The following is a 72,089-nucleotide window of genomic DNA, read 5'->3' as shown; positions in this document are numbered from 1 at the left end:
ATTTTTCATAACAACGAATTTGCAATGCTGAACCAACTAGAGGAATAATTTATACTGAATTTTAATCTAGTACCAAAAAATAAAAGAAAAAAACCTACCAAACACATTAAAGAAACTAGACACATGACAACTAAACCTCCTTTTGTGATTAGGTTGAGAAGAACGACTCTACCAAACATTTAATGTTCACTAGACTTGCTGGGGTGAAATCTCTCCCCTAGGCCAAAGGGCCAAGGGCAAACTAGGATATTTCGGGGAGAATTTGATAGGATAGGGTTTTTGAAGACTCTAGATGTGTTTGCATGGTCCAATTCATTCAAACGTGCTTGGATAAGGAACAATAAAGTGCAAACATTCTAACCAAGGAGAAAGTTTGAAATATAATCTTTGTTTGATAAATAAGAAAATGAGGGTATTATGAGATAGAATTTGATTGGGTAAAGTTTATGAGGACTCTGGATGAGTTAGTGTTGTCTGATTGCTTAAAGCATAAGCATGTTCATATCAGGGGAATTTTAGGTATAAGTCTTTCGACCTATGAGAAAGCCCGAAATAAAGTTCTTACCTGATAGATGGGTAGATTGAGGAATTTTGAGTAAAAAGGTTTCTAAAGACTCTGGATGAGTTGACATGATACTTGCATAAAGGGAATCTAAGGTACAAATGTTCCTACCCATAAGAAAACCCATAATGGAATCTTTGTCAAATGGATGCGCAACTAAAGTTATTTTGATCTAAAAATAATTGGCTATAGTTTTTGAAGGTAATCGATGAATTGACAATGTGTAGCTTGTTCAAAGATGTAAGGATCAAAGGAATTTGGAGGTACAAGTGCTTAAATCAATGAAAAGGCCTAGAATATAATTTTTGTTTAATGAAGGCATAAACATGGGAATTTGAGGGTAGAATTTGGTAGGTAGGTGTTTTGAGATGTTTGAAATTTATTGGTGGTGTCTAATAAATCTAGGGTTGAATCGAAAGGGTAAATTTGGGGATTGAAGGTTTTGGCCAAGAAGATGAACTAAAATTGAATAGTGGTTTAAGGAAGGCTAGACGGTGGAGATCAGTAGTGAAATTCTTTGAATATGTGTTTGAAGGTGTCTATGATTTGATAGAAGAGACATGTTTTCATTTCGACGGGTGGAATAGGAAATTTAACCGCTAAAAGCATTTTAGGTTATATCGGATTAGCCAGCCTAAAATCTTAAAATGGAATCTGTTATTGTTTATGGGTTAAATGAATGAGTTTTTATTGTAAAATCTTGCAAGTTGTTTGATCATGGGCTATTGAGCTGGAAAGCAATGTTTGAAGTGATTGGTGAGATGTGGTTCAACAATTTTAAGCTTTAAAGGTCTTGTCCAATTAGAATTGTCAGAATGAAATGTTTAGTGGGAGAGTCATGTTAGAATCCAACCGTGAAATCTAGTATGAATGTGTATATTTGGGTTTTAAATAGAATGATTGTATCTGATTTGATGTTTATGGTGTGAGGTTTGATCAAGGCTATTAGATTGGGGTTACATAAGTTCAACAGCAAATTTTGGGGATTTTTGGGAAAGATATGAAGTCTTTATATTGTTTGTTTGGTGTTTTAGGGAGATCAGAATAGTTTGATCGGGTGTTGAAAGTATGTATTGGGGTGTTCATGATAGGGGTGCAATTTGGGCGGGCTCAGCCCGAGCTCAAACCTGCCTTGCTCAAAATTTTACATGTTGGGCTCGGGCCTAGTTCTTGGGTAGCTCAAATCCAGCCCAAAACTAACATATATATATATATATATATATATACCTATATACATACATATTTTGCATACATCATATTTTGCATACATATATACATAAATATATGTATGTATATGTATATTTTTAGAGTGGGTTTATTGACCAACCTGAGTGCATTAAATTACACTATAGGCTAGGCTTGGGTTGGGAAGATCGAGCTCAGTTCGGGCTCGGGCCTTAAGCCCAAACTTTAGGGCCGGGCCCAGGTTAACCATAAACCCTGCCCAACCCGCCTAACATGCACCCCTAGTTCGAGAGAGGGCCGAGCAAAAAACGGGTGTTGAAACTCATATACTTTCTATTATTGTAACTTAGTTGTTTTTAATTGAAAAAACTCAAGAGCTTAATTTGTGAAAATTTCTAGATGAAAAAAAAAGCGCATTTTAGATTAAATTTCTAAGCTCAATAAATTCATACAAGTGAGAACCACTTGTGTAGCCTTTGGGCATATTAGTTTCTCACTAGGATTTCCCAAATATCTTCAAGTAACTAAGCTTACAGCATTTATGAATACCCTTACATTTGAATAGTTTGCTTGTATCAATTTTATTAGCCTCTTACAAGGCATTATATTATTTGTGATTTTCATTATTTATCATCTTGCTATAATAAGGTGTTCAACCAAACCAGCAAAGGTTTGGTTGGTGCCCACAAGTCCAACTAATTAGGATTGGTTGACACCCAAAAGCTCAATTGTTTAGGTCTTAATTGTTGGTACATGTAAGTTTAACTACTACATAAAGTCTTATTGGTACCTAAAAGTCCAATTATATATTGGAATGTTTTGTTTGGACCTAAAAGTCCAACCAAGTTAATGAAAATTCACAAAAACTTGCCTAAGGAGAGGACATAGGCTTGGGTTTGGCCAAACCTCTGCAAATATTTGTGTGCTTTACTTTATCGTAGTTGATTTACTTAATTACTTATTTACTTTATTAATTGGATCACATTGCATTGCACACACTACCTTTGATTTCACTAGCTTTGCATTCAAGGCTTTAGAAGGCATTAGTTGGGCGGAAATCTTTTCGAACCCAATTCACCCCCTCTTGGGTTAGGCTAATTGGACAACAATTTCAACATGTATTAATTTTAGAATGATAGGTTAGTGTATATTTGTCCCTTTTTTATCATGTATCAAGTGATGTTTAATTATTTAAGGCTTGTCATTGTTAGTTTTATTCACTATATGATGCTTGTGATAGAATCGTAAATGAAGTTGATAGCCATATCAACACTTTAATGGTCTTAGATTCTAAATGGTCCAAAGTAGCTAGTGTCAGCACTCGATTTTTGCTCAGTATACTGCCTGAACCTCCAATTCACCCCAAACATCCGATCAAACCCTTTCGACCTCTCTAAAACACCAAAAAACCCAGAAAACCCAAATTTCATCCTGAGAGCCATTAGATCAACTATTAAACCTGCCCGATACCTATCTGATAACCCCAATCGACCCTCACTTACACCTTAACCATTAGATCAAACACAACCGTCAGACCCAGGATATCCCAACACACTACCAATGAAATTTGAACTCAAGATTCTTTCGTTCACTCGTCCATCAAACAAAGATTCAACTTTGACCATTCTCTCACCTATGACCCATATCCACTTGATTCGAACACATCTAATCCAATCAAACTTTTCCAATCACCCCAGAATACCAAAAAAACCCTACATATGAAATTCCAACCCAAAACACCATCATATACTCTCAATCGCATAAAGATTCCATTTCAAGGCCCTAGATTGACCAGATTCCAAGTCTACCCAATTCGGGCCTAGTTGGCTCAATCTGAGTTTACCAATCATCTTTGACTACCCAAAAACCCTGCCCTGAGAAATTCCAACCCCAAACAACTTTATTTACCCTTGATCACATAAAGATTCCATTTCGATGCTCTAGATTGACCGAATTCCAAGTTTGCCCAAATCGGGCCTAGTTGGCTCAATCTGAGTTTACCAATCATCTCAGACTACCCAAAAACCCTTTCTGAGAAATTCTAGCCCAAAACACCTCCATTTATCCTCAATTATACCAAGATTCCATTTCAAGGTTCCAGATTAACTGAATTATAAATCTGCCTGATCCTGGCCCAATTGGCTCAATCTGATTGTAACAGTCATCTCATACTACCCAAAAACCCTACCTAGAGAATTTTCACCTAAAACTACCTTTATTTTCCCCTTTATCACACAAATATTCCATTTCGAGCACCTTGATTAACTGAATCGAATCCTTTCCAGATCTGCCCAATCCGGGCCCAGTCGGGCCAATCTGACCTCGCCACTCAACCCAAAATGTCCGAAGACCCCACCCTACAAAATTTCTGCCAAAAATTCCCTTGTTAACCCTTCCATAAAAAAAAAACCATTTCGACCAATCTTACTAGGCCATGCATCAAAATCCTTCACAACCGTTAGACCCATCTCAGCCCTCCATTCTTGATCCAGAACCACCCATCATTGACCCAAGAATCCAGTTCAATCTCTAGATCCGATTCAACCCAACCTGCTGAAAATTACCAAAACACCTTCGTTTTCTCCAAAATTACGAAATGTTCCATGTCCTACTATAAAAGCAAAATGACGCCTTATTTAACCTACAAATCGAAGAGCAAGATAACGCCTCATTTAACCTAGGAATCGAAGAGCAAGATGACGCCTCCTTTAACCCTCTCTGTCGTATGTTTTTTTCTCGGTAACTTCCCTTCTTCCCTCTCTTTCCTCTTTTCCCCTTCTTCTACATCGACCATCAGACCCAACCAGTGTACACTTGCTTTCGAACAGAGCACCTGTAGCATCGATCTCAACTTGGCCAGATAACCCAGGTTTCACTGAAATCTGGAAGTAGATCATTCTTCGCCCCATCGAGGTATCTAACTCCACCGACTACGTTTTGGGAGCAAGTGTGAGTAGGTAATCTTCCCTCAACTTGTTATCCCTGCTCTCATGCTTTCATTTTCATATTTTGGATTCTTATCAATGGTCGAAGAATGAGGGAAAGGAGAAGCTGATTCTCTATTGGTTCTACTTTAGTTCTATTCCTCTGTTAATTCCTTGCTCCTAGTAGTCTTTTTCTATTTCCGATAGTTTCTGATAGTCTTTTCTTTATTTATGATAATTTCTTCTCTCATCCGTTTTGATAAAATTTGTTAGCTATTCACTCCTCTGTTAGTCTTCATGTTATTTTGAATTACTTTGATGTTATATTAAGTTTAAATCTCATTGTTAGATGGTTACTCCACTTTTGTGTTCGTCTTTCCTTTTCCTTACTTTCTTTTATTTTTCTGGCGCATTTACCGAATCTCTGTTATCTTCTTATCTTTACATTTTCGCCATTATTTTGCTGCATGCTTAGCCATTGCCTTTCCAATGCATTTTCCAGGCTGCTTAGTAGCAAGTTGAATTGATCGGTTATTTATTTATTTTTTAGATAGATTCTAGTTGTGCATTCTCTTCGGTAGCTTTCCTATCATGCAAAGAAGATTATCAAGTAGCAAGTTCTTCGCATGACTATTTTTAGTTTTCCCATCTTCATACCGATCATCTTTCCGTGTTCATTTCTTTCGCGTTCTTCTTCTTATATTTCTGATTTTTATTTTGATGCTGCACCGATTAGTTATCTTTTATATTATTTCAGTCCTGGTTGAAGGTTTTGCTTCCGATTAATTCCATTAGCTGGAATAATAGTTAATATGTAACTTATCTAGAATTGATTAGTTGTGTTTTCTTGGTTTTTTGGTTTATTCTCTTTAATATGGTTTGTTCCTGACTGATTCAGATTAGTTAGATATTCTATCCCTATTTTTTGCTTTCTTGTCATGGGACACCATGTCGGCCCCACCTATTGGACCCAGGAGAGGGGTGCCTAACCCCTTCCCTCTCCCATCTGAGCCTTACCTAGGCTGGTTGGACTGGTCCCATTGCCTCCATCTCCTAACTTGATGGGTGGCGACTCCATTTCTAGCCCAAGTGGCAAGTGAGGCCGGTCTCCCAACACTCACAACTAGTAATAGTTCTTTTTCTCATGACACCGTCTTATTTGATTAAAGACATTAAAAAACTTTTCCAATTCATCAAAACTATTTTTGAGTCCAAGAGAAAAGTTATATTTGATTATGCATGATTTGGCCAAAAAATGTCATTCTAATATAGTTATTTCTTATTAACAGAATGCTACGATGCTATTTACAATATTCTTTGTTAAACTTGCATAGTGTGCTATCTTAGTGTGGGATTGTATTCTTTATTTATTTATTTGTTGTTTTTGTTTTTTGTTTGGCAATGAATTTTCTCTTATAGGTTAACTTTGGTTTACTTTACCAAGAATCCTTTTATTTATTTATTATTTACTTTTATCAATACATCTAAAAAAATGGTGCATATGTAAATCCTTTTTTTCCATCTCATTTGGTTTTCATTCCAATCTAAACACTAGATTAAATGGAATCACCAATTTTGAATGCTTTCATGCTAATTTGGGCAAAATCCTATTTTGTATACTTATTATTTAAATAACTGCAAAAATAAGGGATACTCAAACTGTTATTTGGTCCTAGATAAGATATAACTCTTGATCAAAACATCCATTGAATGATATATATATATATATTTAATAAGGTTAAAGTTTGGTATAAGGCCTCTCTTAGGAAGGTCCTAGTTAATGATGACTCCCAATCTTATGAACATTTTATATACAACGTGGCATGTTATAGGGGCTCTAAATCATTTGGGGGTTAATGCAAAAATGGTGAATGGTTAGTGGTCATATTTTGTGAATACCAAGAAAAGTTACTGTCCTTCAAATCAACGATTTACAAGGTCATCAAGTGGGAATGTGACACTTTTGTATTTAACCAACTCATTTTTAATAAAATATTTTGGCACTGGCTAACATTTTGTGGAAAAAACATGTCTATGTAATTGTATTCTTGTTTGTAAGGCACTCATTGTTGTCTACCTAAAAAGAACAACATTATTATGAATTCCTTAAATAATAATTTATTTATTTTGTGTTTATATGAATATGATAATATATAATATATGGGTGGTAGTCAAGATGTTTTAATATAGACATTAATTTCACCACATATAAACATTTCACTAATGAAATTCATTGAGAATATGGATAAATATGTTGAACCAAACGTGGAATTTTTCATTTATAGTATAATAAAGTTAGATAACATGATACAACAAAGTTATAAACCTTGTTTATGCACAATGTGCAAGTAGTATCAATATTCATTTAACATGTAGAAATAGCAAAATTAATTAGTAGTGGGCATATACATGTGTATCAATCTTAATCTCCTAAGTCTCCAAGCTTCTCTAGAAATTTAAACCACTTTGATTGAATTTATAGGTAATTTTGAGTGAAAAGGAATTGTGCTAATATATATATATATATATATATAATCGAAAGATGGGGAATGTAATTATCTAATGTCATTCATCTATTGTTAATCAAACCATTAATCTTGGTTTTTACATCACTCTATTGCACAACATTTTCCTTGTTAAAAACTTTATTGTGAATCAAGGTTCTAAATATCAACACATGCCAATACACGGGTATCGACCTGTGTTAGTACTTTTTTAATGTTTTATTTATTTATTTATTCAAAACTGGTTCAGAGAGATCGGTTGATGTCCCAACTACCCTCTAAACCATGGTCTGACCCGATACAACCCCTGTAGGGTGTATCGGGAAGCCACCGACACGAGACGTATTGATCGATACAGGCCGATACGTGTCAATACTTTGAACCTTATCATAAATGTTGGTGCATACTTATGACAATTATTAGTAAACATGTTTTTCCTTATAGGTGTTCTTAATATCATTGATACATCTGAAACTGTAAATTTCATATGCATACCCAAAATGTGTGAGCTCGTCTAGATGTTCCATTTACAAACAAGCTCATTTAAAAAAGCTTTTTCCTTTTTTTTTTTGGTATTTCAAGCATGTTGACAACATGTTGGAATGAGGTGTCCACTATTTCTATAATGATGTCATCATGAGAATGAAGTTCTATTGTTCTAATAAATTTTTAAAAAGTGTATTACATTGTTACAACCATAAATATGCATATTTAAATTAAGCAGCCTATATATGAATAACGGATTAAATTAATTAATTGACAAAAATAAAGCAAAATGGATAATGGTATATGTGTAAACATAAAATAATATAAGCATGTTCATGAGTATAAAATAAGAACCAAAATGAAGTATACTAAAATTACATTCTTTATAAAAAAACATTTAATGTGACAATTTCACCCATTTTCATTGTTTTAATCTTTTTCACCAATAAGTTGAATAACAAATAGTGTATTAAATATTAGCAACAAAAAATGTCTTGTTAACTAAGATTTCATTTAATTTTTTGTGCTTGGAGTTTTTATAGTGAAATTTAAAAAACAAAATATTATACAAATCGTCAAACATCCCTAAGTCTAAACAATTGGTTGTAAGTCTTCAATGTGTAAGATACAAATGCCTTATCAGCCTAAAAATGCATCTATAAAACAAACCAAAAAGGAGAGCCTAACCCATGTCAAATATTGCCATTGACATAGGTTAGTTCGACTTGGTTTAATTTATTTCTACCAACCAAATTAATGTTGTTGGGATGACTATTGAGTTAAGTGAAACCAATCAAGAAAAAAAAAACAACTTTTTTTAAGTAGAGTGTAGTTGTTTTATAGATTAGTTAATTTAAACGTTTGACTGAACAAAACAAGATGTGTGAATAGTTTCTCCTAAGAAATTATTTTGAATGATAATCATGAAATGGCACAACAATAAGAGTCCTACTTTTTAGTTTTTTAAGATGTTTAGCTTTTGAGATTTGAGATTGGTTTTTACTTTTTATGCATGGGAGAGGTGAGAGATTTGACCCTGTGTGTTTTGGTGATAATAAAACAATTAAGAATATTATTGGTGTACTAGAAATATAACCAATCCAAGTAAGCTTCTTTTGGCCATATCTTGTTAAATTCATCATGATAAAGAAATTGGAAGTTTAATTGTAAAGCAATTGAATACCATCATTACCTATCTAGAAGAAGAAATAAGCTCTAAGGAAGACAAGGGTCTACAAAAAACAAGAAGTATGAAGCAACCTTTGAAGTTTTGCTACATTAAATCTGCAATGAGGAATAAAGCATAAAGTCCTTAAGTGTCTTATGGGTTTTTATGCAATTGTTCATTTGAAATGCACAACACATTAAGTTCAACAAGACTAGATTCGATTGATCCAATCTTAGAAACCAATGGTTTCATGGACTTAAAAAGCTAATTAAAATGATAATGACCACTTTTGAAAGCAAAGGGAAAGATTCCCAAACTTTTGGACTGAAATTTCCAAGGTTTCTAAGTATTGGAGTTGTCGTCAGTTGACTATCCATTTATAGTCAACTACCTTTGATAATAGAGATCAGTGTAAGCCAATAGTTGATTACCCAATTTGGCATAATCAACTACCTTTCCAACTAAGGCATGAAAATTCCCTGGCACTGTTATAGTTGACTTCTTTCACAATCATAGCCAACATAATGAATTTGAACCGATTGATTGATAGGAGGAAGCGATTGACCTAAGGAGAAAAAAGATTCCTTCCTTTGTATAGTAGTCAGTTATCAACTTATCCTAGTCCACTACTATGATAAAAATTTGACCATTATAGGATATAACAACTAGTTCCGCATTTAGTATGACTTAAATCTTGTTGGGAACAAGTTTAAAACATTTTTCTATTGAGGATTAAACTATTTTTAACGGCTACAAAATGGCCACATGCTCTCAACCTCTATAAATAAGAGGTGTTGGTTTGAAATCCATAAGAGCTTACATTGTATATATTGTAGAACTCTTAGAGAGCAAGTTTTGCAAGAGTTATTTCTTTGTTTGAATATATTTCTTTGTTTCACTAGTTTAAATAGTGAGGAAAACTATGTAGTCATAAGGTTTATTTCTTTGTCTCACATGCTCTCAATCTCTTCATTATTTCTAATACAAACTAGTAGGGACTTGTGAGATGCTCAGGCTTTATTAAGAAAAATTGAAGAAAAGCAGCCCTATAACATTTCAATTGAGTAAAGCCAAACTAAGTCAAATTGAATATTATTTTTTGTGTTATGTCTAGTCGATTTAACCACTATCCAAGTTGCATCCCTAGTGAATTTAGTTAATTTCCCATTTTATTTTTCTTATATTCGTTATAATTTTAATGTATAAGTTTATATTAATCGTTGTAAATTTTACTTGTAAGATTAATTTTTATTAATTTTATTCATTTAAATTAAATATAATGGATTGATATGTTTTATAACAATTTAAATCATTAATTTAGTAAGTAGGCATTAAGTTAAATTATTTAAGTTACTAATTAAGTGATTATCTTAATTAAGTTTTTATAAATTTATTAAAATATGTTCACAAGTGATTTGCTTATTTATATAAATAATTGAATAAATACGCCATGGATTTATTAATGGGTTTTGTAATCTTATTAGTATATAGATAGAGTTGCAAGATGTATTGGATCAAAGTTGTTTAGGGGTATATCCAAGCTTGATCCAACAAGTATTCGGGAGATATGTGCTTGATCTGATTCCCAACGAATACTCAAATTTGATTTTTTGGTCATTTAAAACGCCCCCAATAGTTTTATGGATTTTCTAAAACCTACCCTATAATTTTCATTTACTAAAACACACCTATAGTTTGCAATCAATTTACTTAAACAACTTTCAATTAGATGACAATGGAAAATGATAGTTTTGACCCCAATGTTCATTTGAATAAATTTAATCAAAAGAAAATAAAACAATATGCCATTTTTTGCCCCTAGCAAGACACTAAGCACTAAAAACCACTATGTTTGACTCTATTTGGTCAATTTTGTTTTAGGTACAAAGAAGTGTAAGAGGTACTTTTGGAGTAAACAACCATGAGCCCATGCCCTTAAACAACTTCCACTCAATTTAGGTGATCATGTTACTATTTGTAGATGTCAAAACAAACACTTCTTAGTAAAAGGTTGATTAAGTAAATAAGTTGCAAATTATAAGGGGTATTTTAGTAAAATGAAAGGGTAGGTTTAAATAAAACCATAAACTATGGGGGTGTTCTAATAAATGACATTTTTTTCAACAAAAAGAAAAAGATCCAAAATTGATTTTTTTCCTATAAAAAAATGATTAAGATATCTATGAATTTGTATAAAAGTAAAGATTACATAGAAGAGGCTATTACTTAATGTTGGTTCCATCTAATTGGACTAAATCCCATGTAGATTTGCCTAAAAAAATAAATTATAAATAAAAATAGATTAATCTAAATCCCAAATGCAACTTATATCCAAATAGTTTCGACACTATAAAATATATACATTATAATTGGACGAGCACCATCTAAGTTAATCTCTCACCAATCTAGAGAAATATATGAGCCGTTTGACAAGTCTTTTTGGGAAGATCTTCTGGTAGCTCTGACAATCAGAAGAGACATTGGCTATCGTGCATATTTTTCGTGTATTTCCACGCGAGAATAAAGCGAGAAAATCATGAAAATCACCATTTAGAGCTTCCCTAATTCAGTGCAAAATGAGTTTCTCACATATTTTCAGCACACTGACTTTTGATGGATAAATCTATTACAAACCAAATGGAAAAATACCGCAGCATAGTATGCCCGATTTATACATAACCGAAAGACTGCACAGAAAGACATGCCAAACAGGGCCCTAATTAATGGTTTCCCGCTATAAGCACAGGGCTGATGTCTTATGGGCCAACAAATACATACCAAACGCAACCCATTTACAGCCTTTAATTGGTAATTTAATGAAGGCAGAAATCCCAACTTTTCAAATCAAAGCCCACCAAAGTGGTCGTATGCATCACAAGGAGTAGATGCTAACGGCCCATTTCCCTTTGCTATTACTTAATTTATTTTGTTAAATGTTGTCATAGATCACATACAAGAGAAAAGTAAAACAAAAGCTAATCAAGGGAAGATAGGCACATGAACGTCCCAATTTTGGCATCACTTAACCAACTCAGAGCATAACTAAAATGTAAGTCATCTCATATCATAGAAGCCAAAAACCATACTCAATTAATCCCTCTCCAATTTCAACCTATCCCTGAAAACTATATAAATAAATATAAGCTGTAACTTTCTAATCTAACTAAATAAATAAATCTTCTCATTTATACACCTTCTTATAAGCCCAAGGCTTTCATTCTCTGAACAGTCCCTCTCCACCGTCCCGCGATTGCAGGGCTTTGTTCGTTCCTTCCCTCCTCTCTTTCTTTTTCTTTCTTTTTCTTTCATTTCGGAGCCCTCGATCGAATTGAACTAATCCTCCATTGACACAAATCTTCTGCAAATCCCCAAAATATCCTCTCAATAAAGGGCATGTTCGACCTTTGATCTCTCATTTGGTTTCTCAGATTCGCCACGGAGAATCTTTCCAAGGGAGTTGAGATTTCTAGGGTTTCTTCCTGTTGTATTTTGGGCTTCCTTTCTGGTTGGTTGGGAGGCTTACTTTCGAGGGCTCTGGTCGTCTTGGGTCCTTCGTAATAGCAGATCTGAGTTTCGGAGACTCGTGGAGGCGATTTCGCAGTTCAATTGCGCCTGTCAAGATGTTTTGGCGTATGGCGGGATTGTCCACCGCGTCTCCTGTGAGTTGGCGTTGTTAAACCTTCATTTCTTTAGATTATTCTTCTGGTTGTTTGATTGAATTTTTTAATTTTCGTTTTTTTTTTCTAACGGCGAAATTGTTTTTGGGAGGAATTTCTCTTGTTCTCAAGCTATACAAATTGATTGCTTATGTTTTTTTTTTTGGTTTTTTAGCCCGTCAGTTTATGCTCATGAAATGGATAATTTTGTAATAGAAAAATTCCGTTTATTACTTGTAAATGCTACGTTTGGCCAGATTGCCACTTTCCGGCCCGAAGGATTGAGCTATTCTTTTAATCAGTGATTGAAAATTGAAATGCAATTTTATTAGTTATTCTTTTTGGTTCATTACCTCCTTTTTCAATGGAAGTGAAGCTTGAATGGAAGTCATATTTGGTTAGGTTTGAAGAGCACGTTTTTGAAGAAAAAAGATTGAACTTCTGTTATCGTTGTGGTATAAAGGCCTAATTTTCAATTTTCAGTATTCTTGTCTTGGAATGGGGTTTAATAGATGACAGGAAAATTGTTGGGGCACCTGTAAGAATGAGTGCTATTTGGGGCATTTATGGAAAATTAATCCTACTTCTGGTGGAATTTTTTTTAGTTAGTATAATACCGTCCAGTGTTCTATAGGAAATTCAATATCATTGGATTCATAGAACTGTCTTGGAATCTCTTAGGTGTATATGGTTTATAAATCTACATTTCCAGCCTGTTATTGTTTTCTTTCTCTTGATAAATACTTGTTATTGTATTTCTTGGTAACCTTAAAATTTTTTGAAACTAAGTTCATATTTAAGTAAGACATTTTTCCATGAACATGTATTCTTCCATTTGGATGTATAAATTTGTCATTATTTTTGGTCAGTAAAATGTATACATTTGCCAATTGAATGTATTAAGTTTATTGTTTGTTAAAAATTGGCTGAAACTCTTGCTACATGGCTGACTCATTTCCTTTGATAAGTCTACTTGTTTGATTTGACTCTTCTTAAATATTGAATTCTGAATCAGGGATTTCTAATATAGTTCCTTTATGCAAGTGAATCAGTAAGCATTTAGCTGTCAACTTTGAGAGTCCTTCCTGAATTGGCACATATGATGTTCAGTTTTGGTTGAGTTGCTGTTTCAACCCAATATTTGATCTCATTACATTGTGGTTAGAGACCTGATTCATCTATAATGAAACTTTTTATCTTAACTAGTAACTTGACTTCTACTGTGCAATTGCAATTAGACCTGTTCATGGGCCGGGCCGGGCTGGGCTCGGGCCGGGCTTTTACTGTGTATTAACAAATTTTTTTTAAGGCCCGAGCCCGAGCCCAGCCCGACCATCGGGCCTACAATTTGGGCCCGAGCCTGGCTCTCATAAAAAGCCCGAAGCCCGAGCCTGGGCCCGGGCCCGAAATTTAGCCTATATTATTATTATTATTAATGTTGAAGCAGCTGAATAAAGAGAGAGATAGATTGAAATTATAAAGAAAAGAATAATATATATATATATATATATTAAATTATAAATATATATTTTAATAAATATTATATTATTTATATATTTTATATAATATATAATACTGAGTCGGGCCGGGCCGGGCTTTGTTGACAAATCCCGAGCCCGGCCCGAAACACAGTCGGGCTTACTGTGTTAAGCCCGAGGTCAGGCCCGCGGGCCTAATTATATGACCAAGCCCGGCCAGGGTGCGGGCCGGGCCGGGCCGGGCCGTTGGGCTACCCGGCCCATGAACAGGTCTAATTGCAATCACCTGACCCTCACTCTCCAATTTTCAAGAGATTTGGGCTACAAACTCTATTTCTCTGTGTCTTTACACCTAACCTGCGTGGAGACTCTTTAATTTCATTCACGACTGGCCTTTCTTTCCTTTTCACGTGTAACCCAGCCTTTGCTGATGTCATCATATTCTTCCTTCGAACACTTCATCCACAGAGACATTTCAGCTTCCAGAAGAACCCAAGCCTTAATCCAGAGATCCTCTATGAGCAGGTTTATGCATCTACGAACTCTTTAGGAATTAGACCCTCAATTCTTACTCTCGCGGCATGCGGGTCTTGAAGATTGAATGCTACCAGAACTCCCCTCATCGTTTGAACCAGCTTTTCAAGTATTTCCTTGTTCTAGAAATTGAATGGGAGCCCTACTAGCCGAATCTCAAGGATTCTCTCAGACATATGATTCTGGTTACAGGACATATACCAGCTCTCCACCCTTACCCTACCAGCTGGAGATTCTACCATCTCAGCACCGGGTATCACAACTTTTTTACCATCTCCAAGTAACACAGCCTTCAAATCATTGAAAGGTTTGATATTCATGATTCCTTTTATTGTTGAATCTCTCCACAACCGCTTCCACAATTCTTCCCCAATCTGACACTTTTTTGTCTGATGTTTTTCTCCCAAGTTTCTTTCTCTACATCTAGGAGCCTCCTTCGACTTCTAATATTACTACATACTATTGCTTGTGGATCTCCTTCTTTTTGTTTTCCTTCCTTCGATTTTTCTCTGAAACTCTGATTGTCACAGACCTCTGGGTCCCTTCTTTGTTTTGAACTTGTTTGTCTTTCATGTTCAGCAGAAACTCTTGTAATAAATCTGCGAACAATCTCCACCCTGCTCTCTTTCATGTTTCTCCTCAGCTCAGCTTCAAAACTTTTTCCATCTGCACTCACTTCACTCTTCTGTCCCATTCTTTTAATGGAGAAAGTCATCCCATCCATGAAGCCCTTCAACCATCCGACCACTTCACCTATGAAAATGGTGGCCCTCTTCTCTTCTCTGATCTTTAGCATCCACCTATCCTTGTATCTGCTTTCTTCGAAGCAAAAACTCTTAGCTTCGATGTCCCTTTTTCTTCTTCATTTCACTGTAGAGGAATATTCATCCATCTCTACAGTTTACTCCATGGATGCCCATATTTTTTTGCCCCTCTAGTCCTGACATCTTCGAATCAAAAACTATTTTGTTTTCCCCTTCTAGTGCATCACTTGCAGGAGAAGGTAGCTGAAAATACTGAAGAAAGGCCTTTTCTTGTGTCTTCTCAAGTCCTGACATCTCTTGATGTTCCTACAAACATTCCTTCTGGTTATAGTCCTACAAACATTCCTTCTGGCTATTTATCTTCTCAAGAAAGAGTATCTAGAAGCGGTTCTTTTAACTCTCGGGAAAAAAGTAATGGTTAACTCCACTCTCAAAAAAAGTACTCACTTCATGTTCATAAAAAGTACTTCAGATACGTGGCTAACTATCTCCAAAAAACTACCCACCTTCAAATGATGCTGGACCCAAACTAACATTTCTAATTCAGTTTCCTAATTCACATAAAAGATTCACTGTAAAGGTTTTCAAGGGTGTTGGTCCCATCCTTTCAGATGAAATAGGTCATCGATTAGAAATTAAACCTGATTTAATTTTCTAAATTAAATAAGAAACCCAAATGAGGTCAATCTCGAACAGAATAATAGGCATAGATGCCCCATACTTAGTATGGGCTGGTCATTACCTAGTAAGCATATTAAATGGGATATCTGTAATTGTGTCCAGGATCTTTGGAAATGGATAGCTGCATCACCATTTCCTTTATCTGTGCGCCATAAGTGAAGTGATGTGATGCCAAAGTCAAGTCGAACCAGTGTATTTTGAACCCTAGAACCTAGGCTGCAAGAAAACTGATGTGATTGCAGTTACATCTTTCTAATAATAATATCCCATTTTTTTATCATTAATATTGCATGGATTTTTTACTAAATCTTGAAAGAAAGCATTGTACCCATAAATAGGGTTGTGAGGATCAGATATGATATTCACAGCTTAAAGCTGGGCAGAGAAAAGAGAAAAGAAAGAGATCTCTTGGTAACAAATCAAGACTAACTGCTGATCTTGGTAATGATTTGAGCACAAATCAGATGCTAAAATATTTGCCTTTCTTATTAAAAATCTTAAAGACTAGAGGCCTTCCATTTGGGAGCAAAGCCAATTTAAGACCAACTGGAAGTCTCTTTTTACTATCAAGTTTGAGTAGTTGGAACATGCCTGTTTGAGTGCTTAAAAAAGAGCAAGCAATTCAGCCATCAAAGAGTTCCTGAAATCAGCTGGGCCTGTATAGCTTTTTTTAATGGTAAATAGAAAAAAAGTTTATTAAAATTTAAAGAAAAAGATAACAACATAATACAATCAACTTTTTTGATTGGTAACATGAACTTTTGTTTTGAAGATCAATAAAGAAAAAATTCATTCAATCAGGCAGAAAATACAATGATTTGGTGACAAGAGGTCACCCGAACTCTTACAACATGAACTTTATTAGATGTGGCAAAAGAATGTTATTTACAAAGTGTATAGAGTTAATTAGTTAGTCTAAGAAATGCTACCCACCCTTTTGTTTTGGTCATGGAGAAATAATTACGTTGTTGTCCCCCAATACAATTTATCCCCATTCACCTCTTGTCCTGCAAGTTGCAAGTGAATCAGTGACACTGTTTGCTACTATATGTGTCCATGATCATGTCACTCTCAACTCTCTATCTATCTGTTTAGCTTGTCTTGAAGTATGGTTATGCTGCCATGTTCCTATCAAAATTTTGGTGCTTCCTTCCACCTTTATATTATTCAGAAGAAGAAGCTGTAGATATGAGAGCTTGTGAGGTGAGAAGGTGGAGAGGCTGAAGGTGGTGCAGATTGAGGCGAGTCAGTCAAGGAAGATGGTGGAGAGGCTGAAGGTCCTTAACACGAGATTAGTTGGAAGGTTTATTGGCCTGGATCTGGAAGAAGAAAAAGTGGAAGTTTGAGCGGGATTTGAATGGGGGAAGAACAGAGTTCGGTGTATCAGAAAACTGAATGGAGGTTTGTTCTTATTTATCTTCCACAGCAGAAGGGATGCAGAGTGGACTTTGGCAGACAGTTTGGCTAAACAAGGGGTACAAAGGCAATCAATATTTTGGGCCTATATGTAATTTTTGGGGGGTTTGGACATTTGGTGTCCTCTTTGTTTCCTTCACAACTTCTGGTTGTACTGTTTCTCTAATATTAATCAAATTGATTTCCTGAGTTATTGATAAAAAAAGAGGAACATGCTTTCTTTAGGGCTAAGGTATGATTGAGGAGAAGAGAGCTGGGAAGTAGAGGAGGTTGGGAGGTGCAAAGGTCTGAGAAGCAGGGTAAGACGAAAGGTTTGTCGAAGGTTGAAGATGATGGGTAGGAAAGAAAAAGGGGGGTATGGAAGTAATTTCACGAGGGGGGGGGGAGGCAATAGTGGGACATGTGGAGAGGAGAGACTCACCTAAAGCTCGAAGAAGGAAGAACAAGGACTGGGTCTTGAAGGTTGCTAGGTGTGACAGTACTGGAAAGAAGGAAGTGTTCTTGAGGACGATTCACACTCGAGATGGGTTGGAATAAGATCGAAGGTCTGTTATGAGGTGCAGGCTGGTGTAAGTTTTTCAAATGTGCTTTGCGTTGGGAAAACTGAGATGACCACAGCGGAGCTCAATCGACAGTTAGGTTGCGTCTTAAGCTTTTGCTCCTTTTAGGTTGAGATTCAAGAGGATTCTTCTCAAGGGGGAGGAGTGCTCCGTCTTCTCAAGCTGTTGTAAGGCTAGAAGAAGGGAGGGAGAAAGAGGTCGCAGGTATGGGAGAAATATTGGTGGAAGGGGTGAAGGAGGAAGGGAGTGTTAAAGAAAGAGGGGCTGTAGGGACTCTGTGAAAGGGTTGAAGGGAGAAGATTGGGAGATAGTTCTGGTCTTAAGGGTGATAACAGAGATGGAGAGTGTGGCCTGCAAGGAAGCAGCGTGGGACTCCCAAGTTTTGAAGTGGTTGTGGGAAGACGAAGGCTAGGCATTGATTTGGGTAGGAAAAGGAAGTTTGTGAATCCTGATAGTTATGTGGGGGAGGCGTTGAAGATTGCCTAGGTTGCAAATATTAATTTTTCCAGACTGAAAGAACGCCTGTTCGGGGATGGTCCAACAAACAAATACAAGAGAATTCATAAGAAAAAGGTTTTAAAACTCAAAGGTTCAAAGGAGGGGGAGAACATATATACCAATTACCAAGTCCCAAGGTTCAGCAGGGGTGGTGACTCAATCGATCGAGGTATCCAAGGAAATTCTAAAGCCAACTGCTGGGTTAGAGCAAGAGGAAATGGGGGTGGAATTGCTAAAGAAAAGAAGGCTGAGGAGGTTACTTCCAGTCAGCTAGGAGAGAAGGGAGTAGTGCTGGTGATTTAGCATGCTTTGTGGAGATGTAATCATTTTCTCTTGAGGTCTATGTAGTATTTCCATCTCTATCTTTTTGAGGACGCTCTTCTGTTGTTTTGGATTTTGTTGATCCAGGTGCTGCCTCATCACCCTCTGATGATTGTATTAAGCTTCTTTTTTTAATGAAAAATTTCTTTTTACTCTTCAAAAAAAATATTTAATTTCATGCAAATCTGTAGGCCTTGTAGGTCAGCTTGCATCTCAACTCTAATGGAATCTGTCTCCAATTGGGAAGCTGATACCTTGTTGTCTTTGCATAACTAGATTAAAAACAACAAGGTTGTTGCTGGAGGTGAGGACAAAGGGATTTGGATTTTGTGTCTTTGATCTTTCATGGTTAAATCCTTCTTTAAAGCTTTTGTGCAAGTGTGAATGGTTCCTTTACTTGGCAGTGGTTTTGGTCTTCTCAAATTCCTACCAAGGTGTTTTCTTTTTCCCATTTGGACAGCTTACTTGAACTTGACTATTGACGGTCTGATTGCAAGGGCATGGCAAATGAATGTGTGCTGTGTGAGTCATCTCTGGAGATTGTTCAGCACCCTCTATTCACTGTGGGTTTTTGATGTGTCTGGTGGAGCTTTGTTAAGGCTATTTGAAGATCAATGGGTCATTCCTGGTAATCTTGTGGGCCTGGTGGATTCATGGCCAGCAAGAGGTTTCAGTAAAAGAGAGGAACATCTTATGGAATTTAATTCTTGCCATTCGTTGATGTTTTTGAAAGAGAGAAACAGTAGAATCTTCGGAGGGAAGAGATGACCATGGTTGGGTCTAATTAAGATTGATTCTTTCATCAGCTCTAATCGTTAGATATACTTTTAACTATCAAGAATGATCGAATTAAAGATTTTATTTTGAGAAAAAGTAAGGTAATATTGTATTACCAGGATACTGTAAAATTAGAGTACAATGTGAGCATATATGCAACATGTACAGCCAGAAACTATACATCAAATCTCAATGGAAATCTTCAACGTACACTTCCAAGGACGAAAGACTAAATTTGAAAGCTAGGAATTTCTGACAACCTCTCTGGCTAGCCAAAAAGATTACTGTGATAAAAAAAAACTGATTATGGTGGATTCTGCTGAAAAGATCTTGAGCTGATAACCAGGAATGTATAGATGCCATTGCCTGCGAAAGGGGAACTGTGCTCCAGGACTGCAATAGCTCCCACAAACTCCTTGGATGACACCAGCTAACATTCAACAGCCCATAAAAATGAGTAAATAAGAAACTGATTACTTTGCAGTGTACAAGAAGATGATCAATTGATTCTTCTTCCTGTCCACACATAACACAAACCAGAGAATCCTGCAACAACCCCTTCCTCTCTAATCGAACCTTCCAAAGGCATTTACCTTTTACAGCAGACCACATAAGGAAATTATCTTAGATGGGGTGTGTGAAAGCCATACCTCCTTCCAAGGGAAACCCTGAGAGAGGGAAGGAGCTGAGTTATTATAAAGTGATTTGACAGATAATTTACCATCTCTGGACCATCTCCACACTCTTTCATCTTGCCTCTCCAGGGAAAGCTGGTGGCTTTGGAGTCACTGTAGTAGACCTATCAGATCTGAAATCTCCCAATCATTAAGTTGTTGCCTGAAAGTTGGGCCCCAAACTCCCTCCCTTCCAATTCAGTCAACCTGCTCAGCAACCAAAACATCTCTGTTCTTCCATCAAAGCAACCTCACTGCACCAGGGGTCTAACCAAAAAAGTGTTCTCCTTCCCCCACCTTAATCTTAATTCCTTTGATAAACCTGAGAAATCCCTCTCAATTCCCTTCCACACTGAACAACCCAAGAATTTTGAATAATGCATGCTATCAAAAAGGTATATAGTATTACCAACCCTAACTCTCAAGTGTTCCCGGTTAAAGAAATTTGGGAAGACCTATTCCCCCCAAAATTGTTGTGTTCTGTTGGGAAGTTTACTATGGGAAAATCAACACTCTTCTTTGTCCTTCCCTGAACTGGTGCTCCCTGTGTAAGGCCCAGAATGAGGACTGCTTCCATTTACTGATATCCTGCTCCTTTGCTGCAGCTTTATTGAGTCGCAGCCTTAGTTTAGTTGGTTGTATGTGGATTTTGCTGTCTAATGTAAGTATGCTGTTTAATCCATCTACTCTCGGGTGGCACATAAAAAGAGGTAAAATTATGTGGAAATGTATCAGGACAGCTATCTTATGGATTGTTTGGGAGGACAGGAATGCTAGAATCTTCCTAGAAACGGAAAGAAGCTTTGATGAAGTGAAGGATTATTATCTTAACAAGAGCAATCCATTGGCTGAAGACCTCGGCCATGTTTGCTGATTTCTCTTTTGATGATATTTGGAGGAATTGGTTAGCAATGGCTAATACCTCCGCTAGGAAGAATAGTAGTGTGATAGAGTGGGGGCCTCCTCCAGAAGGTGCATTAGATTGAGCTTTGATGGTAGCAGCCAAGGTAACCTTGGGCCTTTGGATTTAGGGGGTGTGCTGAAGAATAAGGACAGTAACATTAGTTCCTTATTCAAGATGTTTTAGGGACCTTTTCAGTCTATAAATGGTCTTTTTCTTCAAACTCGAAAGTGTTCTTAATGGAAGATAATGTTATTGTCCGAGTGGTTGGGCTGCCATTCCATCTTTGGAATCAAGAAACTGCAAACTCGATTGCTTTGCTGTGTGGAGCTCGCCTTGATGGTGTCTTCTGGGGAGATCTACGAAGTGCAACCATTCTATTGGGTGGAGTAAAACCAGAAGATATACCAAGGAAGGTGACTGTAATTGTGGATGAACTGTTCTTACCAGTTTGGTTAGTGTCCTCCATTGAAGCTAACCTTTGGAGGGAGGCAAGGCAGGAGGAAGACGAAAAGGTGAAGGAAATGGAGTTACGTGGCAGCTTGAATTTGGTTGGAAAAAAGAGACAAGGAAGTTTCACTGAAATGGAAACTCTACCTTTAGGCAATCCAAAAGATTTGGGTCAGGAGACTATTAGGAGACGTGTGACACAAGGTAAAGGTTTGACAACCAATAGAACTTTTGCTCAGGTAGCTGCTTGTGGCGCCAAACAAAATATTTTGAATGATTCAAATAAAGGAAGGGCAGAGGTATTGTTAGCCTCAAGAATATGCATGGGAGTCCAACCAGCAGGCCCATCTCTAAATTGGTGTTTTGGGCCCAGTAGGCCCGAAAAGTTAAGTGGGCTATGCTTAAAAGACCCAAGAGTGAGGAGGGCGCATGACAATTTAAAGGAGCATGTGACAAGGTTGGCTCCTCAGGTAGACAGTAAAATCCGTCTACCATCGTCTTCCTCAAGCTCTTTCTCTCGTTCGAACAGTTCAGCGAAGGTCTCCAGCTCGTTACAGTGGAGACCCTCGAAGAAGATGCCGCATAAGGAACAAGATTGCCGTAACCCCAGAAGTGTGAAGAGCAGTGAGGTTTTCAACTCTGATTCGAAAAGATTGACAGGCGATGAAGAACTTTCTGATTCTGATTCAGATTTGGAAGAAACCATTAGCTTGGGAAGTATCGACCTCCAAAAGCCAAGAGATATACTGGATGAGGGTAGCCTAAACACTGAACTGTTATTCCTAGAGGAGGAGACGGATTCACAAGATTCTGGTATTATCAAAATGCAACGAAGAGTGAGCCTTAGCAGCAGAGAACAGATCTTTACCAAACAGGGTATGCTATACAAAAGACAGGTGGAGTTGGGAACACTGAAAAAGGTAAGGCAGAGTGCATCCCGACCAATAAACGAGTCCATCCCATATGTGTAGCCTAGTCAAGACATTAGGCCAGAGAGATAGGAATCAAACTTGGAGCCTTACCTAAGGATTCACTCAGAGGGAAAGAGAAGTGAAGTTTCTATGACTGTAGAGGGTGAGGAAGTATTGGTTGTACCTAGTCCGCTTCCACTGTTGAGTCCAGAAAAGGGGAAGGGCCTAGTCCTGACTCCAAGAATTGATACCCAACAGCTGGTCCACATGCAACCATCTATGCTAATTCCAGGTAAGCCTGTCCATTTGGTTTTAAATACTAACTTGGGTTCTCATCTTGTAATAGATGTCCTGGAATCCCGACCAGACCAACCAACTGATAGCAGGGAAGTGGCGATTGATAATGATGGAGTCCGATCAGAGAAGGGAGTTGGGTTGTTAGAAAGGAAAAAAGAGGAGTTAGAATGGGTTTGGGAGCAGATTTGTGCCCTACTGGAGGAATATAAACAGAAGGAGGAAATGATAGAGGTGGCTCCAAAAAACCCTGAATCAGAGGCAAGAACCAATAGATTGGGGCAGGAATTAGGAAATAAAGGGCAGATTAGGAAGTCAGTGGGAAATAAGGGTAGGAAAAAGAAGAAAAAGTCTGAAGTAGAGAGACTAATAGTGGACATTGAAGGGGATATTGAGTTCAGTGGTAGAGGGGAAAGAAAGAAGGGTTCTAAATGAATGAACACTATATTGGAGGGCTAAATTCTTGAGAGGTAATGAAGATAATAAGCTAGAATGCAAGGGGTTTGGGTAGAGCCACAAAAAGGAGATCGATTAAGGAGCTACTTAGGAGAGAAAAACCTGATGTTGTGATGTTGCAGGAGACAAAATTAGCTGAACTGGATAGAAGGTGGGTCAGGGAGATCTGGAAAATAAGAGGGGTAAGATGGTGCTCAGCTTTGTTGTGGGGAGCCTCGGGGGGAATAGTAACTTTGTGGAGGGAGGACTTCGGAGAACCAGTAGAGGAGCTAATAGGAAACTTCACTGTATCCCTAAAATTCAGAATGGTGGAAGATGGATTTACTTGGGTGCTAACAAATGTGTATGGTCCAAATAATCACAGAGAAAGGAATGAGTTATGGGAGGAGCTTCACGGAATTCAAGGTTTGTGGGAAGGTCCTTGGTGTTTGGGGGGTGATTTTAATGCAATAAGATTCACAAATGAGTCAAATAATCCTAGGCAGGCCATTACAACTAGTATGAGGAAGTTCAATGACTTAAAAAATTCCTGTGAGTTACGGGAGCTTCCTTTACTACAGACTACCTACACTTGGTCCAACTTCCAAGAAAACCCAACCTGCTCAAAGCTTGACAGATTCCTATTTAATGAGGGTTGGGAGAGCCACTGGAGAGGTTTGGTGGCTAAGGCCCTACCTAGGATAACCTCTGATCACTACCCTATAGAAGTAGGACAAGAACCTCTTGGTTATGGACCTAGACCATTCAGGTTTGAAAATATGTGGCTGACACACCCGGACTTCTTGCCTAAGGTTAAGGAATGGTGGAGTGAAGAGATGAGAGAAGCGAAATGGGATGGGGTTAGATTCCACAAAAAATTAAAAAGGTTGAGAGGCAAAATAAAAGAATGGAATAAGGTTCAATTTGGAAGAGTGGAGGAGGTAAAAGCTAGATTATTAGTTCAGATTGAGGAGTTAGATGCAAAAGAATCCCAAGGGATGATGGATGAGCAAGACAGAGAAATGAGGAGGAAGCTGAAAAAGGAGTTAGAGGAGACTTTGTTGAGGGAGGAGATCTCTTGAAGACAAAAATCCAGACATAAGTGGATCAAAGAAGGGGATGGGAATACCAAATTCTTTCATGCTTTGGCTAATGGGAGAAGGAGGAAAAATTTGATACTAAAGCTTGAGGTCGATGGTGTGGAGATAACCTCTCAAGAGGAGCTTGCCAGTAGGATTGTGGATCACTTCAAATCCATCTTTCAAAGACCCTTAGAGAATCAGTTAATAGTAGGGGAGGAGAATTGGCCAACTTTGAACCAAACAAATAAGGGATGGTTGGAAAGAGTGATTGAGGAAGAGGAAATTAAACAAGCTGTTGTTTCTATGGATAGGGCTAAGGCACCGGGTCCTGACGGATTTACAGTGGCATTTTATCAGGACTGTTGGGACATAGTCAAAGAAGACTTAATTGGAGTATTTAGAGAATTTGAGGATAAACATTTTGTGAGTCTTGGAATCAATGCCACCTTTATAGCCTTAATTCCCAAAAAGAATGATTCCAGACACCCCAAAGATTTTCGGCCAATTAGCCTGGTGACAAGCATCTATAAGGTTTTGGCAAAAGTGCTTTCTAGGAGGATCAAAGTAGTTCTCCCCTCTCTCGTTAGCCAAGCACAAGGAGCCTTTATACAGGGTAGACAAATTACAGATCAGATCCTTATTGCAAATGAGAGTGTGGAAGAGATAAGGAGATCGGGCAGGAAAGGATTTGTTTGCAAACTGGACTTGGAGAAAGCCTATAACTTAGTGGATTGGAATTTCCTGTTAGAGATGTCGAGAAGATGTGGATTTGGGGATAAATGGTGTAATTGGATAAGAGGATGCTTAAACTCTTGTCGTTTCAGTGTTGGTGAATGGGGTGGTTAAGGACTTTTTTCCAGCCAATAGAGGCTTAAGACAAGGGGATCCACTCTCCCCTTTCCTCTTTACACTTGTTGCTGATGTCTTTAGTAGGATGATTTCCAAAGCAGATGAGGAGGGCCAAATAAAGGGATGGAGAATAGGGAGCAGAGGCATTCTAGTAACTCACCTTCAGTTTGCTGATGATATTGTTATTTTCTGTGAAGGGAATGAGTTGAGCAAAGTGGAGAACCTTAAGATTTTAATAAGTACTTTTGAGAGGGTCTCCAACTTGAAGGTGCATTTTGATAAAAGTTGTGTGGCTGGAGTAAACTTGGAGAATAGGGAGATTGAATCCATTGCAGAATGCTTAGGTTGCAATATTTCTTCTTGGCTTTTGACATACTAAGGGCTACCCTTAGGAGCCAACCCTAAAGAAAGCAGTTTCTGGGTCCCTATTGTGGAGAAATTTGATAAGTGCTTGGTAGCTTGGAAAAAGAATTACATTTCAATAGGGGGTAGGCTGACTTTAATTAAGGCTACACTTGCCAACCTTCCAACCTACTTCCTTTCAGTGTTCAGGATTCCTCCAAGGGAGGCTAAGAAATTGGAGAAGAGAATGAGGGACTTTCAATGGGAACCAGGAGAGGTGAAAAAGGATTACTTGATCATATGGGAGATAGTTAACAAACCAAAGGAAGAAGGGGGTTTAGGGATAGGGAACATAGTGCTGAAGAATGTAGCCCTTCTAGGGAAGTGGCTATGGAGATGGCCCCGAGAGAGAGAGAGAGATTATGGAATGAGGTGGTGGCAAGCATTCATGGTTGTGCAGGAAATGGTTGGGATTCTGGGATATCTCGCCGAGCTACCCTTACTACACCTTGGAAGGCTATACATGGTATTCTCCCTCGCTTCCTCAGATTCATTAGGTATGATGCTTGTTCTGGTAATGCTATTCTGTTCTAGGAGGATATTTGGGTGGGTATTCAACCCCTCAAAGATTGTTTCCCCTTCACTCTATTCCATTTCCCTTCACATACATGAGCCAATTGCAACTTTTCTCTCAAGCCCCTTAAATCCCTTATCTTTAAACTGAGACTTTGGGTTTCGTAGAGGGTTAAGGGATGGTGAGTCGAGTTGTGTTATTGAGCTAATTCATTTACTAGAATCCGTTTGCTTGGACCCCACTTCTTCTGATCAAAGGGTTTGGACTCCTCATCCAAAAGGTACTTTTACTTGCTCTTCTTTTCTAAAATCCCTCAGTTCTAACCCCATTTCCCAAGGATTCTTTGTCAAAGAAGTTTGGGCGCGACCTATTCCCCCAAAAATTGCTGTATTCTGCTGGGAAGTCTTCTATGGGAAAATCAATACTTTGAAAAACTTACAGAAAAAGAGACCCTTGCTTTGTCTTTCCCCAAATTGGTGTTCCTTGTGTAAGGCCAAGAATGAGGAATGTTTCCATTTGCTGATCTCCTGTTCCTTTGCTACATCTATATGGAGGTGGAGCCTTTGTTGGAGGTAGGTGGTCTATGCCTTTTGATTTAAGCTTGTTATTCAACCCATCTGTCTTTGTTTGGCATACTAGAAGAGGTAAGGTCATGTGGAAATGTGTTAGGGCAGCCACTTTGTGGACTCTTTGGGAAGAACAAAATGCAAGAATTTTCTTAGAGAAGGAAAGAGGGTTAGATGAAATGAAGGATTGTATCCTAACAAGAGCAATCCATTGGCTGAAAACTGTGGATATCTTTGATGACTACTCCTTTGATGACTTGTCGAGGAATTGGCTAGTAATAGCTAACACTTCAACAAAGAAGGATAGAATTCTGTCAGAATGGATTCCGCTTTTGGAAGGTGTCATCAAGCTGAACTTTGATGGAAGCAGCCAAGGTAACCCCGGGCCTTCAGGTATAGGGGGTATCCTGAGAAATAAGGACATCAACATAATTTCCCTATTCTCAGGACCAGTGGGAGTGAGGGATTCCACAAGGGTAGAAATCCTTGCTACAGTACAAGGAATTCAGATCGCCAACCAGCTTGGGGTGGAGCATCTCCTAGTTGAAGGGGACTCTCATGTGGTAACAAGGTGGCTCCTAAACTTGGATACCACCATTTGGGGCTACAAAGATCACATAAAAAAAGTAAAGTGGTTAACCAACAATATGAGAGTTGAGGTAAAATGGGTTAGTAGGTCTGCTAATTCTTTGGCTGATGCTTTAGTCAAACAGGGGGTTTCTTGGGAAGATCTTTTTTGTGCTTCTATGTAAGTTGTTATTAATTTGGAAATCTGTACTTAACTAGCCCGGAGAGGTTGCATCTCGTGCCTCTCCTTGGGGACTTTGTACTATTGTCTATTGCTAATTAATAAATTATTTCAATTATAAAAAAAAAACATTAGTTCCTTATTCTCAGGACTGGTGGGAGTGGGAGATTCTACAAGGGAAGAAATACTAGCTGCTGTACAAGGGATCCAGATTGCAAACCAGCTTGGAGTGGAACATCTTCTGATTGAAGGGGATTCTCAGGTGGTAATAGGGTGGCTTTTAAACCTGGATGGTGTCATTTGGGGCTACAGAGACCACCTCAAAAAAGTGAAGTGGTTAACTAGTAATATGAGAATTGATGTTAAACTGGTAAGCAAGTCGGCAAATCCTATGGTTGATTCCTTGGACAAACAAGAGGTTTGCAGGGAAGGTCTTTTTTATGCTACCTTGTAACTTGTTTTAGGAAAGCTGTAATTAACTAATGTGAAGAGGTCGCATCTCGTGCCTCTCCTTGGGAAGTTTGTACTCTCTTCTCTTTGGTTATTAATAAAGCTCATTCAATTATAAAAAAAAATATATGGTATTTCAATTTCTTTAAGGGGTGGTGTCTATTATTTTTTATTGTTAGATGGGTCTATTGCTTGTTGTAATGGCTGAGCATATTTCTTTCTTTTTGTATTGGGGCCTTTACCCTCACTTCTTTAATAAAACTCTTCTTAATTACCAATAAAAGGAATCTTTTAACAACATTAGCTTTTGTGGACTATTCAAATCCATTGGAACAACAAATATAAACTAGAAAGTAACTCAAAAAAAAGATAAAATTGATGATGACCAAATCCTAAAAGTTAACTTCCTCCAGATTTTTATTTTAATAAAATTTCTTCTTTACTCTACAAAAAAAAAAAAGAATAGGAGGAATTGGAATTTATTTGTTTTTTCTACCTTTGCATTCTTGTATCTTTACTCATATTTCCTCTTATTATTTGTGTGTATCTTAGGTGGAGACAATTTTGGATAAAGAAAACTTTACATTGGAGGAGCTTCTTGATGAAGATGAAATAATTCAAGAATGCAAAGCTCTCAATGGCCGCCTTATCAATTTGTAATGTTCTCAATATCCCCTTTATTTATATTTTCTGATGGCTAGTCATTTGAGGCAAATTGATACATTACTGTGTTAGATGTAGTTGATCTGGTTCATACATGGTTTTACAAGGCTTAAGCCTAGAGGCTTGAAGGGCTTACACCTTGAAGTGACTGGTGAAGTGCACAGATTTTGCCTCAATGCTTAAGCTTCATAACTTTGATGTGAGGTGTAGGCGCTTGTCAGAAAGAGGCATACAACTCAAGCTTCAAGCTGTGAGGTGTAAACCTTAAGAAACAATGATTATTTATCAAAAAAAAAGTAGTAAAATGAAAGGCCATTAGAGCAAATCAAGTTCTTAGGATCCGTTTGGTTAGCGGGAATAGACGTCTGTAATTGGAATCAGATTGGTCCATTCTGATTCCAACCATTTGGTTGGGTGGATTGGAATACCATTCCCATTCCTGTTGGAATGACATTCACCCATTTGAGGGAATAGGCATTCCCTCCCCCTCCCTTGGGAATGAGAACCCATTCCTGCTGATTCCAATTCCCATCTGAGCCAAACAAGTGGGAGGAATAGGCCATTCTGATTTCAATTCCAATTCTAATTCTGGCTGCGAATCAAATAGACCCTTTGTTTCTCTTAGTGTTTGAGGAGAATTCAACACAACAAGGGCCAAGAAGAACCTTCGTATGTCTCCTTTGATTTTTGGTTAAATGATGTGTATTTTTGTTGCTGATAAAAAAGTTAAATGATGTGTATTTTTTTAATTATTCTACATACTTGGTTGACCATAAATCTAACATCCCAAGTTTGTTAATTTATTAATTTCTCTTCCTAGCGGATGTATTTTCTCTTTGTTGTTTTTATTCGTATAAATCAAATCAATTAAGCTGTTTCATTTCTTCTAAATTGTTGGAGGACCAGAAGTTATCAATTGTTGGGTGACCTAAGAAGATGAAGGTCATTGCTGGTCGAGCTTGATTTTAGAAGATTTTTGGTGTAAGCTTTGAGGTGATTTGATGCAATATTATTTTTATGCATTTTACAAGGGAAAAATCACAGAAAATACAGTAAGGGTTTTCTGGTTTGGTTGATGATGTGTCAGTTTTGGATGTCTTTGGCTGCTATAGTCTGATACCTGTGATTTTTTAGGAGAGAGCAGTAAGTGGTCTCATGCCAACCCTATTTGCTCATTTTTTGGGCCATGATGGATTTATTTCTGACACCAATTGGTCTCTATATTTTCTTCTGTGTGCTGTGACTATTGTTGGAGGTCAAATAGGTGTTTTGTGAAGCATACTTTGCTCTGTGCTTTACTCTATTGTATGGCCCATTTTGTTTCTGGAGATGGCTGCCTCCAAAGTTGTGTCTATAAATAGCAGTTATGTGAAATTGATGACAGTTCCACAGTTCAAATAATAACTGTGAAATTGGATGGTAGTAATTTTCTGGTGTGGCATATTTGATCAAGCTGTCTATTGGAGGCTGGGGTAAGTTGGGGTATCTTTTTGGGAAAGAGGTGGGACGCCAGGTAGGTGATCTGTCATATTCCCAATGGGAGCAAGAAAATCTATTGGTTACTTATGTCATAGCTGATTTGTTTCATGTAGCCTTACATCACAATTACATTTCTGTGTCCATAGCTAAAGATATCTTAGATAAGGTTAATGCTACCTAGTGTTTTAAAAGCACAAGGGGCATTTTGTGCCCAAGGGTCGCACCTTTTTGAAGCAAGGAGCAAAAATGCAAAAAATGCTAAAAATGAGAAAAAACTTAAAAATGCAAGATATTAAAAATATTAAACACAATATTAATTAAAAAAATATGAGCTTAAATTTTAAAATATTTGTTTTAAAAAAACCTGTTATCTCAAATTAAAATACATAAACATAACATGTAATACATATTTAAAATGAAAATTTAAAAATAAAATCAAGCATAACATATAAAACATATTCAAGCATGTCAACACTGAATCTCTTTATTTTTTCCCAATTGCATTACTTCAAATAGCTAATGTGATGTTAAACATTATGCATTGCTGATTCTATGAGCTGCCTTTGTACCAAACCCATTGAAGCAAGCCCAAACAAGTCCATATCAGGGTCTTAAATTCTTAATCCCATAAAAAAGGTTTTATAACTCTAAGCATCTTTTATTAGGATTAATGAATAAGCAACATTAGCATACATGGAGTTTTTGGACCAGGCACACATTTTCAAAAGGCATGTGCCTGAGCTGAAGCACAAGGTGGACCAGGCGCATGGCTTTTGAAAGTGCTGTGCCTGGGATCTAGGCAATGTGCATACCCTAAAATGTGCCTCGCCTGTGTACCTAGGTGCACCTTTTAGATCAGTGATGCTACCTACTCTCAAACTTCGAATACAGCTTGGGTATATTAGCCAAGGAAGGAGACCAGTAGCATGAGATGGGGGGAGAGATCAATAACTTTGTATCTCTCTTCTCTATAGGCCATATTTTAAGAGATACTTGATTTGGATGCCTTTGAGTGGAGGGACCCCTTAGATGTTGCCATAGGAAATCCATAGAATAGCTGTGTGTCTGAGTTCTTGGCCGGAGTGCCGGACAATATAGAATTTGGTTTCACCAAACAGCATATTTTGGGTGTTGACAATGCTCTATATAACCTATTCAGATAAACAAGGAAGTGGAAGTCATCTAAATTCTGTGGCTGTTCTTCTTAGGGGAGAAGTTTGCCAAGGAAGCATTCAGATCAGTAGAGGAGAAAAATGGGGAGAAAGAGAGTAGTGACATTCCAGTGCTTGACAGAAATTCTGACAATTCTGAAAGGAAGTGGTTGTTGGAGATGGCAGATTGGTGGCTTTGGAAGGTGTACAAAGGGCCAAAGACTTGAGCATTAAGAAACTCGTCATAGAGGGAGATTCTAAGTTGTGGGCTGGTTGAAGGAAGGAAGAGGCAATTGGATTTTGGCAATTACGGCAATGAAAAGAGGAAATTTAAATGGCTGACTAGGGATATTGAAGTCAAGCTGAATTGGCTCAAAAGAAGTGCAAATTCTTTTGCGGATGGGTTAGCTAAGCAAGGGGTAAATAGAGATGCTTTGTTTTGGGCTCGTGTAATTTGTTCTGTATTTCCTTTGGTGGGGAGTTAAGAGAGTTTATCTCCCCCCATCTTGTTATTTTTTAATGAAAGCTAATCTGTTATTGATAAAAAAATTAAGATATGCAATAACTTGAGATTCATAGTTTTGGGTAATGAAATCATCATCATCATCATCCAAGTCTTATCCTAACTTAATGGAACTTTGGGTAATGAAATTTAATCTTGAAAGAGTGAGATAGTGGCTATTGCCAGCCTCTTTTGGGGCTTCTTGCAGCTTGTACATAAGCTATTCTTTATCATTCCTCGATAAAGTTATTAGTTATAAAAAAGTTCATTACAGTTCATTTATTTTTGAGGATTCATAGTTTCTTTTGCTTTTGTTGCTTCTCATTTCTGAGAATTTGATACTAAACAGAAAGGAAAAAGAATTAAAGAAGTCCACAGTGTATAAGTCCAAGAAAACATCAACAAGGATTCGTTTGTATACTTTCTGTGTTCTTTTTGTTGGGGGTAATAGTTTGTGTACTATTAGTATACTTCCTTTTTTCTCTTTTTAATAAAAATTTCTTTTATTATCAAATACAGGTTTCATTTATTTATCTTTAAGAGACAAGAAACAGAACCATACAATAAAAAGATTGGAACAAGAAAAGTAATTTCCTCAAGCTATGAGGTTCCCATCTTGATTGCAAGTCAATGTTTGAGACTTAAACATTTTGTTTTGTTTTGGATGGTTATCTTACATCTTATGTTGTTAGTTTTCTGGAAATTTGAATGAAAGTGAAGTATTGCAACTTATTGTGATTTTCTGTACATGTTTGCTATTGGTGAATATGTGCAGAAGGTTTTTCTTTTTTAACCTAACACTGTTTCTACTTTTATTCTCTCTAGTAATTATATCTTCTTGCTTTATATTATTTTCTTCACTTTTCTTTAACTTTCTGTCTTTTTGTAGCCTGAGAGAAAGGGCTCAGGTGGAGCAGCTGCTTCGGTACATTGTTGAACAAGCTCCTGAGGATGCTGAAAAGAGACGCACTTTCAAGTAATTATCCATGGGCTCCTTTGTAAATTTTGCTGCTGAGAAGTAAAGTATGATATACAGCTCGTATGTTTCGTGATTGTTAACTTCTTTGGTACATAGGTTTCCTTTCATTGCGTGTGAGATATTCACTTGTGAGGTTGATATCATACTCAAAACATTGGTAGAGGATGAGGAGGTTAGTAGTTTGGCCAGTCATTTTACTATGGCTTGTGAAATTGGTAACTTAACATGACCTCATGGTTGGATCAAGTTTCTAAAGAAAATAATGATTTTTCATGGAGCTTAATGTTGTTGCTTGTCTGCTTTTCGACTACTTCTGCAGTTGATGAATTTGTTGTTCTCATTCTTGCAACCTAACCACTCTCATAGCACGCTATTAGCTGGGTATTTTAGCAAGGTATTTGATACTTGAGCTTTATTAGTATGCATGATTTTAACCACTAAATTGCTTAAAAGTTCACAGGATTATTGTGAAATATAGAAAATGCCAGTTTTTCTTTATATATTTGATTTGGAAATTGAAGACACTGATGACTGCTACATTTTGCTAGGTTGTCGTATGCCTGATGTTGCGGAAAACTGTTCCATTTATGAATTTTGTTCAAGTAAGTCCTTAAGTCATTTTCATTTGGTGAAAATGTTTTTCATTACCTTGTTAACAGGCTCCAAAATGATAGTGGTAACTTTCTTAGGGTATATATGTTTTAAATATATGGTTTAGTTTCTTCTGTCTTAGTGAATGTGTCCAATCCAAAAATGGCTATTAACTGAAGAAAAAAAGTTGAAAATATGTTAAGCAAATTCCTTGTTTAGTTATATTTTCCAGATAAAACTAGACCATTTGAAAATCCCAAGTCATTTGGAATTTATTTTGGTGCTCCAGGGACAAAGTCTATTTATGTTCCAAGTATTTGGCAGCATGTCTAGAGCTGTTGAATAATGAAATCTGGTTCTGTAAAAATACTTAAGCTTTTTTGATCAATTCATATGACTTGCTCCGTACTAGCATGTTCTAGAGTTTGGAATATTTGTTGATTTGACTGTTTTTTCTTTAATATGGCTGTATGTACTATGTGTCCTAAATGTTGCGAAAGCATTTTTCCTTACATGATTTGTGATATTGCTTGAACTCGGACCAGTGTGATATTACTAGGTACTTTAGCTCTTCCAATCCAACACTCATGATGGTTAGTTGTTGCACCCTCTTATGATACATAATTACAATGTCCCTGCTCCCTAGTTTGCTCCTGTTCCTCTTCCATGCTTCTGTCATTGTGTAAGTACAGATTGCCTCGTAAATATAATATGTGGTCTGTTTTTACACACTCGAAGGTGCACTTTGAGTGGGAATCTAGTAATCACTAATGAGTAACCATCAGATCCCAACATCTGCTCAGGCTTGACCCTAATCCTTGTTTTATTGGGTTAGCTAAGCTAACTTGGGCTGACCTTGAGTTGGGCTGGGCTGGGGGCTGAGGTCCATGTCTAATGGTTAGGCCTGGGTTGGCCCTAAATTCATCTCATCCTGCCCAAGTGGTGCTGGTACCCTATTGGAACGATACCTTTTCACAGTTGACAGGAAGAAATTAATCACATAACTCTGTTAGATCCATGGGAATAGCCATGAGGGCAACCAGGGTATGTCAGGTTTTGTTCAAGAAAGAGGTTATGAGGTCTATAGCTCTCGAACTGTGTCTGAGTTGGGTAGTTACCTAACAATTCTGGTATCAGAGCATGCTCATGGCCAGAGCTTCAACCATGGATGACCTGGTTGGTAGAATTGAGGTTGACCTCCACAATGTGGTGAATGGCCTGAAAGAAATCAAGAGGCCATAGCAGTAATCGCGGTTCGATGTGATTAGGCGAACCAGAACAGGGGAAAAAAACGTGGAGAGGAAGGATCAAATCATGGTAGCAATTGGAGGATGGGAGCTTACAATTGGAGGATGGTAGCAAAAAAAATAAAAAAATTATTAAACATAATATTACTAAAAAATATAAAGTTAAATTTTAAAATAATGTTTTAAAAAACCTATTATCTAAAATTAAAATACATAAACATAAGATGTAAAGCATATTCAAATGAGAATTTAAAAATAAAATCAAACATATAAAACATTTTTTCAAGCATGTAAAACCTCTAATCTCTTTTTCAACTCAATTGCTGTACTTTACATAGCTAATGTAATGTAAAACATATTGCATTCTTGATTCTACGAGTCGCCTTTGTGCATTGCCCCCTTGAGGCAAGCCCAAACAAATCCACATTAGGTCTTAGATTCTTAGTTTTCACACAAAAAATAATGATTTTATAGTTTTAATTGTTTTTTAAGAAGACATTTTATTAGGATGAGTGGATGAACAACATTACCAAATTGGGGGTACTTAAAACTATAAAATCATTATTTTTTGTGTGAAAACTAAAAATTTAAGACCTAATGTGGACTTGTTTGGGCTTGTCTCGAGGGGTGTGACACGGGGGTCCGGGGGCGGAGCCCCCGGCCCAGCCGTTATGTTCAAAAAAAACAACAAAGCACCTTTTAAATCACTGTTCTGAGTTAGGCAGACCTAGCAAACTCCCTTCTCATCTTTGACCTTTTCTGAGTTTTGCCTTTTCTAGCATCAGCCTTCATCATCTGGACTTGTAAAGCATACCACTATCTTGACTTTCTGGTTGTTGGGTAGCTATTGAGATATTAACTTAACTCATTCAACCACTTCAGTGCTTTATTTGTTTAACCTGATTTTTCTTGTTAAGTCGTTCCATTGTAAAAGTGGCTGTGAGAACAATGAACAATTAGATAGTAGGAAACACAGGAGCACTTCATTTGGAAACACTTCAGGGCTTCTTCTGGCTCCCTTTTACTCTGGAATATCCACTTTCCCTTGTGGATCCCTACGATAGTCAACACAAGGATTCATCCTAGGCTGCTTTTCAGAGTATAGGAACCATTTTTTCCCATCTAACAACTCACTCAATGGCTGTTGATTCTGAAGTTAAGTTGCGTAGGTGATTCTAGGTTATAGTGGAGTGCCTATTCAGCTAGTCTCCTAGGAAGTGTCTAATTCTAGGTGATAGAATTTTACAAGATAAATACTAAATTATAGGTCAGTTCTTAGTTTTATATGTCAACAGTATGTGTATAAATTGAAAAAATAACAATGCTCTCTACTAATAACATTAATTTCAATATTTTTAAAAATTCAAACATAATGGTGTAATATAATGAATATTTAATAGAGCAATATCATGTCAAATTAGAAGCTAGAGAAGGCTGTTATTTGTATGCCAATAGAAATTTAAGATAGGAATTAACATAGAAAAAGGACAAGTGGCAAACCCCTGTTCTACTTAATGTAAGAGTTAGAAAGAGTAGTTGTATAAAATAATAAACCTCTTTTATATACTGTGTTATAAGATGCAGACTACCTTTTGATAGCTGCCTTTTTGAGATCAGGCTTGGTTCCCTACCAAGAGCACCTTGTTGCCTAGGTGATGCCTTGACAACTAAAGTTGGTTCCTCCCTACAGCATATTGTAATCTCCTTTTGATCCTGATAAATGTGGGGCTGGTCTTTTTCTCCTCCTATAGCTGCACCAGGTGGACAAAAGATCCTTTACTATCCTAACCTAGCACAAAGCTGTTTAATTTGCTTCTGTAGACCCTCAATATCCTCTTTCATAGTCATAGTTCAGTTTTGGTCTACTGGTGGAACCTTGGTATTCTTGTGGTTATAATCTCCATCACATCTAGCCGTTGGTCCTTGAAGATTAAGATCAAGGGGAGGCTCTATTTTTTATTTTTATTTTTTTTTTGAGCAAAAAGTAAGTATTGTATTCATTCAAAGGATGTAAACAAGTACAGCTGTACAAGTATAATCATATATAGTGAGCAACTGTACAAATAGTATATGTATGCTGCAGCAACTCTGCCAGGAATTACAAAAATAAAGTGGCAGGTTCAAAATAATTTTTATGGGAAATATTACTGTAGTGATCAATTGCAGCCAACCAAGAATGAAGAGTTCCCATAATCTTTGAGTAACTCATCAACTGAACAGCTTTGCTCCTGATATATTTTCTGATTCCTCTCCTTCCAAATACACAAAGTAACTGCTTTTGTAATAATACTCCATATTTTCTTCCTTTTCCACTTAGTCCCCTTATTTTCTGTGAGCACAATTGACCTGTCACCCTTTCTGGAAATAATCAGGAGAGATTGAAGAGGTTACAGAAGTGAGTGTATATCTATCTCACCACTGTACACTGCAAGTATAGATGATTAGAAGTTTCTTTGTCTCTTCAACAGATCAAAACAAATTTCTGATTGTATGTTTATTCCTCTTCTGAGCAAATTGTCTCTAGTGAGGCATCTGTCTAGCACCACAGACCACATAAGAAATGCAACCTTGGTACGGATGTGGGTTAGCCAGACATCCTTGTGAGGGAAAACTGTATTTTAGTTGCTGGTTAACTGCTTGTAAAATGATTTGACAGAGAAGTTTCCTGACTGCTCCCACTTCTAGCTTCTTGAATCCCCCTGATCTGGTTTCAACAAGTCCTATCGAGTAGCTTGAGCAGAGAATACAGTTCCTCTATTTCCCAGTCATTTAAGTTCCTTCTTAGTGTTGGACACCAAGACAGATGCCATCTTGGATTTCGTGAGAGCCAGCCACTCAAGCATCTATATTCTCTGCCAGAATGTACAAGGAGGAAAACCTCTCCATCAAAGCTCTACCTTCACACCACACATCTCTCCAGAAATGAATTCTATCCTCCATGCCCACTTTTAATTGAATGCCTTGGAAGAATTTATTGTGGTATTTCCTAATTACTCTCCAAATGATGGAGCAGCTGTAAAGACCTTCTAAAATACCTGGATCCCAGTTGAAGTTTCTAGCACCAAACTTCTCAAAATGATCTGTCTCCATAGGAGTTGAGGTTGTGGACTGAATCTGCAGAACCATTTTTCAATTAAAGCGATATTCATTTACTTCATTATCTTGATCCCTACACTTCCCTTTGATCCAGTCATGCATACTTGGCTCCACTACACTGAATGTATTTTGTCCCTCTCTTGCCATCCTCAATGGTCAAGCCCTTGTCGATAGATATTTGCATTGCAAATTGCTAGCTTTTATTGAAGAATAAAATAAAAATTCATTAGAAAAAGGAAAAAAAGAATACAATAGGAAGGTGATAAGACATTACCCGAAGAGGAAACAAACCCAAAGAACCCAACAAAGATCTCAAGAGTCCCATACAAACCCAAAAAACCAAAACTGGCAACTTTAAGATTCTCTCAAAACAATCTCAAGCAAAGCCAAATAAACAACACAGAAAATCCCTATGAGAGCAAAAACATCCAAATCAATCCCTGAAGTGAAACTTAATCCGTCCTTGCCCCACGACCAAGACCTCAATCTTCCTCAACGAACCCATCCTCCTGGCTTGAAACATCTTTGTCGCAACGCTTCTCACCTTCCCGATGAGTTTTTTGTTCACCTTCTCTTCCCTTCTCTCTTTCAACCTCCCCAAAGGCCCTTCTAGCAAACTCCTCACCACCCCAGAAACACAAACCTAGACTCTTTCCAATCGTGACTTGTCTATCCACCAGATTTTGGAGAGGTCCACAACTTGTCTTGTTGTTGATTCCATCGTTGTTTTACATTGTCTTGCTCTTACCAAAAGTAGAGTCAGCATCACTCAGTTTGTTCTTCTGTTTCTCCTTCCTTAAATACTGGCTGACTTTGCACTATTGTCCCCCTATTGTTAGTGCTAGATGTCCTACTGCCTCTTAATCTTATCCTCTTATAAACCCATTTGTAGTTTTTCGTAGGTCCTGCCCCCAGCAGACCAAGTTTTAGCCTGGAGAATATCTTTGTCACATGCATTGCGTTATGCTTTTTCAAGCTACGTGATTTTATGTTGATCGCCTCGTTTATCAGGTTCTCTTCCTTTTCATCAAGCTTTCTCCATCGGCCCAGATCAACACTCAATCTTCCTATCGTCACCTCGAATTGAAAATCGTCCTGTGCAGCTCTCCTCCAAACTCATCATGCCTTCGCCATCACTTGTTTCCCCTTACCTCTTATTCTCACATTCTCTCATGTTCCTCACCAGCAGAAACACGTCCTTCCCTAACTTCCTTGTCCCCCCTCCCAACCTTTGTAAACCCACAGGGAAATCCACCGCCGAATTCAATGCAACAGGCTTTCTAGAGTCCTGTCTGTTCCCATCTGAAATCTTGGACACAACGAAATCGCAAAGTACCTCAGCACTCTGCCACCCAGAGGATAGCTATTGGATTCTTTGTTCACTAAAGTAGTTGGGCTACTCACATGATTCATGCCTGTTTCACCAATAAAACTCTTCTTACCACTCTTGTCATATTTGGTGGTCAACCAAATCCACATTTCTCCCCTACTCTTTTTGCTTTCATTTGAAGCACTTCTGATCAGCGTCCCACTTCTTTTAACCTCTGTCTTTCCTCCTCTGATCTTTCTTCCTTCCCTTAAACCAGTTCAACCAGTGATTTAAAAGGCGTGCCTAGGCGCACAAGCGAGGCACAGTTTAGGGTAGGTGCCTCATGTAGGTTCTAGGCGTAGCCCTTTCAAAAGGTGCAGGCCTGTTGTGCCTTAGCCTAGGCGTGCACCTTTTGAAACTTTGACGCTTTCGAGAAACGCCAATTTGGTAATGTTGTTCATTCATTCATCCTACTAAAATGTCTTCTTAATTACTAAAGTAATCACATGGCCTTCTTTTACTAGCCTGATCGGGCCCGACATTGAGTCCCTTTTTTGAACTCGAACCGGGTCATGCCACCTTTCAGTAGATTTAGAGCTATGTGGTCCCAAAACTTTAGGTGATGTAGCACCACCCATAATAGCCTCAGCATAAGATTTTGCACCTAATTCACTTAAATTTGAACTGCAGACTTTATTAGGCATTTCTTTCTCATCAGGTCTGCGTGTAGACGCTACAGATTCCTTCGAGCTTTGGCCAATAGCCTTTGAATCATCCCTCTAGAGAGTCACCGTCTTCTACCTTAGAGAATTTTGTCCATAGAGACGTTTTGACTTCCAACAGAACTCATACCTTCAACCAGAGACCATCTGCGAGCAGACTGATTCATCTAGGAACATCTTCAGGCTTCTATCCTGCAGTTCTGAGTGTTGTGGCGTGCAGATCTTGAAAATTATAAGCAACCAACACTCCACCCAGAACCTGTATCAACCTTTCAATGGTTTTTGCGTTCCAGAGTTTTAAGAGGAGACCTATGAGCTTGATCGCAAGATTTTCTACTGAGATGGGGATCTAATTACAGGACATTTGCCAGACCTCCACCTTTGCCAAGCCATTTGGAGGGTCCACCATTTCAGCAGTGGAAATCTCAATGTCTTCGTCAACTCCAAATAACACAGTCTTTGAGTCATCAAAGGGCTTGATACTCGCAGGGCCCATTAATCTAAATCTCTGCAGAATCGCCTCCAAGATCCTTCCCCAATCAGTAACTCTTTTATCTGATGATAGGATCACATTCTTCTTGCAGGCTCCTTTCTCCAGTTCCAAGAACATCCTCTGGCTTCTGGTAGTGCTACAGATGATAGCTTGTGGGAATACTTTTTTTTTTTAATTTTTACTCCTTCAACTGTTCTCTGTAACTTTGCCCACTGTACCATTGCAGATTTTTGGAGTTTGTATTTCTTCCAGAATGAATAGAATTCCTGTAATAAGTCTGCAGACAAGCACCACCCTGTTCTCTTTCTTCCTTCCGGTACACACAACAACTGTCTTCTGTTATCATCAATTGTTTCTACAATTTCCACAAACCCACCCTTCACATTCCTCTTCATTTCCGCTTCAAATTTTTTATCAACCACTCTCATTGTACTTTTGCATCCTTGTTTTTTAATGGAGAATGCTGTTCCATCCATAAAACCCTTAAACCATCCAATCACCTCTTGAACTACTAATATGGTAGCTCTCTTTTCCTCTCTGATTTTTAACATCCACCTTCCATTGTTTCTGTCTTATTCAAAACAGAACTTCTTAGCTTCAATATCCACTTCTCTCCTCCATTTCACTGTTGAGGAGAGCTATTCTTCGTAACTATTTCTCTTCTCCATTTCACTCTTCTCATGCATCATCAAAGACAATTGAATTGTTTCTTAGGAGCTGGAAACCAGGGGTCTTAGCAAGCAAGGGAAGATTGTATGGGGTATGGTCCCATTTGCTGTCTTTTTGCCCATTCTATCACTAGTTCCCATATGCTCTTTGCTAACATTTGCATCCAAGAATGCCAGCCAAGTCTTCAATATTCTCCACTTTTTCTCAGGTTTACTTTCAGCCGAGATACAGCTTCAAACCATACCAATACCTCTTTGAATTGATGCAACTGATTTGGGTCTGCCAGGAAGAAGAGTAGGGTATCATCAGTATATTGTAATAGCGTAACCATTTTTCCTTGATCCCTTACTTTGAAACTGTGCAATGCCCCAACCTTCACTGTTCCTTTTGTAATAAGAGGTAGTGCTTCTATCATGCAAATGAAAAGTAACAGGGACAAGGGATCCCCTTGTTTGAGTCCCCTAGAGCTGCTGAATAAGCCCAATAATTCCCCCATTTTATATAATTGAGAATTTTGAGTTGTCATTCAAACTCTCCTCCATTTTCTGCCAAGATGCATCTGCTCAACTCTATTCTTGGCAATTCATCAAAAAAAGAAGAAAAAAAGAAAAAAACTCTAATAGTGCAATAAACCGAATCTTACAAGAGAGAAGAGTAGAGGTGCTAAATAGAACATTAGAGAATAGGCCAGTTATAGTTGGCTGAACCAAACAAAGAAGCAAGATCCTCATTATATTCAGAAATTTTGTGCTTAATTTAAGAGAATTAGTCAATTATACTTTGATATTTTGCTTTTAGTATAATGCTATTGCTTGTTCAGGTAGAGGCTAAATAGCGAGGAAAGGTAGTCTCAACTCCTTTTGTCCTTTAATTTGATCTTTAACATTTACAAAGGGGTTTTCTTAGGGAGGGTGTGGGTGGAGGGGGGCTCCAAGAAGTTTCACTTGGTCAAATGGGATAAGGTGTGCAGACTGAAGGAGGGAGGGGTTTGGGGGGGTTAGAAGAGTGGGATCTTTTAATAAAATGCTACTTGGGAAGTGGTTGTGAAGGTTTGGGTTGGAGAAGGATAGGCATTCGTTGTGGAGGAGAGTGGTGGTGGGGTAGTATGGGGTGGTGAGGTCTGGTTGGGAATTGAGGGATGCTAGATCATCTTATGGGGTTTGTGTGGAAGGGTATTACTGAATTAGTGGTGTCCATGGCTTTACAGACTATCTGATCATGATATCACCATCAGCCAGTGCTATGAAAGCTGTGGGGATCAGCTGGTATGGTGTCCAATGTTTAGGAGTAGTCATAAGGTTTTGGGAACATGAGTGGAGTGGGGTGGGTAAGCTGAATGAGTTGTGTCCAAGTCTTTACAGACTATCTGGTCATGATATCACAATCAACCAGTTCCATGAAAGACGTGTGGATCAGCTGGTCTGGTATCCAAAGTTTAGGAGACCAACTGCTTGAAGAAAAGGTTGAAGAATGTTTTGATTTTCTGGAAAAGTTGGACAGAGTTGAGGTGTCAGACCATTTGAGAGATGAGCTATGGTGGAAGGAATGTTCCAACGGTAAATTTTCTGTTAAATCATTTTACTCAGCCTTATGAGAGTCGAATGGAGTTCAATCAGGCTGGAGGCATTTGGTGCAATTCTGTGCCCTGAGGGTGGAAGCTCTGGCTTGGCTTATTGCTACGGATAGTGTGTTAACTGCTAATCATATAAGAGTAGAGGATTTAGTTTAGCCAGTATTTGTTACTTATGCAAAGATTGAGAGGAATCTGTGAATCATCTATTCATTCTTTGTAAAGTGGCTGGTTTCATTCCTTGTGAGCACCTAATCATTCAATTTGGCCAGTATTTGTTCCTTCATGGATTTTCTCCATGTGGCCGAAGATTAGAGGCAGTAAGAAGGCTAATGTGTTTTGGAGCTGCATCCCATTTCCGGTTTGTTGGTGTATTTGTGTATTTAGAAGGAAAGAAATAGAAGATGCTTTGAAGACCAGTGCCGGAGTTTAAGAAGTCTATTGGTGGCTATTGGCAAGGTTTCTCCAGATTGGGTATTGTTGCATCCTGAATTTGCTCAAATAAAAAAGAAGACTTAGGGGAAAGATTATGGGAGGTTTAGAATCACAAAGTTGTGACATTGACAGTGTCTTTCTTTTTTCTTTTGATCAATAACAGAACAATTTCATTAATAACTAGAAGATACAAGATAAGAGGGGAGGGGTAAGCTCTCTTAACCCTCCCCAGCAGAAAACACAATCTTACATCACAGCCCAAAACAAGTTACCCCTTCCTACCCCTTGTTTCTTCTTCTGATGCATTGTGTGTTTCAATAGTTTCAGGTTGTGCTGTATGAGTGGCATTGTCTTGTCACCCTATCTGGATCGTACCTCCCTTTTGTTTTAATTCCTTTGAAGCTTATCACATTTATCTGGATTGTGCTCCATAAGTTGGTTCTGGAGCCTTGAGTCTTCTGCGACTTTCACTTGTAAATCCTTCTTTTATTCTCTTGTAGCTTCCTCTCCTTCACCTTCCTCTTTCCCTGTTAAAGAAATTTGGTGTTCTCCCATCCCTCCTAGAGTCGGCACTTTCTGTTGGGAAGTGTATCATGGTTGCATTAATACTTGTGATAAGCTTCAAAGGAAGAGGCCAAATTGGTGTTTGTCACCCAACTGGTGCAGCTTGTGTTAGCTCAATGGTCAGACTGCAGTCCATCTTCTAATTTCCTGTCCTTTTTAGCTTTATTTGGGAATGGTTTGCTTCAATTTTTGGTTGCAGGTGGTTCTCTCCTATCAGCTTGGAAGGGGTGCTCAACCCTTCTATTTGTAGGTGTTCTACTAAATGGGGTAAGCTGTTGTGGAAAGAAATTCTAGAATTTTTGGGGATAGGAGAGGAACAATGAAGCACTGATTGAAGTCATAACTCTAAGAGTGGCTCACTAGGTCAAGACTCTCAACTTGTTTTCAGACTTCAAGTTTGATGATTTGTTCAGGGCGTGGGGGGCTATAGCATCATCCTCTTCTAAAAGACAGATTGCAATGGTCTCCCCCCCTCTCGTGGTTGGTTAAACTGAACTTTGTTGGAAGTAGTGTGGGTAATCCCGGCCCCGCTGGAATTGGAGGTGCTATCAGGTATTATGAAGGTAATATGTGTGCCTTCTTCTCGGGCCCATTTGGGCAAAGTGGTGTTGCATCAACAGAATTCTAAGCAGCTGTCTATGGACTTGAGAAAGCAAAGGAATTGGATCTAGAGAGGCTAATTATTGAAGGTGATTCAAAAGTTGTGGAAAGAAAGGTGAAGGAGTTTCATGGCACCTAAGGAGTGACCTTAGGAGGTTCAAAAGGCTCTCAAGGGATATGTTGATTCAAATTAATAGGATTAGAAGATCGGCCAACAGTTTGGCGGATAGTTTATCCCAACAAGGGTACACAGACACTCTATGTTTTGCGCCTAGTTGTAATTTTGGGGGTTGGACAGTTGGTTTCTATTTGTAACCCTTACAACTACTTGTTGTGCATTTTTATTTAATTTAAAGAAATCTTCTTCTGAGTATTTTTTAAAAAACCATAAGTTGGTTCTAGGTTCTTTGCTTAAATTCTGTACTTGGATTTATAATTATTTACTACTGCCCAAACACTTGATATTTATTCCTAAACTTATTCTTCTAGCCATTTTCAGCCATCAAAGTCTGTGTCATATCTAATTTAGCCTTATCTGCTGCATTCTAAAACTCAACAGTTAATCTACTTTAAATTTAGTTTTTTTTTTGTGAGTTTATTCATTCATATGCTGCAAAGCAACACCATTTGCATAAAATATCCCCTTTTCTATATGTTTGTGAACTTATTTTTTGATATTATGCGATCATCTAGGCTCATCAGGAAATTTTCCACCAGCTTGTTGATCTTATTGGGATTACATCCATAATGGAGGTTGGTATTGTATCATTTATTTGTATTATGTTTCTCTTGATCTAATTGTTGGAGACACACTATGTGCCAGCCTTCGTCTTTCAAGTTTGTTTTTTTTTTTTTTTTTTCTTTCTATACCCTTTTTTCCTAGTATAAAACCTTGTATCCATACTTCTCTATATATTTCTAGAATATAATTATTACCCTTTTTCCAACTATTCAACATTATCTTCTCTTTATTTTCTTCTTTTACTAACTTTAGGAGAAACCTACCATTTTGGTATGACATTGGAGCTTGGATTCCCCCCAACTAGTAACTAATCCCAACATAGAAGTATTGGAAAAACTCATATAAGCAAAAAATCTTAAATATCCTTGATCATGAGACATATAATTGTCAGTATAAACATGAACCATACCGTTGTACAATGCAACATCATACCGTTTCAAGAAAGAAGGAAAAAAGACTACTACTCATTCAATTGTTTTATGACCTATTAATTTCTCTAAAATCTATGCCTCTTTATGTTTTCGCTTGTTGAGCAGGTTTTAATTCGTCTAATTGGTGCGGATGAACAAATGTACACGAACTACATGGATGCAATGCAGTGGTTGGAAGATACAAATGTGCTTGAGATGATTGTGGATAAGTTTAGCTCATCTGTAAGTATCATTTTCTGGTCTGAAAACAGATTCAACAACATATTTTATATACATAATTGGACACCAATTAGGAAGTATGCAATATGGGTTTGTAGTAGTCATGAAGGTTCACAATTTTAATTTTCAGGAGTATTCATAGGATATCTTGACTTTGCGTAAAATTTTTTAATTTACTGGGGCCGCTACCAATTATGAAATCTTGTGGTAGGATCAATAATTTTTTTTTGATAAATGATCAATGAAAATTTTAAATACATGGATAATACCAAAATCCTAATAAATTTAAAAAACCACATATAATGAACATAGCAAGATTAAGGAGGAAACCAAAACAGTATCCATGGTAGCCAGATCGGGTACATTGACATGGAAAAACATATAAATGTGATTTTGGTCCAGGTATCTCTCATTTCCACCAACATTTGATCAGCTTGTAATGTAAATTCTTAGTTTTCTTATTCACTCTTTTTCAGAGGCATTCTACAATGAGGGTGCTCATCAGTTTTTTTGGTAGTAGATAAAAAAGGAAATTTATTAAGAGAAGAAAAAGGTGCAATATAGATTATGAGATTTCACCCACTAAGAATGACAAAGCACCCAAGAGAAGAACCAAAACTCCCAAACCCAGAGACAAAAAAGAAACTTTGACATTGAAAATCTTAGAAAATTAACCCATAAACTTGCTTCCGAAGTGCACAGCCCCTCGGATAACTAATGCCAATATGCCCACCCAACAGAAAATCTCCCTAAACAGAAAGCCCAAAAGCTGACACTAATCATATCAAGGGCTTTCAGTATTCAGCGGGTAATGTCGCTCTAACTCCTGAAGTGCTCTTCTAGTGAATTCTTCCCTTCCTAAAACCATTAACCCAACTTCTTACTTAATTGGAGACCAGTTTCCACCACCTTTTCCACATTCACCCTTTCTTTTCCCTTCTCACCACCAACTGGGAAGCAGCTAGGTAGATTCTCAACATTAGTGTTTCTGATCAAACACATTTTTGTCTTTCAATTTTTTCTTCTATACACTCCCTTGAATTTGCTACTTGGGCCTGTACTTATGAGCCCATCTTTCAGCCTGGAGAAGACTTTGATAATGTGAATTAGATGCCCAGTATTGGTGTTCTTCGTCTTCTTAGAAATTACTGATGGATTCGACAAGGAAGTATGTTGTTTCAATTACCCAAGTTTCCTTGTTCCCTGTGTCTTTATACCAAGATCTCTTCATAATTTCCCCACAATGGCTTTTGAGAAAACTATCCCTTTTTCCTCAGAATTTTTACCAGCTCGAGTACTTACAATGTCTCTGTCAAGGGTTTCAGAACCTTGCATTGAGAGCCCAGTAGCATACGAAAAAGAAGCTGCCTCAAGCTCCCACGAGAAAGCTTCACAAAAACTGGATTTTTTGGCACCATCTCTTCTACAAACATAGGCAGTGGAAGATCAGGCTCTACCTCTTCACTGCAGTCAAACCCCAAATACTCTTGCTCCAACCCTTCCTAACCTGTGAGTGAATTCTGGCCACTTTGGTCTCTTGAAGAGATCCATCCTCAAAAAGGGAACTTTCTTGTCTGAGTTTCATACTAATTGCCTTGTGTTCTTGGTTGAACTTTGTTACCACCCATTCCCAAATCTCATCAGCATTCCTATTTTTTTGAATCATTGCCTTTGAAATTCCTCCTACTGGTCGATATTCTGCGGCCATTTGAATTCCTGGACCTCAAATACAGGGCCGTCTTACCTTTCCCAAATTGAATCTTCTCTTTTTTCTTTTCGTCAGGCCTCCCATGAGAAGACAAAGATAGACCAAAACATGGGTCTATCGAAGCAACAGGGCTTAAGCTGGTCACGTGATTCATAGCAAGGATATCTGGTTCAGTCTCTAATTCCTTCGGCCCATACCTTACCGGCCCAGTCCGAGCTTTGGGCCAACCCCCTTTAAGCCTCGATACTAAGTGAAATCTGCTTACCCCCATTGGGTTCCTTTTTTCAACAACTGACATTTGACCACCCGCTGATGGATTTGAATTTAAGATCTCCATTTAAGAGGGCTTTGACACCGTTGGGTGAAATTCAAAATTATTCAAATAGTTAGCCTTGAAAGGAAGTCGGCCCAACAATGCATTTTGGATCCATTGTTCCATTTCCACAAATATTTTCCTCTGTCCCTAGCCTTTCTTGGTCCAGCCAAAGATTTCCAGTTGGTACTCCATTTGCCAGGTCAGCTCCTTCCTCCTTCGTTCCTGTTAACCAGAATGACACTTCATCTGTGAAGATATCACTTGAATGCGGTGTGACCTCTCTCAAGTTCCCAAAATTTTCATTGTTGCTGCATGATGGTCCTGCAAGTGATAGGCCTCCAGTACTACGCAGATTCCTGCGATTTTTTTGAAGATGTTTGCCTGCCACAGGTTGAATGGAAACCCCAATATCTTGACAGTAATCATTCCTTCTGGAAGCTCCTTTTCATTACAGGAGGGTGCCCAGTTCTCCAAAGTAATCAGGCCTAGTCTTGATTCAAAGTTCACTATTTCAGCTTGGATTTCCCCCAAATCCAGAACAGCCTTTTTCTCATCGAAGGGGAAAAGCTCCGGTCTTTCCTTATGAACCTTCTCCATAATTATCCCCAGGATTTCGTTCCAATCAGTTGCTCTCTGCTTTGTTGAGACTACCTTCTTCCTTTCCCAATTGGTTTTCTTACCTCCCCCAATCAATTTGGGTACTAAAGTGGAGACCATCGGAAAATCTCATTGTTTCCCTTCACTAACCTTTTGTTGTTCCTTGCCACTGTTATCTGAGCATTCTGGTTTCCTTGGTTCTAAACATCTTATCAGAAAATCTTCTAACATTTTAGCCGTCAGCACCCAATCTTGTTTCTCCTTACCTTCTGGAATACAAATCAACTGTCTTCTTTCTCACCCATAGCTTTCTGTGAGAATGATGAACCAACCGTTTTTGTTACTTTTTTTTTCAACTATAAATTTCTTTCCTTACCTCACCAATTTGTTCCTCCATCCCTGCTTTTTCACTGTTAGGACTGCTCCATCCATGAATCCCTTGAGCAAACCTGCTGCTTCTGATCCCAATAGAACTGTTGCTCTGCTGTACTCTCTGCTTTTCAGGACTATAGCTCCTTTACTTCTTGATTCTTCCAGTAGAAATCTATTCTTCTCCAACTGCAGTTCTTTCTTCCAACGTTCTGCAAGTACGAAGCAAACCATCACATTCTTTCTTCAATGCAAGCTACCTAGAACATGCCTTGGATGGCATGCATAAGCTTCTTCAGTATTAGAGTAATAAAAGTAACATTCAATCCCAGTTTAACTTTTCCTCATTCATGAAATTTGTCAAACACCTGCAAGGTGCCAACTAGTTGGTTGGTAAGGTCACCTGCTGGTCGTAGCAGAGACTTGGGATCGAATCCCACCTGCACCGGGGTTGGGGGATGGGCTACCCCCCTGTTGTGTAGCCCTTCAAAAAGAAATAAAAAAAATCTCAAACACCTCCATTAGATAGCAGACCTTATTGAACCCTTAAACTTCCTTGCATTAGGGGCCCACAATCAGATAGGATCCACTCTAAACAATCTTAGAAAGTTAGATTTCTACAAGTGAATAAGCCTACTAGCAGAATTCGAAAAATAATTCAATATCAAATGGCTGGAACTTGTATGTTGCTTCTGAATTTTAGTTTGGTGATGTTTTTGGACCCATTTAATAGTGGCTCCAGATTCCCTATACATGGGACTCATGGTGGTTTAAAGGGGAGGGCAGCTCACATCAGTTATGGTGAAGGCACATTAATTGGGAAGGGATATACCTCTTTATCTCTGTTGTACAATAGCATCCAAGGAATTGGAGCCAGCATTCTATGTGTCACAGTAGACTCCTTGTTCAAATAATGGACTGTCATTACTCACAAACATGTAACCATCAAATATTTCGCATAGGGGTAACACCCATTCCTAGTATATGTCACATATGCAAAGTGGGATGTCACTATGTATAAATGCATCGATGCTCCCTCTGTTAAACATGAAACAAGAGAGACAGAAGCTTACCTTCTAAGGGCCCTGAAAAAGTCCTATAGTTGAACCAACTGCATTCTCGAAGTTGAAGCCCCTTCCATAAGCAGTGGAAAAGTGGAGGCATCCAGTAATCCTATATCCAGTCAGAAGGGATGCAACCTCAGTCTGTGACAAACCTAATTTCCTGATGGAACTGCTGTATACTTAAATGATGACACTTCAAGGTTCTCCATGGAACTGCAACTATGTTGCGAATTGCAATATTACTACCTGTCAGTGAAGAGAGAAGGATGGAGTGCTTCAAAAAAGTTGATTCAGAGATGACCAGCCAGAACCAGTTTCTATAAATACCTTGTGACTAAAACCCATGAAACAAGTGAGGTTATCATCTGTTCCTTTGAAAATTTAGATCCTGTTCTGTTAACAATGTCCACATGATAACGTGCATAATAGCTTTGCATAGCATCTTGTAGTTACCCCACTTCCAAGGCCTCCATTGCCATGGAAAAATCAACACCTCTCCTGGACTTATCTATTAGTACTCAATGATTATTGAAAAATGACACCACAATAGCTATAACAGGAACTGTTAAACACATTAGTATTGTTTCTTCCATTTGTCAAGCACTAGTAAGTGTGCACATGATGATAGTAAATAATATGTTTCCGAAATTTTCTCCATTTTTTTATATTTGTATACTTTTGTGTGTTTCATCTTTTTTAATTATTATTATTATTATGACATCAAGGGCTTACACATATGACCCAAAAGGTTGAATTGTTGACTCATCACCAAACAGGTGAACAACTCCATTTTTATGATGATTTTAAATTTGTATTTTATTACTATCATCAATAAAAACAATTATTCTTTATCACACTATTTTTTCTTTAATATGGTTAATTAACATAGGATCCAATATAAGAATGAGAGTTAATACCCTAAATATAAGACTTAACGAGAGGGATCAAATTCAAATTACATTTTGTGCTCTTACAATTATAGAGGGATCAAATTCAAAAACAGGGGTATTCTAGTCAAGAATAGGATTCAATGAATCATAGTTGTCAAGGCGACGCTAGGTGACGAGGCGCCCTTTGAGGCTTGCCTTGCCTAATCGCCAAACACTTTTTACTTTCTATTATAGAATACTTTTTTCTTCATTCTTTTTTGAGATTATAATCATAAAATAGACGTTATTAAATTAAAATAATCATTTTGTGTCTTATATACTAATTTCTTTTTATTATTTTCTTATTTATTAGGGTTTAATCAACACAAACATTGCTAAATGCTTTATTGAACCCTCAAAGACTTCAAAACCTGAACCAATAAGGAAGAGCTTAAAACTTTTATTTAATCAGTACATTTTCTGCTTCCATATATTCTTCTACTTCTACTTCTTCTTCTTCTACTACTACTACTACTACCAATACTTTTTCTTTTCTTCTTTTCCTATAACAAAAAGAAGGGTTCAACCCCTATATTTTTTTGAGTTTTATTTTCCTTCTTCTTTTTCTTCTCATAAACATGTTGATGAGAACTTTATACTTTTCTTTTGAAAATTATGAATAATTATTAAGGGGATATGGTTATGGTACCTAGGGAACTACCCTAGGATCTATGTTTTTAACATAAAAATTCCATTGCCTAGGCAACGCCTAGGTGCCTGCCTAGGCGACAAGGCGCCCCTCTGTCGCCTAGCCTCGCCTTGGTTCCGTGAAAACTATGCAATGAGAGGGATTTGAATGAGGAGAAAAGTGATTGTTCAAATTACATTTTTGTTAGCAATCAAATTAAAAAATTGAGGTATTTTAGTCAAACAAACAAAAGTTCCACACTCTCACTCACACTTTTAATAGTAATATAGATGTAGCATACTTCCCTCCAAATTAGGTCTTTTTGCAGATTTCTGGGTGGCTTCTTTGGATTGCTACCTTTTAATCATTGTTGATTAGAGGGAGCAGGATGTTTCTCTCCCTCTATTTCCCCATGCCCACTCAAATGGGAGATGAAAAAAGAGAGTAAGATATGCATATGGTGATAACCACATGTGGTTATGGAGTAAAACTTGGGATAATATTTTTGTAATTCGACTCATCTCAAGTAATTTTTTTTTATTATTATCTATACAGGATTCTCCCGAAGTGCATGCCAATGCTGCAGAAACACTCTGTGCCATAACTCGGTGTGCTCCTCCAGGACTTGCTGCAAAAATCTCCAGTCCAAGGTACTTTTTCATTTTTCACACCAAATTGTGTGTTCTGAGATGGTGTTAGGATATTTTACATTGTACATTCTTCCCCTTTGGGTAATAGATCTTTTTTTTTTTTTTCTTGTGTGTCTGCTTGCAGTTTTGTGGGAAGATTATTCCATCATGCATTGGAAGATTCAAGACCAAAATCTGTTTTAGTTCATTCATTGTCTGTATGCATATCCTTATTAGACCCTAAGAGGTCAGCATTAGGTCCATATCACACATACAGTCGCCAGATGAATCATGGACCAGCTATAACTGCTGATCCAGAGACGGTTGAAGGCATGTTGGGGAGCCTTGGTAAGCTACCTCTTTCTTGCTAGTTGCTATTTCCACTCCTACAAGAAAGTTTGTACTTTGAAATTCCAATGCCTAGTTTTATTTCCACTCCTGCTTCATGATGTTACCTCCAAATCTTCTAATAGCTTTTTGTAGGCAATTGAGATTGGAGAAGGTAGTAATAGTAAGGTACAATAATACAGGTATTATGCAAAGCATAGGAACTACAGTAGACCCATATGAGATTAAATGGTGTATACAAGATGTCAGTATCATAACCAGAGCATATAGCAATAGGTGATGACTCAACCTACTTGACATTGGTCACTTCCATGTTTAAGTTGTCATTTTCATGTTAGAGTTGTTCGGTACTTGATCCCTGCCATATACTAATGAGTTATGGGAAGATTTGTTGCCCCATGAAGTATGTCATGGTGAAAATTGTTTAAGATTTTGCAATCATTCTTATGCATTTTAAGACACAGAGAAGGGCAGAGATACAGATAAATGTTGCAAGAATTTAAACCTTTTATAAATTACAACAAGCCTTCTTCTGTGTGTAGTGGGTAAGTGGGTATTATTTTGATCTTTGTTTTACCAAGTTTGGATTTCAGTTGATGGATTATGCGGTTATGCCTACTATATTGATGTATGGTATTTATGCTGGTGGAAATTTGGTTCACATGTAAGTATTTGATGGTGTACCTAATATCATCTATCTTTGAATAACACCCTACAGTAATGGTGACATGGTGTTGAAAGAGTCAAGTGGACTTAATAGGGTGGTGATTAAATTTACTCAGGCAGCGTAAACAATGGGAAAAGAAAGTTATGATGGTAAAGAATTGATTTACCCCATTAGAGAATCTAGAGTGTAGGTATTTTCGGCAGGAGATATTTTGGGTCCTATTGTAATTCTTATAAGAGATACCTGTGGAATGTATGGTACAGTAGGGCAGGAGACCAGAAAAATGAGGCTGGTTTTGAGCTAAGCAAAAGGAGAAGTTTTTTTTTTTAATATCTTTTTGAAGGGGCTACACAATGGGGGTAGCCCATCCCCCCCGCCCCCCAGCAGGAGGGGATAACCAACCATCTGGTTGGCACCTTGCAGCAAAAAGAGAAACTTTCTGATTCAAAAAAGAATCAAATAAGTTGGATATTGGAAAGGTTGTAGGAGTTGGGGTTTAAATGCATGACGAATCAAAGAAAATGATATCTGCATGAGGAATACCTGGGTAGGATGGGTGATTTGCCTCAAGAACTTATCTGTAGCTCGCAATCAAGATCCCTTGAACTCAGAATCCTTAAACATATTGAATGTTGATTTTCTATAGTAATTTGTGTTTCATAATCACTGAAAGTGGAATGCAAAACAAAACCTTGAAATATAGGTGGCTTAGGATTGGCTGCATCTATGCTGGACAGTGACTTAGAAAGTTCTTCTTAGATTGCTAAATACACATGCAGAAAAGGGTGGGTTGGGGCCAGTCTCTGGGTGTGATAATTGATAAGACTGGTCAGGAAATGGGGGTGTGGTGTGGATGGAGGGAGTGGGTTCGTGTCTGGTACTTCAATCACAGCTGTCATCAGCAGTGTTGCCAACCTTGTATTGAAGTATTCTCCAATTTATAGTTGCCACCTGCACTTTTATTTTTTTAAGTTGACACTTTCCAATAAAAGGTATTTTGCCTTTTGGGTTGAGTTTCTTTTTCATGAATGAAGGGTGAGAGGGAAATACAGAGACTCTTTTTGAGATCCAAACTAAGTTGCTACCTGGAAAAGTTCTGTCTCCTACAGAGAAGCTTGAAAAGAACCACCTTTTCTTTCTGTAAAATTATGTAACAGCTCTGTTTTCATTTCAAATATTGTTTACTCTCTATTATTTGACTTCTTGCAGGTGATTTACTCAAGCTTTTGGATGTCTCATCTGCCAATAATGCATTGCCAACAACTTATGGGAAATTGCAACCACCTCTTGGAAAACATCGTTTGAAGGTTTTTGCATCTTACATTCTTGGCATTTTATTTATTTACATGTGGTGGTATATTGTATTTATGATTCAGTTAGTAGATCCTTTGTAAATACCATTATTAGGAATTTGAATGTCTCAAGATCATCATCGATATCATTATCATCATCGTCATTATAATCCTGTTTTTTCATTCCATTCTGTTTAGTGCCATATCCATTGTTAAATTGTGAGTAGCTCAAGCTATATTCCTTTTTTCATGATAATCATCATTTAGCTGACATTAAGAGAAGAAATTTAAGGTGGGTGAAATCTAAATAAAAGCAGCTGGTTGTTATTTTATCAGTAAGAGAAACACTATTTTAATCCTATAGTCTGATTATAAAAGAATATGTAACTCTTCAGATTGTGGAGTTTATCTCTGTCTTACTGACAATTGGGAGTGAAGCTGCTGAGAAGGAATTGATTCGACTAGGAGCCATACAACGCATTCTGGATTTGTTCTTTGAGTAAGCTACATATCTGAGTATTCTATATATTTACAACGCAAAAATTCCTAGTCATTATTCTATGCTTCTCATGATGACTGTAGGTACCCATTCAATAACTTTTTGCATCATCATGTTGAGAATATTATAATATCATGCCTGGAGAGCAAGAAACCTCCACTTATTGAACACCTTCTTCAAAATTGTAATCTTGTTGGTAAAATACTTGAAGCAGAAAAGAATTTCACATTGGCAACTGATCCTAACAAGGTAATCACCTCTACATGTACTTTTCATCACGTCTCTGGTGTCTCGTTTCCTGTCCCTGTTGGTTTCTGGGATCTGAAACCAACAGGTTCTGCTGGTTGCCTGTCTTAAGTGTGTTTCAAACATGCAACTATTTGGTGGCATATTTCTGCAGCCGACAGTTTCTGCTGAGGGAAAATCATCACCAAGGATCGGGAATATTGGACACCTCACACACATATCGAACAAGCTCATTCAAATGGCAAATAATAACAGTCAAATTCAGGCGCATCTGCAGGTTAGATGCCTATATCCCTACAAACAAATTCTTCTATTATCTGCATAGAAAATTACTAAAAGTGAAGCACTATTCTGGTTTCTAGAGAACTGTTGAAGCTTGAAACTGGAATTAGATAATTAATTTTCCCTGACAAATGCCATGTTATTCTAATGAAACTCACAAGTTAAATATATGTCTGTACATTTTCTTTCCTTTGACTCAAGTCAAAGTCTCATCCTATCCAATTGGATCACTTGATCAAATCCTGTTCCACCATTGTTCTCTACGTTCTTATTTTCTGGTAAAATTGTCATTTCTAAAGTCTTGTTTCATCTCCTCTTCACATCCTTTATGCTCTTTTCTTGTCCTCTTGAAACATTTCATTTGTACCAAAATCCCTCCTTGCTGTTTCCATTGTTGTTCCTCAATGCACATAATTGTGTATCTCAGTTCACTTTCCTCCATTTTATTACTCATTTCTAACTTGGCTACTCATCCATATGAATTTCAACAGTAACACTGAGTTCATTCCATCTGTTTGATTATTTACATACAAAAGTTTTATTATTCTTTTTTGGAGAGAAAAGGTAAAGTATTTCATTAACAGAAGACAAATAGATGCAGCCTTGCCCACTAAGGCACTGAGCAAGGCAACCACTTTGTACAACTCAGAAAAACCAAAAAAGAATTTCATACAAAAAGATTTCTATACTCCAAAAAAGAACTGGAAGGACAATTCTTGAACAGTTTGTGTGTTGCCACCCAGGAATGTAACCTTCCTCAAGTGCTCTTTAAGACTTCCTCCTCTGATCTTAACTGATTTTCAAAGTCTCGTGTTTCTTTCCGACCAGATTGATCACACCACCACTGCCGGCAACAGCTTCCATACACAATCTTGCCTCGAGGACAGACCCCAGCCCCGTAACAGATCCAATACATTTCTTAGGAGGCATGGCTGAACTTCAAAGACCTCTAACATTTTCATACAAATTACCCAACTAAATCTGCAGTGCAGGGAGATGCTTCAAATTTTCAGAATTGTTGATACATAGGACACATCTGCTTGGTTCTACTTCCCAACCTCTCTTTGTCAAATTGTCAACTGTTAAGCACTTCCCTAAGGCCGTCACCCATAGACAAAAGGAGACTTTTAGAGGAGCCACCATCCTCCATATGAGGTCTTCGGGAAAATTATCTTCCTCCTCCCTGCAAATTCTTCTGTAAAAAGATGAGGGAGAACCTACCTGATTTCTCCTTTGCCCAAATCCTTCTGTCCCCCCTTGTTCTCTCCACTCTTATCGCACTCAGGATGCATCAACTCCTCCCATTGCTCCACTTCCCGGTCATTCAGGTTCTTTCTAAAACTGGGACACCATTCACCTGCCCCTCCAACCGGAGAAAAGATCTCCGACACCAAACACACCTTGTTGATGGCAATATCAAAGAGGGTTGGGAATCTGTCCTTAAGAGGGTGATGCCCGCACCACCTCCTTCCAGAATCTGACTCTAGAACCATCTCCTACTTCCACTCTTAAACCTTGTCTGAATACCCTTTCAGACCACACATCCCATAAGATAAATTTGATTCCCTTGGGTCCCAATTTGAGTTACTTGACAAGCCAGATATTTTCTCACATTCCTTAAACCCAAGCCTCCCGCCTTTCTAGGTTTACAAGCTTTGCTTCAACTGACCAAATGGAATTTAAACTCATCCTTCCATCCCTTCCAAAGAAAATCTCTCATTGTCTTCTCCAACTTCTTAGCTGCACTAGCTGGAATGAAGAAGAGAGACAGCAAGTAGGTAGGAAGAGAAGACAAAACACTTTTTAAAAGTGTAAGTTTCCCTCCCTTTGATAGATACCTTGATTTCCAAGAGGCAAGTTTCCTTTCCATTCTTTCCATCACCGTGTTCCAAATCTATTTAAAAGTACATTTTCCCCCAAGTGGCATCGCCAAGTACTTTGATGGCAATTTTCCAACCTTGCAGCCTACAATATTTGCTGGCACTTCCAAATTTGGACCATTCCCCACTGTCATTAGCTCACTTTTATGCATATTGACTTGCAGGCCAGAGGTCACTTCAAACCAAATTTAAATCATTCAGATTTTTTCCACTTGATTTTCTGTCACATTGACAAAGAAGTATCATCGGCATACTGCAGTAGTGCTACCTCCACTTCTTGACCCACCTTGAAGCCTTCAAGTAATCCTCCTTCCACTGTCTTATTCACCATCATACTTGGGTCTTCCGATACACAAATAAACAGCAAGGGAGAGAGGGGGTCACATTGCCTTAGACCCCTCGAGATCTGAAATCTGCCTGCAGAAACGCCGTTTACCAAGATAGAGAAGCTAGCTGTTGTTATGCACACCTTTATCCAATTCCTCCACCTCCTCCCAAAGTTGAACCCTTTAAGCATGTAATCCAAATTTACATGGTCGTACGCCTTTTCCATGTCCACTTTGAGCAATACCCCCTCCTCCCCACTTCATCTTTTGGAGTCAATGAGTTCATTTGCCACTAGAACGCCATCGATAATTTGCCTCCCATCTATGAACGCTCCCTGAGATTATGATATTAGTTTACCCATCACCCCTCTCATTCTTTTAGGTAACACCTTTACAATCACTTTATAGACACTGCTAACAATGCTTATTGGTCTGAAATCTTTCAAGCCCACCGCCCCTTTCTTCTTGGGAATTAAAGCCAAAAAAGTAGAGTTTAGGCTTATTTCAAATGCCCCATTGTGATGGAACTCCTGGAAAACTTTAATTAGCTCCTCTTTTATGAAACTCCAACTTCTTTTAAAAAATTCCATTGTGAATCCATCTAAACCTGGTGCTTTGTCACCTTCCATTTCCTCAACTGTGGCTCTTCCTCTTCTGAGACTGCTTCCAGTTGGCTGGCCTCAAGCTGAGAAAGACTCTTGAAAGACAGCCCATCCAGCTTTGGTCTTCTTCTCCATCTTTCTTTATAGAGATTTTTGAAATAATTAGTTGTTTGTCTGATCCTTTCTTCCCCTTCAATCACCTCCCCCCCTTCCTCCAGCCTCTTAATAGTATTAGTTCTCCTTCTGCCATTTGCCATTTTATTGAAGAAAACTGTGTTTTTATCCCCCTGTTTTAACCACAAACATCTGGAGTGTTGTCTCCATTTAATTTCTTTTTGGAAACATAATTTGTCATAGTTTAGTTTTGCCCTTGCCGTCTTCTGTCTCTCCTCCACCCAAATAGTCCTCTCTTCCTCCACTATTTCCTTTAGGAAATCCTGTTTTCTCCTTTCTACCCCTTTAAAGGCCTGCCTCTTCCATCGTTTCAATTCAGCCTTTACATAGGAAAGTTTCTTACAAAAAACATGACTTGCTGTTCCAGTTGCTGAGTATTCCTTCCACCACCTTCTAATCGGATCCATGGAGCCTTCCTCTTCCAACCACAAGTGTTCAAATCTGAAAGGTGGCTTTGTCCATGTATACCTTGCCCCCAATAAAGGTAAATCCACCAACTCTCATCTTCTCAGAAATTGTGAGAAGCCTTGTCTACCCCTACATTTACTATTACCGCCCCTCTTCTCCGAGGAAAATCTGACTGTATTAATACCCCCCCTCCAATTACCCAAGGGAAATCCCACCTCTCTCTTATCCCGTCTAACTCAGCCCACAGGTCCTCTCTACTTCTATCCTCAGTTGGCCCATACACCCCAGTCATAACCCACTTGCAATTACATTCATAAGATTGGAACAGCAAAGACATTGAAAACATCACCACCCCCTGAATCGAGTGAGTGCAAGGGTCCCAAACAATTAACAGACCCCCAGCTGTGCCCACTGGGGGAATTGCCTCCCACTCACAGTCCCCATCCCCCCACAATGATCGCACCACCTTATTGGTCATCGCCTCCATCTTTGTTTCCCGAATGCACAGAACTGAAGGCTTGCACTTCTTCAAAAAGCCCCCAGCTACCACCCTGAGTATAAACCCCTTATATTCCAAGAAACAATTTTTAAATTGTCCATTCTCTCTCTTTTTTGCTTGTTTTTTCTTTATTTTATATTTTCCTTTTTTTTTCTCTCTCCTTTTACCTTTTCTTTTATTTTTCTCTCTTTTTTTCTCCTTTTTTTTCTTTTCTTAATTTTCTTTTTTATTAAAATTTGAAAATATTATGTGATTATACAACTAAACTTGTACAGCCTCATAAACTCCCTCATCAATTTTAGCTAAAGCAAGGCTGCTTTCTACCTGCCTTAATTTGTAGACTCCACATACAATCTATCTGTGTTTTCCCAATCCCTGGCATATGTTTCAGCCAATATATTAGCTATCCTTTCCCACCTTAACAAGATACTAAGGTGGGCTGGCAAGGATGAGAATAAGGATTCGAGTCTGAGGCAGCCACTTCGTCTGGAAAAAATCCAATGGTGAGGACCATACACAATCTATCCTTCCCAAAACCCCAGATAGCTGGGACCAACCTTGAGTTATGAATAACCACCTTTGTATCTCCATCCACCTTGAACCTTGATGAATTTAGCGATGAGCCAACCCTGAGCCTTGAAGCACTGTGCTAATTGAGTTACCAATACCATATGTCCAGAATCAATTCAGATCTCCTACCCATAAGAATCCTACCCCCACCCTACCCACCCCTCACTACAGCTGTACATTGGGAACATCTCCCCATGAATACATGCAAATACAGGAGATGTTCTTACTGTACAGCTGTAGTGAGGTGTGGGTAGGAGATCTGAACTGGTCCAGAAGCTTAAGGAAATCTCCCAAAAGCTGACAGCTATCAAGGTTCAATTTAAATGCATCAGTAATCCGTTGGTGGGGCACACCATTCCATAGAAGTGACCTTTCTTTTATGGAAGAAGTTGCCACTTCTTGTCAATTGTTCGTTTCTAATAATGTTATTGGTGGGAAAGAACCCAAATAGAGGTGACCTGTATATCTCACTATTTCCTTCTTCCCAACTAGAGCAAACAATTGCAGATCTGTGTATCTCACTATGATACTTCCCCTTTTGTTATTAGGGGAAAGAAATCTCATTTGAAATTTTGGTCCATCATCACAGGCCACTTCACCTAGCACCAAACAAAGTGAAGAAATATCTCCAAAACTGCAGGAGATCATGAAGTGAAATGCGGTTTCAAAACTGTATTTACGGAGAGGACATTTGTAAGGTGACAATGCAAAGTGGTGTCCTACTGGAAACATCACATGGGGATCTAAAGGAGAAAAAGAGGTTACAAAAAAAAAACCCACTAGGGTTAAGGATACATAACATGGTATCCTGACAACAGGTGCAACCTTTGCAGCAGTTTAATCAAAGCCGTAGCCTCTCAACCTCCCCTGTCCCTTGAGCACCCCATATATCTATGTCTTGTAATGCTTGGAGGCTTCTCCTAGAATTAAGAATGAAGGATGTTTAACATCATATTGGTTATTTGAAATGATGCAATTGGGAAAGAAATAGAGAACTTGAAAGCTCGACATGCTTGAATATGTCTTACATGTTATGTTTATGTATTTGAATTAGAACTAATAGGCTTTTTAAAACATTTTGTTTAAAATTAAAGTTTTCTTTTTTTAATTAATAATTATTAATACTTCCTTATTTATTTTGATTTTTTACATTTTTTGCATTTTTTCGAAATTATTTTAAAATTTTATGCTGCAGGCGCAAAATTCCCTTAGATCTTTTTTTGCGCCTTGCACTTTTAAAACACTGGTTCATTCTGGAAAAAAGATCAGTGATATCAGCAGGATTGAGAAAGATTATTATAAAGGTGTACTGATCAGTGAAGACTGAGGATCATGGAGACCTTAGAGATACCTAAATAGATGATATTATGAATAAGTGGTGTATTGTTGCCCTACCAGAGCTAAGATAACTCAGTTGTGGGCTCCTGGACAGGGTACAAACAAGCTAGTCTCTGATGGGTACTAATTTGGAATTCTAGGTCAATCAGGTACTGGAAAATTATGCAGAGATTCCAATTATGTAATATTTTGCTACTACTGTATGCTATGGAGCTCTAGTAACTTGTTGAGAGATGAGCGTTGTACCATTCCTCCAATGTGAAATCCTTGGGTGGGAAATTTGCCCAAGGGTCCTTGGAGGCTTGACTATCATATTATTAAAGTGTGGTCTCTGGTTGAAATATGGAATCCTTGTTCATTTTGGTTTCTCAATGTCATCAACTTGACAACTGACAGCCTTCCCAGGGAGGCTCTGGTGAGAAGTTGTTTTGGGTACCTTCATCTTCCTTTTTATTCATGTGCTTGGCCTACCTTCATCTTCCTTTTTATTTAGGGGCTTGTACTATGGTTATCTTTGGCCATTTATTGAGGAAAAGAACAAAGTCATTCTTCTTGTTAATTTCCTTCCTTTTATACTACATCAACTTTTATGTTTGTTGGTACTTCTAAGTTGATATTAGATGTCTTCTAGGTACAAAGTCTCATAGCTTAGTAAAAAAGGCGGACTTCAGGTCTAGCTATGTCCAGAATTGAGTCTGCTGCTATTCTAATTTTGTTTACCTCTACAGGAAAACACTGAGTGGATAGATTGGCATGCAAATGTCCTAATCAAGCGCAATGCTGTGGAGAATGTTTACCAATGGTCATGCGGGTATGTCTTTTTCCAAATTTGCTTTCACTTTTAATGGTATGTGATGTTATAAGGAATGCATAATTAAAGATTCTCCAATAGCTTTGTTTCAGAAATTGAGTCTTACACTCTGGATGAGAAGGTGATGATGGATCTCAAACAAATCTAGTATTTGGCAACTAGGATTATTTCATTCTCATGCATAGTAGATGGTACTCTAGAAAATGCGGCATTTTCTACCAATGCTAGGTCTTTTTTTGGGCCATGAGGCATATGCATTCCTTAATTTGAGCAAATTGTATTGTTCTATGATTGAATTTTAAATTTTTTTTAGTTTTTTCTTGCTTGTCAGTGTGATTTGCTATATTGAGAGTTTTAGCCTTTAAGGGATATTTTCCTCCACATCATGTGGTGTTAGGACTGTACTTCCTACCCTATTTTCATCTTCAATATCTTTAATTGTGTTGAAAAAAGAACAATCTAAAAACCCACAATAAAACCACAAAGATTTGTGCCATTTGGCCTCGCATAGAAAGGAAACAATTTAGTTGATTTAATCCATGTAAATAATAATAATAACAACAGCAACAACTTGAGACATTACATTTAGAATAATAAGTAAAATATCACTTGATTTATCCAAAAGAAACTAAGAACTTGATTAGTCCTTTTTGCATTGAACTCTCTTGAAACACTATTTTTCATTTTTACCTTTTTATTTGGCCCATAATTATTGAAGTGTCTTTTTCTATATGTTTTAAATTATAAAATACATTTTTTTTTGCACTAAATCACTAATTAATCATTAATACTTGAGGCTTACGCCTTTTTATACCTCAGGATAAGCCTCACGCCTTGAGGCTTAAGCTTTTAAAACAATGTTCAGGACCCCTAACACATGTCTGCTCCATTCTGACATGAAGCAATATATGACATGTCATACTTGTATTATCCTTTTTTAGCTGCTATAATATGTATTAATCCCTTGATTTATTTTGAAAGAAGTCTGTTATAAGTGGAAAAATAGTATAATTAGCAAGGATCTTAGACATGAGCATCCAATCTGATATACAATGAGAGGTTGTACATCAGAAAGTTTTGAAGTTTAGAAGCTCATCAGATTACATTCTAGTAGTTTATTTGACATGGCTTCCATACTTTGAAGCAGTTTTCTATTTTATATGCACTTCAGTCTGCTAGTAGAGTAGTCAAAACAAATGAATTCTGTCAAGGTAGGTATGCATTTGAATAGTGTACCATAAAGATATTTAACTTGGTTCTCTCCTGCAGTTTGAAAGTGACTGAAGTATGTACAACATGAAGTGTGAAATTATATGGTCTTGTCACTGTATAAAGTATTGTAGGATGTTATGATTCTTATTTTATCTACCAAAATAAGTATCATTCTGTTATATCTTGGATTTTTCTGGGATAAGAAATCATGCATCTCGATTGACATTTTCAGGAGGATGTTATGATACTTATTTTATCTACCAAAATAAGAATCATTCTGTTATATCTTGGATTTTTCTGGGATAAGAAATCATGCATCTTGATTGACATTTGCAGGAGGCCAACTGCATTACAGGACCGGACTAGGGATAGTGATGATGATGATTTCCGAGACAGGGACTATGATGTGGCAGCACTGGCAAATAACTTGAGCCAGGCCTTCAGATATGGCATTTACAGTAACGATGACATTGAAGAGGTAATAGTTAAAATTTTAAGAAATATCATTTCATTTTCATTTTTTTATTGAAAATTGGAAGGGCTATGCAATACCAGCCAGAAACCTTTGTGCTTTACCGTTTCTATAAGAACTAATACAATTTGTAATTGGCATTACCATATAATGTTTGTATTACTGGCGGGGCTGTAAGCTGTTCTCCTTTTTTTTTTGAACAGAAAAATGAGAATTTTATTCAATTAAGTGAAATAAATACAGAATTACAGCAGCTAGAAGCAGACATTGCACCAGAAGTAGTTGCAATAAAGCCCAAAAAAGCCGTTGCCCTTTAACTTCCTGTTTAGCTAGAGAATCAGCCATTCCATTTGCAGTTCTCCTGATCCATGTGAATGAGGCATTAAGTTCCCTTTCTATGCTTACTATCCCCCTTAACGGATGTCTATAGATCCAAGGAAACATTACCATTTGAATTGGTCCATGATATCACTATTTTTAGTCCCCTTCTATCTCCAAGTTCTTAAGATCTGCTTGCATGGCGATTTTTAACCCTTGTAGCAGAATAGCAGATTAGTTCAGCTTGCTTGGCAATACTTTGCTTTCGGAATCTCTGATTACACCACCATTTCTTGCCATCCCCGGGTTTCTTCTCATCACTGTGTGCCACTTAATTCCACGCTCTTACTATATCAGTGATTGAGAAATTTTGAAAGAGATACAGTGATTTTACCCATTGTGCAGCTTTTATCTTTATGGCCTCCACTAGATCTCCTTTTGACCTATACTTCTCATTGAATATTCTTGCATTCCATTCCTCCCATATTGTCTACACTACTGCTGCCCTTACTGATTTCCACATAGCCCTTCCTTTTTTGTTGGCTGCCTTAGAAAATTTGGATTGAAGAGGCTTCCTACATCCTGGGAGTACTCCACCTGCAACCAAAGAGAGAGCAAACAAAAAGCACTAAAAGGTAATAGATCAATAAATGGGGTAGGGATTCACCATCTGCAGAGCAAAAAGATTCACCATCTCAATGATTACTGTTATAAGAGATCAGAGAGACACCTGGGTTCTTGATTTAGGCAATGTTTTGGTGATTAAGGGCCCCCATATTGTATAGTCCGGATGGATCTCAATTCAATACATGTAATATTCCCATTAACCACGGACTACCCATCCATTAGTCCATTAACCAGTAGATATGCAAGATAATCCAGTCCTTTAATGCCATCAAATCTATTTTTATTACCTTTCATTACCATCATTGTTTTAGTGTTACATAACCATAGCCTAAGTTGACCAAGTTGTGGAGGCTTTGACAACCTTAGTTTACTTTTATTGTTATCTTTTGCAGGCTCATGGTTCACTTGAACGAGATGATGAGGTATGTTCAATGTAGGTTTCCTTAGTTTCAGATATTTTATTGCTGGCACAAAAATTGAGATGTTTGGAGGGTTTGGAATCCAATATTCTTCATGAAAACTTTACTCAACTTATATCCTTTCTATGGCTCAAATATCAATCAACGTGAAGATCTAGCCAGAGCCATAACCACAAACTTTGAACCCTACCATGTTGATTTTTTTTCTGGCTAGAGTACAGTTTACAGTACTCTGAGTACTCTGATGGGGAGATCATCCTATTTATATGGTTCTTGGGTGGCCTTCATAGTGTGCTCTCTCCATCTGTGTCACTGGGCCGAATATGTATATTACAGGACACAGCTATTTTTGTCATAAAATAGAGGTTTTCTTTGAAAAGCTTGGGATGAAGTTTGTAAATTATTCTAAGCTCAGCATGTGGTTGCTTTAGAAAGATAAAGTAGGTATTCTATGAATAATATAAGCAAAACTGTTTCTCTCTGTGGGATATTATGCAGGATGTTTACTTTGATGACGAATCTGCAGAAGTAGTAATATCTTCTCTACGTCTTGGTGATGATCAGGACAGGTAAATGGAAGCCCTTATTCCGAATTTCTCTTCTTCTTACTTACAAAATACCTCTGGGCTCCAGACAGAAGGCCTCCATAAATTGTCAGCCTGAGCTTATCCATCCAAAATGGTGTTTTTGAAACTGGATCAGACCTGATGGTTGCATGGGTAAAACCAACGACTGGCAGGGTATACGGGTTGGTGATTTTGGGGAATGGTTTGATGGTTCTGACTTGTTTAACCTGTGACTGAACCATGACAAATTGACAATCATGAACCAACCATCTGTCTGGTTTGGGCTCTGCTTTGGTTTTTGAAGCATTGATCTTAAATGCCTTTGTATCTTTTTGGATTCTTCAGTAGACTCATAAAAGAATGTGTAAATGTTGAACTTTTAGATAATTTGCCCATGTTGGCACTCTTTGTTTCTTCCATTTGTGATGCAAGACTTCTGCTTAACCAAAACTGTTTTGACTAATTTTGCAATTCTTGCTTTCATGTGCTTCCAGTGCCTCTCTCTTTACGAACTCCAATTGGTTTGCCTTTGAGGATGATAGAATTGCTAATGAGCGATCTACTGGCTCACTTGCTTCACCATCATCGAATGTTGAGGAGAGTGGTCTTGTTAGCAGTAGTAGTGATGACGAAGTCATTGTTGGCGAAGATGATGACTTAGTTGATACAGCAGTATCTACTCAAGTGACTGAACCAGTCTCCAATCCAGAGGATCCCAGCAATGCAGTTTCACTAAACGGTTCACTAGAGAATCTGAAGGAAGAAATAAGACCTTTGGGAAGTGACAAACAGCCAGAATGGGTTCAGTGGAGAGAAACATCTGACTCCTGTGGTCCATCTGATGTAGATCAACCTCTGGCTTTACCAAATGGCGAGGTTGGAACAGATTTAAAAGATCACATTGAGTGTGTCCAAACAGATTCAACTGGACCCTCACCATCATCTACTGATGCAATAGTTGATGGTGTTCCAACATATGCAAGTTCCAGCCCAGCTGAGCATTCAGAACCAGCTGACAAAAATCCAAGTATTGATTCAACTGCATTTGAAGATGTAGACATAGTTGAAAAGGGTGTCACCGAGGTTGCAGATCATGAGAAGAAAGCAGTTGATAATGCAGGAAACTAATTTATGAATTTATTTGGTAGACTACCTCCAGTTGAGGGGCTTGATCTGGCAGGAAAAGGATATGCAAGATGCCAGGTGGGGTCTTTGTCAGTTAGTGACTGCTGTATCTTTAGAGCCTTTGTACATCTCTGAGGGCTTCATTGTTAACTAGGTGGATAATTCTTTTCCCTACTCCGGCAAGCACAGTAGAAAAAAAAATGGTGCTCTGTGTAACTTTGAGCAAAAGGGGAAAAGGGGCATGTTTCGTTTCTGATACTGCTTCAGAGCAATATATGATTCTTCATGATTCACCGCAGATAGGTTGGTTGGTGGATGACTTCTCCATTTCATTTGCTGTTTGATCTCTTCCATTTTGCTGCATCATAAATGGGCAGTGATCCTGCTTCTGTCACTTAGCGGATGTCAATGGATGCCTTGATACAAGGACCCTCTACGTTCTTTAAAATTTCTGTTTAGAAACTGCAGAGTATGGTTGATTGTCTTTTATTTGCCTTTCAATTGAGTGTCTTGATTGCAGGTATTCGACCTGTTATGTAAACATCTCAACCATTGTATTATATATCTTAATCTAATCCAGGTTCAAGATAGCAGTTCTCATTCATTCACTAGAAAGTTTAGAAGTGCAGTTTGATGTTCCTAGACGTTTTGGTTTGAAAGGCGCTGTTTACTTTCTTCAGGGTATTCAGTGTCGAGGCGGCCTCATTGGCTCGTGGCTTTCTTCACAGTAGGTTGCAGGATAACCTCAGAATGTCTTGGAAACTAGAAGGCGTATAGTATTATGGATATTCGCATTCATATCGTAATCTTCACAACAGCCCAAATTCCAAAATCTAAACATATTTACATCTTTTGTGACGACTGACAAGGTTACAACTTTTTGTTTGATATCTTTGTTTTGAAGTATAACGCCTTCCATCTCCCGTTCTTTTTATGTGATAATCTTTTGTGACGACTGATAAGGTGATATCTTTGGTTTGGAAGGGCTCCAAAATCATACAAATCTACATCTGCTGCTTTGGGTTCTTGGGCAGCCGCTTCTCCGGCTGAACTGCTACTTGAACCACGGTATTTACATGAAATGGGTTTCTCTGGGACTTGGCCACGTATATATTTATGGGTAATAAGGCTGCATTTGGTAAGAGGCACATGCAAATTTGCAATATTTGGTTTGGTTTTGCAACGGTAAATGTGTATCGTTTTTTGGTTGCGATGGGTACAAATATGATCTGCCTTTCATTTGTACAAAAATGCCATGTAGACCTAAACCCTTTTTCTAATAGAAATATTATCTTCCCTAATCTACCGCATGGGATTGACAAAGGATCAAGTGAAGCATTTCATTGAACATCCGGACAGTAAATATGTACGCCATGTCAAGGTGAAATAAAGCATACCTCTCTATGATGGTATGACTTTTCTGAAGCAAAGGTGGAGTTTTAACCTTACGAACAGCAATGGTAGTGTAGCCAGAGAAATCTGCAACGTTCAATAAGTTGTAAGATGCCTATCGAACTAATTACATGGTAAGCACGACGAGGAAATCAAAGAAAAAGAAAAAGAAGGAAAATCAAATAAAACTTCTGTTTTGTGTTGTAGCATCTGACTTCTGCTTCCCACAACCACTTACAAGGAGCCTTTATCCAATCAACCAAGCTACTCAAAAGCACACTGTATATTGTAAGGGTTAGGGTTGACGATTTGCCCAACCATATATAAAAATTTGGTTGTACGTACATATGTATTTATGTTTGTATATCAATGATTTTTAATTTGAAGGTAAAAATTTTCCAGTATGATATAATTATGGTGCTCCAAAAGCATCATAATACTGCTAAAATCAGTAAACCCAGTAGTCAAGATGGTCACTTGGCACTTCTTCCAATTCGGTTTTCGGTTAAATCGGTTTGGCTATTTTGATTTTTCGGTTTTGGTTTTTAGAATTAGAAATTCGGTTACTGAATTAACCAAACTTTCTATTATTATATGTTATAAATAATATATACTATGTAAGATATAGTATATAATATAATAAAATTTGATTTCATAATATATACTATATATCATATGTTATAATATATATAATAAAGTATATATTATTAAAATTCGGTTTAAACCAAAATAATCGAAAACCGAACAAAAAATTTTGGTTTTTCTATATTCGGTTTTGGTTCGTTTTTTATTTTTTAGTTTCGTTTTTTAAATTTCGGTTTATTTGGTTTGGTTTTTAACCGAATGCTTACCTCTACTCGGTGGTATGGCCAATGGGTCTCACGTGCACCTTGCTCTCTCCTGCCCATGATTCCTCGTTGAGGTGGAGTATGTTATATGGAGAAAAAAAAGAAAAAAAAAACTAATCTTAAATCTAAGAAATAAGAACACTTCATCAAAATGCATCGAAGAAACAAACCAAACCCGAAACCAATCCAAGCCCAACCTAATCTAAAAAGGTAGATTGGATTAGGGTTATGTTTGAGGGCTCAATAACTTGTTAGACAGTGTATGCCCTTAGCTCTAATCAAATTGATGTACTGATACATTTATTGTAAATGAGTAAAAGTACATAATTGTTTCATGTTATAATTGGTGTGTTTCTGTGTAATTACCCTTAAACTGGACACTTATGAAACTCATGTTACTTTAGAATGTTCTTAATCATTGGATAGATTTAGGGAAGTTTATTCTGCCAAGGCTGACACTAATGTGCTGCCAAGAAGGTTAGGGCAGCTTGTCTCAACTACCAGGGTTGGACCCAAAGCACATGTAGTGTGTGTTTGTTTAAAACACTGAACCTGAACCATTTTCCAATTATGCCATGGACCTTGGAGACTAGTGGGCAAAACTGGAAAGTTACACATAACCCTTAGGCTCGATTATGGTACTCCATTGGGTGTCGGATTGGGCTGTCTTTGATATGTCAATCAGTGAGATCCTTTGGGGGTCAAAACCTGGGTATGTTGGGGCAGTCTGAGAATTCATTCAAGTGGGTGATCATAGTGACAGGATCAACTCCTTTGTCAGACAGTGAATGATTGGGACTGCACTCTCTCTGATGGAAACCAAAACTGTTGGCAGTCAATTTCAACCATGTTTGAGATTTGTTTTGCAAAATATATTTATATGATAATATATATTATGTTTTGAGAAAAAAGTTTGCAAAATGTTTTAATTCCTGTGACCCATTCGAGTAGAGAGTGCAACACTACACCTTGTAGCAAGGGGAGAGGTCTTTAAGGGTTGTTTTACCTGATGGGCTATATCTCACTTAAGTCCATTGTCCTTGGGCCTTTATAGGATGGACTATAAATGTTGGACTCAATGATGGTTGGACTCAATGATCATTTACTATAAATGTTGGACCCATTAAGAGCCCATACTGATGGACTCAGGGGTTCACTATACTTGACAGTGAATTCGGCTAGGCCATTTCTCAAAGGCTAGGTTGAACCCATATGGGCTTATGTGAAGTCATTGTTGGGGTCCCATGCTATACAAAGTGAACCAAATGGACCAGCAACTACCTAGGGACGTGAGCCACTTGCTTATTGGGCCTAAAGCCCATGATTAATTAGATTAATCAGGGTATCACATGACAACTTAAGTAGTCATGTGATTTGGGCGAATATGGGTTTGGATATGAGTCTGGATCAGCCATTAGGATAAGAGGATAAGTTTTATCCACTTATAGAGTCTAAATCCAAATAAAGATTTGGATTAGGAACCTCCTAATTCGATTAGGAGTGGTAATCCTTAAGGCTTATAAAAAGAGGAGGGTGAACTGCTCCAGTTATCATTCTGCTTTCAGTACTCTTTCTCTGCTCTTGTCGCCCCAGAAACCCTAATTCGACCTCTAGTTCTTGGACTGATATTGATCAGTTCTGGCTTCTGATTTTTGCAAGAAAATATCATAACCAATTCGTGATCACCTCCCTTGTTCGATCCAACGTGTTGGATCACAGTTTTGCTGAAAATTATGTTGCTGAACCAGCTTCAATTCAATCTGCGCCATCTTCAGTGGAAGCTGGTTTTGGAACTCTCTTTGGGCATGAACTACCACTTTGGGAGCTACATTTATGGAATCCGTATCAGGTATACTTCTCCCTTTCTTTTGATTTCAGATCTGGTCCAGTTTTGGTAAAAGAACAATCATAGGAAAATAATTTTTTCTAAAACTAGGAATACGATTCCTAGAAGGGTGAAAGAAAATTTTTGAAATTTCGCCCAGCCATCTAGCATGGTTTGGCCATCCATATGATGGATTTCCCCTTCATAACTTAGATTGTGTTAAGGTTGACCTCAACCACACCTAGCCCAGCCCAACTTACTCCCCTAATAATAAGAGGTTGTGTTTTGTTTGCATGTAAAATGAAGAAAATAGTATAATTTCCTTCGAAGATGATATTCAATAGGAAAACAAGTATTTTCATGATTGTATTAGTGTTTCTATTAAATTGGAAAACAAATTATTGAAAAATAGACAAGTCTTGCAACACATGAATTAAGAGGATGGACCTCCACTTTATAAAGATTAGAAGGAATGTCATTAGCCCAATATGGATACTCTTGATAAAAATGTTGTTCACAGAGCTATTTTTTGTGCAACCACACACTAGGCAGACACGTGGATGCGACCAGCTGACTGGACATTGAGAAGGCACTTCCTGCCACCTCAACAGGACAGGTCACCTCGGGTACCTCGGGCACCTAGGCCAGGACCAAGGACCGAGTAGCTCGTTATGACCCGGTTTGCCGAGGTGACACGTAACAGACTTCTAGAAGCAAGACAGCTGTCTCCGAGCTCTTTGGGATCTTGTCGCATGACTATAGGCTTTATCCTCATCCCGCCCGGATCGGACGGACTCGATAAGCCTTATCGGCTATCACGAAGTCCACCTCTTGGTGCGGTATGGACTCCTAACAGTGTGGGCCAAGGATCTCGAAGGTGTTTCGTGAGACCCATGACAACTCACCAATTTAAGGGCATCTACCCCAATGACATAGGGCACATGCGATTCATTGCTCACTAGCCTACTTGCTATCAAGCTTTCAGCTCGCACACATAGAGTACTAACTTAAGCATTGGAAGTAAACCCCACCTCGGGACCCTACGGTAGGTCGACATCCATCACCACCCCAACAGGTAGTGGAACAGTGAAAACAGACACAGTGCTGCCGTCAAAGTAATCAACAACAACGATCGCGCAACAATCAGTAGCACCGTAATCATGACAACCAGCAAGTCAGCAATCAACAACCCGGAGTAAGAGGCGAGGACCCAATTCGGGAACCCTCTATCCCCCATGGCATTCAGGACCCAACACGTGTTTGTGAGAATGCCAGTAACAGAGAACAGCTCCCTCTTTGTGGAAGTGTCTGAGATCAGGAGAACACCTTGGTCGAGACTTAGGCCCAAACCGAGGTGAACATCACCAATCACGAAGTAGAAAAAAAGCGATGTCGCCGGTGTGCACACCGCACCTCAGGTAAGAACAACAACGACAATAGAGAGAAGATGGGAAGAAGTGAGCTTGATGGCTGCACATCCGGCTCCTATCTCACTGAGTCATCCTTCCCCGCTAGCACCAAAGATCCTTTTGGCCTCGAGGCCAAAGGGTTTCAAGACCCTAGCCCTGGAGATCTACAAAGGGAAGACTGATCCTAATGATCACGTCGACAGCTTCCAGTCCCTGATGCTGCTCACGGAAGCTGACGAAGCTAGATTGTGCATGGCCTTTTCAACAACCTTGAAGGAAGAAGCAAGACTGTGGTACCGGACTCTGCCTCCAGTTTCGATCAGGAGTTGGAAGCAGTTTGTTGATCTCTTCCCAACGCACTTTGCTACTAGAAAGAAGTGCCCAAAGTCGGTAACAAGCCTTCTAAATTTGATGTAAAATGAAAAAGAATCGCTGAGAGATT

At 38.1% G+C, this 72,089-nt stretch overlaps 1 protein-coding gene across 1 annotated transcript; it reads left to right on the top strand.

The window, feature by feature from the left end:
• Window positions 1-11,953: 11,953 nt before the first annotated feature.
• Window positions 11,954-66,777, top strand: LOC104585871 (SIT4 phosphatase-associated family protein). The gene is made up of 19 exons (XM_010242888.3): window positions 11,954-12,488; window positions 28,343-28,446; window positions 32,475-32,561; window positions 32,661-32,736; window positions 32,884-32,958; window positions 33,113-33,166; window positions 44,554-44,613; window positions 45,139-45,255; window positions 51,419-51,513; window positions 51,638-51,840; window positions 53,717-53,814; window positions 54,195-54,298; window positions 54,382-54,547; window positions 54,699-54,821; window positions 61,352-61,434; window positions 62,983-63,124; window positions 64,456-64,485; window positions 64,981-65,051; window positions 65,543-66,777. Exons 1-19 carry the CDS (start codon window positions 12,450-12,452, stop codon window positions 66,174-66,176), a joined length of 2,361 nt encoding a protein of 786 aa, XP_010241190.1. The 5' UTR covers window positions 11,954-12,449; the 3' UTR covers window positions 66,177-66,777.
• Window positions 66,778-72,089: the final 5,312 nt, after the last annotated feature.

Source organism: Nelumbo nucifera, chromosome 3 (genome assembly GCF_055504915.1).
Source record: "Nelumbo nucifera cultivar China Antique chromosome 3, China Antique-T2T, whole genome shotgun sequence".
NCBI lineage: Eukaryota > Viridiplantae > Streptophyta > Magnoliopsida > Proteales > Nelumbonaceae > Nelumbo > Nelumbo nucifera.
The sequence above is the reverse complement of the archived record's forward strand: the minus strand, read 5'-3'. Positions and strand labels throughout refer to the sequence as shown.

Bases quoted from the DNA above. Each gene is read 5' to 3' on its own strand.
- LOC104585871 (XM_010242888.3), top strand. From the start codon at position 12,450: ATGTTTTGGCGTATGGCGGGATTGTCCACCGCGTCTCCT. The intron at 33,167-44,553 runs GTAAGTCCTTAA...GCGATCATCTAG, and splicing joins CATTTATGAATTTTGTTCAA to GCTCATCAGGAAATTTTCCA. The intron at 61,435-62,982 runs GTATGTCTTTTT...TGACATTTGCAG, and splicing joins GTTTACCAATGGTCATGCGG to GAGGCCAACTGCATTACAGG.